Source organism: Fundulus heteroclitus, chromosome 14 (genome assembly GCF_011125445.2).
Source record: "Fundulus heteroclitus isolate FHET01 chromosome 14, MU-UCD_Fhet_4.1, whole genome shotgun sequence".
NCBI lineage: Eukaryota > Metazoa > Chordata > Actinopteri > Cyprinodontiformes > Fundulidae > Fundulus > Fundulus heteroclitus.
In genome coordinates this window covers 35,687,823-35,742,472 of record NC_046374.1, presented here as the reverse complement: position 1 = coordinate 35,742,472, position 54,650 = coordinate 35,687,823, and the positions used below count along the sequence as shown (strand labels likewise).

At 40.9% G+C, this 54,650-nt stretch overlaps 1 protein-coding gene and 1 long non-coding RNA gene across 2 annotated transcripts; one reads left to right on the top strand and one right to left on the bottom strand.

The window, feature by feature from the left end:
• Window positions 1–32,918: 32,918 nt before the first annotated feature.
• LOC118565889 (tripartite motif-containing protein 16-like) lies at window positions 32,919–39,340 on the bottom strand. Its single transcript, XM_036146945.1, has 2 exons — window positions 39,121–39,340; window positions 32,919–34,330 (listed from the first exon to the last, which is right to left on the bottom strand). Exons 1-2 carry the CDS (start codon window positions 39,338–39,340, stop codon window positions 32,919–32,921), a joined length of 1,632 nt encoding a protein of 543 aa, XP_036002838.1.
• Window positions 39,341–42,776: 3,436 nt separating this feature from the next.
• LOC118565888 lies at window positions 42,777–49,469 on the top strand. The gene is made up of 5 exons (XR_004932698.1): window positions 42,777–42,920; window positions 43,257–43,511; window positions 44,176–44,418; window positions 45,159–45,272; window positions 47,634–49,469. It is a non-coding gene; the product is annotated as an uncharacterized LOC118565888 (long non-coding RNA).
• Window positions 49,470–54,650: the final 5,181 nt, after the last annotated feature.

Sequence of the window (54,650 nt, the reverse complement as noted above, 5' to 3'; positions counted from 1 at the left end):
TTTTTTGTACAACCCGCCATTTTGAGTTACCATGGCAACATTATAAATGACGTATTTTCTCCCCTATTTGAGGCTCATCCCAGTACAGGATTTGGACCAAAACTAACAGAGTAACTAACCCGTGATACCAAAACAACACCATGTAAGCGGCTAACGGTTAGCATGTTGCTAACCGGAAGTTAGCTCTAGGAAGCCTGTACAAACTTCTGCTTGACAGATTTGGTGAATTTTAGGATTGTCTCCACATTTAGGGCATTTCTCAGTACAGGATTTCAACCAAACTACAGAGTAACATCACCCCGCTGATACTGAACACAACCATTGCTAGCGGCTAAACCGTTAGCATGTTGCTAACCAGAAGTAGCTTTAGGAAGGTCCTACCAACTTCTGCTTAGCCGGGGTCTTCTGCCTTTACAGACAGAGAGGGCTGCAGCTGTCAGGGAGTCTCCATGACAACGCTCTAGCAAGAGGCTCCTAGGAGGTCCATTGACTTACCATGGCAACCTTTCAACGGCCTCTGCGAGGGCTGTGAAGACCGTAGGAACCTGAATTCGCAGTGTTTACTTCCTGTTAGTATTTTTGACGGTACGGTACGCACCAAGAGGCAGGCGCCTTGCTAAATTTCTTCAGAAATTTTTTCTAGTTAGGCGCCTGCCTTGCATGTGCAATGAGGAGGCAGTGCTGTGCGAAGCACAGCACTGCCTCCCAATGCAAATGCATGGGCAGGGCCTATTACTATGCACCTCTAAAGGCGTCTCTTATTAATATTAATATTCTTTATTTTTCTTCCTTCACGATTAATGCGGCCCAAAACATAGCGTGCACCCCCACAATATAGGCATCAAAACCTGTGGCTCGATCTCGAGATGTGTGCTACTACTTTTATTGGGATTTCGAGTTACCATGGCAACAAAATAGCGAAAAACCACCCCAAAACACCCCATAGGAATGAATGGAGATGGGGAGAAAGAAAGCCTCAAAAAACCCTCAAAAGGACCATTTTCAAAGCTGTACTGTGTCGCCATGCTTTCACCTATGAACACCCGTTTCACTTCCAGTTTGTAGATATATCTGTGAACTACTCAGAAGTGAAAACGGGATGTGGATATCTTTTATATCATCTCTTCACAGTTACTCCTCAAAGCTCATGTCCAAAAAATCAGCGAAATCATCGTTTACAATGAAAGTCAATGACGGAATTCTCCAACCGCTAGAGTGGCCCACTCTAGCTTTTTTAAAGATTTCAAAACTCCGAACAACTTGACCTTACTCACTCAATTTTCACTCTACATAGACAAATTATACATCAAAACGTAGGCATTTTTGTCAGGATTCGGGAAATGTAACCCTCATTGGTGTAGCATTTATAGATTTTTCGCAAATCACCTCAGACCGACACAAACCCGAACCTCCCCATTCATTTCCTATGGAGCGGTTTTGAAAAAATGACGTCTAAAAATCCAAAACATCACATGTTTTCGCATCGTCGCTACTCCTAAAACCGTTTTATGTACAGACATGAGACTTTCACACATGAATGTCCCAACCCTTCTGGCACTCAAGAAAAATGAATTTTGTGGATAACTGTTACGGTTTTTTCCACAGGAACAATTTGTTCGGGAGTAGCGAATGTGCAAAATCCTGAAATCGCTTTGGAGCTGCATTTTCCCACATCATCCACTTTTTTACATCGTCGCTGTGCCTACACCGATTTTTGTAAAAATATGAAAATGAGCTACATGGTCATCAAAAGCCTGCTGATACTCACAGTGAAAGAATTATTTTGACATATCTTATACTTTTTTAGCCAGAGCGATTTGTTCGGAATCATTTTCAGAGGATTTCTGAAATTTCATAAAAATGTCCTTTAGATCATAATTTTTTACACCTTTATTAAACTTTTTCCAGCAAAAAACCGATAGCAAGTCTTCTTCCCATATCCTTTACGAAATAAACACAGAAAAAATTACGTCTCTACCATTTACGGTTCCGGAGAAATCGTGCGTTGTTCGAGGCAAAGTTCTCCATTATAATCCAATGGGACTTATTGTGACCAAAGTGTCTGCACTTCGGCCGCTGCAGGTGTGTGAGTGAGTTTCCATGACGACGGAACTCTGAGGGCCAGAGCTAGACGCTCCATTGAGATACAATGGCAACTTTCATCGCTCACTGCAGTGGCTGTGATTAATGTAGAAATCTGAAATTCGCACAGTCACTTCCTCTTAACATTTTAAAATTTCCATGTGACTTTCAGCCATGTGTCAGTTTTCTGTGCCATTTTGGATCAAACCACTTATGTTTCCAATAATGCATGCCCATATATGGCGCTACAGTGTAGCACAGATGGAAAGTGCAGGCTTAGCATGCAAGAAGTCGTGGGATCGATTCCCGGTATGGAAAACTTAAAGTTTTGTATTATAATCCTCACAGTGTGAATATCAAAACATGTGTGCTGATCCCATGAAGTATTTTTTGTACCACCCGCCATTTTGAGTTACCATGGCAACGTTATAAATGACGTTTTTCCTCCCTATTTAAGGCACATCCCAGTACAGGATTTGGACCAAACTGACAGAGTACACTCACCCAGTGATACCATACACAACCATGTTAGCGGCTAACGGTTAGCATGTTGCTAACCGGAAGTAGCTCTAGGAAGCCTGTACAAACTTCTGCTTGACAGATTTGGTGAATTTTAGCATTTTCTCCCTTTTTAGGCACTTCTCAGTACAGGATTTCAACCAAACTAACAGAGTAACATCACCCGGTGATACTGAACACAGCCATGCTAGCGGCTAACCGTTAGCATGTTGCTAACCGGAAATAGCTTTAGGAAGGTCCTACCAACACCTGCTTAGCCAGAGTTCTTCAACCTTTACAGACAGAGAGGGCTGTAGCTGTCAGTGAGTCTCCATGACAACGCTGCTAGCAAGAGGCTCCTAGGAGGTCCATTGACTTAACATGGCACCTTTCAACGGCCGGTGCGAGGGCTGTGAAGACCGTAGGAACCTGAAATTCGCAGTTTTACTTCCTGTTGCTATTTCTGACGGTACGGTACGCACCAAGTGGCAGGCGCCTTGCTAAATTTCTTCAGAAATTTTTCTAGTTAGGCGCCTGCCATAGCATTTGCAATGAGGAGGCAGTGCTGTGCGAAGCACAGCACTGCCTCCCATGCAAATGCATGGAGGCACCTATTACTATTCACCTCTAAACGGACTATTTATTATTCTTTACTTCTTCTTCCGTCACGATTAATGCGTTCCGAACTGTAGCGTGCACCCCCACAATATAGGTATCAAAACCTGTGGCTCGATTACGAGATGTGTGCTACTACTTTTATTGAGATTTCGAGTTACCATGGCAACATAATTAGCGAAAAACCACCCCCAAAAAACCCATAGGAATGAATGGAGTCGGGTAGAAAGAAAGCTTCAAAAAAGCCTCCAAATGACCATTTTCAACGCTGTACTGTGTCGTCATGCTTTCACCTACGAACACCGTTTAACTTCCAGTTTGTAGATATATCTGTGAACTACTCAGAAGTGAAAACGGGATGTGGATATCTTTTATCGTCTCTTCACAGTTACTCCTCAAAGCTCATGTCCAAAAATCAGCAAAATCATCGTTTACAATGAAAGTCAATGACGGAATTCTCCAACCGCTAGAGTGGGCCACTCTAGCTTTTTTAAAGATTTCAAAACTCCGAACAACTTGACCTTACTCGCTCAATCTTAACTCTATGTAGACAAATTATACATCAAAACGTAGGTATTTTTGTCAGGATTCGGGAAATGTAACCCTCATTGGTGTGGCATTTATAGATTTTCCGCAAATCACCTCAGACCGACACAAACCCGAAACCTCCCCCATTCATTTCCTATGGAGCGGTTTTGAAAAATGACGTCTAAAAATCCAAAACATCACATGCTTTCGCATCGTCGCTACTCCTAAACCGTTTTATGTACAGGCATGAGACTTTCACATATGAATGTCCCAACCCTTCTGGCGCTCACAAAAAAGGAATTTTGTGGATAACTGTTACGGTTTTTCCGCAGGAACAATTTGTTCGGGAGTAGCGAATGTGCAAAATCCTAAAAACGCTTTGGAGCTGCATTTTCCCACATCAACTACTTTTTTACATCGTCGCTGTGCCTACACCGATTTTTGTAAAAATATGAAAATGAGCTACATGGTCATCAAAAGCCTGCTGATACTCATAGTGAAAGAATTATTTTGATATCTTTTATACTTTTTGAGTTACAGCGATTTGTTCGGGACCATTTTTAGAGGATTTATGAAAATCCATAAAAATCACATTTAGATCATAATTTTTTACGCCTTTATTAAACTTTTTCCAGCAAAAACCGATAGCAAGTCTTCTTCCCCTATCCGTTACGAAATAAACACAGAAAAAATTACGTCTCTACCATTTACGGTTCCGGAGAAATCGTGCGTTGTTCGAGGCAAAGTTCTCCATTATAATCCAATAGGCTGACTTGGACAAAAAGTGTCTGCACTTCTTTTAGACTGGCCCGCTGCAGCTGTGTCAGTGAGTTTCCATGACGACGGAACTCTGAGGGCCAGTGGGAGACGTTCCATTGAGATACAATGGCAACTTTCATCGCTCACTGCAGTGGCTGTGATTAATGTAGAAATCTGAAATTCGCACAGTCACTTCCTCTTAACATTTTAAAATTTTCATGTGACTTTCAGCCTTGTGTCAGTTTACTGTCCCATTTTGGATTTTACATGCTTTCCTATTGGGTCTTTGCTTCCAACAGGACCTGGCATGATAACCAGACACAACCAAATTGGCCAATACAGCACCACCCACCTGTGGGAAATGGCACTACACACCATTTTGGTCAAATGTTGAGTTCTGAGCCCAGATGTGGTGAGGCTGAGTTGCTAAAGGAGGCCAATGTGACCCATGAACTTTGGTCACGTTTGGTGACATTAAGTATTGGCACCCCTATTTGAGGCACTTCCCAGTACAGGATTTGGACCAAACTGACAGAGTACAATCACCCGCTGGTACTGAACACAACCTTGTTAGCGGCTAACAGTTAGCATGTTGCTAACCGGAAGTAGCTCTAGAAAGGTCTCACCAACTTCTGCTTCACAGAGTCTGTTCTTCCTTTAGAGAGAAAGCTCCACAAGAAATTTGGGCTACGTGGCATAAAGCATCTCCAAGCTATGAGGTGTCAAACATCCAATGCTTTTCAATGGGAGACCAAACCCCTTATGGTCACAATAACGCATGCCCATATATGGCGCTACAGTATAGCTCAGAGGGAGAGTGCAGGCCTAGCATGCAAGAGGTCGTGGGATCGATTCCCGGCGTGGGAGACTAAGGGTTTTGTATTATAATCCCCACATTGAGTATATTAAAACATGTGTGCTGATCCCATGAAGTATTTTTTGTACCACCCGCCATTTTGAGTTACCATGGCAACGTTATAAACAACGTATTTTCTCCCTATTTGAGGCACATCCCAGTACAGGATTTGGACCAAACTGACAGAGTACAATCACCCGGTGATACTGAACACAACCATGCTAGCGGCTAACGGTTAGCATGTTGCTAACCGGAAGTAGCTATAAGAAGCTTGTACAAACTCCTGCTTGACAGATTTGGTGAATTTTAGGATTTTCTCCCATTTTAGGCACTTCTCAGTACAGGATTTTAACCAAACTAACAGAGTAAAATCACCCACTGATACTGAACACAACCATGCTAGAGGCTAACCGTTAGCATGTTGCTAACCAGAAGTAGATTTGGGAAGGTCCTATCAACTTCTGCTTAGCCAGGGTTCTTCTGCCTTTACAGAGAGAGAGAGGGCTGCAGCTGTCAGTGAGTCTCCATGACAACGCTGTTAGCCAGAGGCTCCTAGGAGGCCCATTGACTTAACATGGCACCTTTCGACGGCCACTGCGGGGGCTGTGAAGACCGTAGGAAGCTGAAATTCGCAGTGTTGCTTCCTGTTGCTATTTCTGACGGTACGGTACGCACCAAGTGGCAGGCGCCTTGCTAAATTTCTTCAGAAATTTTTCTAGTATTCTTTATTTTTCTTCCTTCACGATTAATGCGGCCCGAACCGTAGCGAGCACCCCCACAATATATACATCAAAACGTCTGGCTCGGTCTCGAGATGTGTGCTACTACGTTTATTGGGGTTTCGAGTTACCATGGCAACAAAATTAGCGAAAAACCACCCCCAAAAAAACCCATAGGAATGAATGGAGTCGGGTAGAAAGAAAGCCTCAAAAAAGCCTCCAAATGACCATTTTCAACGCTGTACTGTGTCGACATGCTTTCACCTACGAACACCGTTTAACTTCCAGTTTGTAGATATGTCTGTGAACTACTCAGAAGTGAAAACGGGATGTGGATATCTTTTATCGTCTCTTCACAGTTACTCCTCAAAGCTCATGTCCAATAATCAGCGAAATCATCGTTTACAATGAAAGTCAATGACGGAATTCTCCAACCGCTAGAGTGGGCCACTCTAGCTTTTTTAAAGATTTCAAAACTCCGAACAACTTGACCTTACTCACTCAATTTTACACTCTATGTAGACAAATTATACATCAAAACGTAGGTATTTTTGTCAGGATTCGGGAAATGTAACCCTCATTGGTGTGGCATTTATAGATTTTTCGCAAATCACCTCAGAGCGACACAAACCCGAAACCTCCCCCATTCATTTCCTATGGAGCGGTTTTGAAAAATGACGTCTGAAAATCTAAAACATCACAAGTTTTCGCATCGTCACTACTCCTAAACCGTTTTATGTACAGACATGAGACTTTCACACATGAATGTCCCAACCATTCTGGCACTCAAGAAAAAGGAATTTTGTGGATAACTGTTACGGTTTTTCCACAGGAACAATTTGTTCGGGAGTAGCGAATGTGCAAAATCCTGAAATCGCTTTGGAGCTGCATTTTCCCACATCATCCACTTTTTTACATCGTCGCTGTGCCTACACCGATTTTTGTAAAAATATGAAAATGAGCTACATGGTCATCAAAAGCCTGCTGATACTCACAGTGAATGAATTATTTTGATATCTCTTATACTTTTTTAGCCAGAGCGATTTGTTCGGGATCATTTTCAGAGGATTTCTGAAATTTCATAAAAATGTCCTTTAGATCATAATTTTTTACGCCTTTATTAAACTTTTTCCAGCAAAAACCGATAGCAAGTCTTCTTCCCCTATCCTTTACGAAATAAACACAGAAAAATTTACGTCTCTACCATTTACGGTTCCGGAGAAATCGTGCGTTGTTCGAGGCAAAGTTCTCCATTATAATCCAATAGGCAGACTTGGACACCAAGTGTCTGCACTTTTTTAGACTGGCCCGCTGCAGCTGTGTCAGTGAGTTTCCATGACGACGGAACTCTGAGGGCCAGTGGGAGACGTTCCATTGAGATAGAATGGCAACTTTCGACGCCAGCTGCAGCGGCTGTGATTAATGTAGAAATCTGAAATTCGCACAGTCACTTCCTCTTAACATTTTAAAATTTTCATGTGACTTTCAGCCATGTGTCAGTTTACTGTCCCATTTTGGATTTTACATGCTTTCCTATTGGGCCTTTGCTTCAAACAGGACCTGGCATGATAACCAGACACGACCCAATTGGCCAATACAAAACCACCCACATGTGGGAAATGGCACCACTGACCATTTTGGTCAAATGTTGAGTTCTGGGCCCAGATGTGGTGAGGCTGAGTTGCTAAAGGGGGCCAATCTGACCAATGAACTTTGGTCACGTTTGGTGACATTAAGTATTGGCACCCCTATTTGAGGCACTTCCCAGTACAGGATTTGGACCAAACTGACAGAGTACAATCACCCGGTGATACCGAACACAACCATGTTAGCGGCTAATGGTTAGCATGTTGCTAACCGGAAGTAGCTCTAGGAAGGTCTCACCAACTTCTGCTTCACAGAGTCTGTTCTTACATTAGAGAGAAAGCTCCACAAGAAATTTGGGCTACGTGGCATAAAGCATCTCCAAGCTATGAGGTGTCAAACATCCAATGCTTTTCAATGGGGGACCAAACCCCTTATGGTCCCAATAATGCATGCCCATATATGGCGCTCCAGTATATCTCAGATGGAAAGTGCAGGCTTTGCATGCAAGAGGTTGTGGGATCGATTCCCGCCTTGGGAGACTAAGGGTTTTGTATTATAATCCCCACAGTGTGTATATTAAAACATGTGTGCTGATCCCATGAAGTATTTTTTTGTACCACCCGCCATTTTGAGTTACCATGGCAACGTGATAAACAACGTTTTTTCTCCCTATTTGAGGCTCATCCCAGTACAGGATTTGGACCAAACTTACAGAGTACACTCACCCAGTGATACCAAACACAACCATGCTAGCGGCTAACGGTTAGCATGTTGCTAACCGGAAGTAGCTCTAGGAAGCCTGTACAAGCTTCTGCTTGACAGATTTGGTGAATTTTAGGATTTTCCCCCTTTTTAGGCACTTGTCAGTACAGGATTTCAACCAAACTAACAGAGTAACATCACCCGGTGATACTGAACACAACCATGCTAGCGGCTAACCGTTAGCATGTTGCTAACCGGAAATAGCTTTAGGAAGGTCCTACCAACTGCTGCTTAGCCAGGGTTCTTCTGCCTTTACAGACAGAGAGGGCTGCAGCTGTCAGTGAGTCTCCATGACAACGCTGCTTGCAAGAGGCTCCTAGGAGGTCCATTGACTTAACATGGCACCTTTCAACGGCCGCTGCGAGGGCTGTGAAGGCCATAGGAACCTGAAATTCGCAGTGTTACTTCCTGTTGCTATGTCTGACGGTACGGTACGCACCAAGTGGCAGGCGCCTTGCTAAATTTCTTCAGAAATTTTTCTAGTTATTCTTTATTATTATTCCGTCACGGCTAATGCGGCCCGAACCGTAGCGTGCACCCCCACAATATAGGTATCAAAACCTGCGGCTCGATTACGAAATGTGTGCTACTACTTTTATTGGGGTTTCGAGTTACCATGGCAACAAAATTAGCGAAACCCCCCCCCAAAAAACCCCATAGGAATGAATGGAGTCGGGTAGAAAGAAAGCCTCAAAAAGGCCTCCAAATGACCAATTTCAACGCTGTACTGTGTCGTCATGCTTTCACCTACGAACACCGTTTAACTTCCAGTTTGTAGATATATCTGTGACCTACTCAGAAGTGAAAACGGGAGGTGGATATCTTTTGTCGTCTCTTCACAGTTACTCCTCAAAGCTCATGTCCAAAAATCAGCGAAATCATCGTTTACAATGAAAGTCAATGACGGAATTCTCCAACCGCTAGAGTGGCCCACTCTAGCTTTTTTAAAAATTTCAAAACTCCCAACAACTTGACCTTACTCGCTCAATTTTCACTCTACGTAGACAAATTATACATCAAAACGTAGGTATTTTTGTCAGGATTCGGGAAATGTAATCCTCATTGGTGTGGCATTTATAGATTTTTCGCAAATCACCTCAGACCGACACAAACCCGAAACCTCCCCCATTCATTTCCTATGGAGCGGTTTTGAAAAATGACGTCTAAAAATCCAAAACATCACATGTTTTCGCATCGTCGCTACTCCTAAACCGTTTTATGTACAGACATGAGACTTTCACACATGAATGTCCCAACCCTTCTGGCACTCACAAAAAAGGAATTTTGTGGATAACTGTTACGGTTTTTCCACAGGAACAATTTGTTCGGGAGTAGCGAATGTGCAAAATCCTGAAATCGCTTTGGAGCTGCATTTTCCCACAGCATCCACTTTTTTACATCGTCGCTGTGCCTACACCGATTTTTGTAAAAATATGAAAATGAGCTACATGGTCATCAAAAGCCTGCTGATACTCACAGTGAAAGAATTATTTTGATATCTCTTATACTTTTTTAGCCAGAGCGATTTGTTCGGGATCATTTTCAGAGGAGTTCTGAAATTTCATAAAAATGTCCTTTAGATCATAATTTTTTACGCCTTTATTAAACTTTTTCCAGCAAAAACCGATAGCAAGTCTTCTTCCCCTATCCTTTACGAAATAAACACAGAAAAAATTACGTCTCTACCATTTACGGTTCCGGAGAAATCGTGCGTTGTTCGAGGCAAAGTTCTCCATTATAATCCAATGGGACTTATTGTGACCAAAGTGTCTGCACTTCGGCCGCTGCAGGTGTGTGAGTGAGTTTCCATGACGACGGAACTCTGAGGGCCAGAGCTAGACGCTCCATTGAGATACAATGGCAACTTTCATCGCTCACTGCAGTGGCTGTGATTAATGTAGAAATATGAAATTCGCACAGTCACTTCCTCTTAACATTTTAAAATTTCCATGTGACTTTCAGCCATGTGTCAGTTTTCTGTGCCATTTTGGATCAAACCACTTATGTTTCCAATAATGCATGCCCATATATGGTGCTACAGTGTAGCACAGATGGAAAGTGCAGGCTTTGCATGCAAGATGTCGTGGGATCGATTCCCGGTATGGAAAACTTGGAGTTTTGTATTATAATCCTCACAGTGTGAATATCAAAACATGTGTGCTGATCCCATGAAGTATTTTTTGTACCACCCGCCATTTTGAGTTACCATGGCAACGTTATAAATGACGTTTTTTCTCCCTATTTGAGGCACATCCCAGTACAGGATTTGGACCAAACTGACAGAGTACACTCACCCAGTGATACCATACACAACCATCTTAGCGGCTAACGGTTAGCATGTTGCTAACCGGAATTAGCTCTAGGAAGCCTGTACAAACTTCTGCTTGACAGATTTGGTGAATTTTAGCATTTTCTCCCTTTTTAGGCACTTCTCAGTACAGGATTTCAACCAAACTAACAGAGTAACATCACCCGGTGATACTGAACACAGCCATGCTAGCGGCTAACCGTTAGCATGTTGCTAACCGGAAATAGCTTTAGGAAGGTCCTACCAACAGCTGCTTAGCCAGAGTTCTTCAACCTTTACAGACAGAGAGGGCTGTAGCTGTCAGTGAGTCTCCATGACAACGCTGCTAGCAAGAGGCTCCTAGGAGGTCCATTGACTTAACATGGCACCTTTCAACGGCCGTTGCGGGGGCTGTGAAGACCCTAGGAAGCTGAAATTCGCAGTGTGGCTTCCTGTTGCTATTTCTGACGGTACGGTACGCACCAAGTGGCAGGCGCCTTGCTAAATTTCTTCAGAAATTTTTCTAGTTATTCTTTATTTTTCTTACATCACGATAAATGCAGCCCGAACTGTAGCGAGCACCCCCACGATATAGGTATCAAAACTTGTGGCTCGATTACGAGATGTGTGCTACTACTTTTATTGGGGTTTCGAGTTACCATGGCAACAAAATTAGCGAAAAACCACCCCCAAAAAACCCCATAGGAATGAATGGAGTTGGGTAGAGAGAAAGCCTCAAAAAGACCTCCAAATGACCAATTTCAACGCTGTACTGTGTCGCCATGCTTTCACCTACGAACACCGTTTAACTTCCAGTTTGTAGATATATCTGTGACCTACTCAGAACTGAAAACGGGATGTGGATATCTTTTATCGTCTCCTCACAAGTACTCCTCAAAGCTCATGTCCAAAAATCAGCAAAATCATCGTTTACAATGAAAGTCAATGACGGAATTCTCCAACCGCTAGAGTGGCCCACTCTAGCTTTTTTAAAGATTTCAAAACTCCGAACAACTTGAGCCTACTCGCTCAATTTTCACTCTACGTAGACAAATTATACATCAAAACGTGGGTATTTTTGTCAGGATTCGGGAAATGTAACCCTCATTGGTGTGGCATTTATAGATTTTTCGCAAATCACCTCAGACCGACACAAACCCGAAACCTCCCCCATTCATTTCCTATGGAGCGCTTTTGAAAAATGACGTCTAAAAATTCAAAACATCACATGTTTTCGCATCGTCGCTACTCCTAAACCGTTTTATGTACAGACATGAGACTTTCACACATGAATGTCCCAACCCTTCTGGCACTCACAAAAAAATAATTTTGTGGATAACTGTTACGGTTTTTCCGCAGGAACAATTTGTTCGGGAGTAGCGAATGTGCAAAATCCTGAAATCGCTTTGGAGCTGCATTTTCCCACATCATCCACTTTTTTACATCGTCGCTGTGCCTACACCGATTTTTGTAAAAATATGAAAATGAGCTACATGGTCATCAAAAGCCTGCTGATACTCACAGTGAAAGAATTATTTTGATATCTCTTATACTTTTTTAGCCAGAGCGATTTGTTCGGGATCATTTTCAGAGGATTTCTGAAATTTCATAAAAATGTCCTTTAGATCATAATTTTTTACGCCTTTATTAAACTTTTTCCAGCAAAAACCGATAGCAAGTCTTCTTCCCCTATCCTTTACGAAATAAACACAGAAAAAATTACGTCTCTACCATTTACGGTTCCGGAGAAATCGTGCGTTGTTCGAGGCAAAGTTCTCCATTATAATCCAATGGGACTTATTGTGACCAAAGTGTCTGCACTTCGGCCGCTGCAGGTGTGTGAGTGAGTTTCCATGACGACGGAACTCTGAGGGCCAGAGCTAGACGCTCCATTGAGATACAATGGCAACTTTCATCGCTCACTGCAGTGGCTGTGATTAATGTAGAAATCTGAAATTCGCACAGTCACTTCCTCTTAACATTTTAAAATTTCCATGTGACTTTCAGCCATGTGTCAGTTTTCGGTGCCATTTTGGATCAAACCACTTATGTTTCCAATAATGCATGCCCACATATGGCGCTACAGTGTAGCACAGATGGAAAGTGCAGGCTTTGCATGCAAGAGGTCGTGGGATCGATTCCCGGTATGGAAAACTTGGAGTTTTGTATTATAATCCTCACAGTGTGAATATCAAAACATGTGTGCTGATCCCATGAAGTATTTCTTGTACCACCCGCCATTTTGAGTTACCATGGCAACGTTATAAATGACGTTTTTTCTCCCTATTTGAGGCACATCCCAGTACAGGATTTGGACCAAACTGACAGAGTACACTCACCCAGTGATACCATACACAACCATGTTAGCGGCTAACGGTTAGCATGTTGCTAACCGGAATTAGCTCTAGGAAGCCTGTACAAACTTCTGCTTGACAGATTTGGTGAATTTTAGGATTTTCTCCCTTTTTAGGCACTTCTCAGTACAGGATTTCAACCAAACTAACAGAGTAACATCACCCGGTGATACTGAACACAGCCATGCTAGTGGCTAACCGTTAGCATGTTGCTAACCGGAAATAGCTTTAGGAAGGTCCTACCAACAGCTGCTTAGCCAGAGTTCTTCAACCTTTACAGACAGAGAGGGCTGTAGCTGTCAGTGAGTCTCCATGACAACGCTGCTAGCAAGAGGCTCCTAGGAGGTCCATTGACTTAACATGGCACCTTTCAACAGCCGCTGCGAGGGCTGTGAAGACCGTAGGAACCTGAAATTCGCAGTGTTACTTCCTGTTGCTATTTCTGACGGTACGGTACGCACCAAGTGGCAGGCGCCTTGCTAAATTTCTTCAGAAATTTTTCTAGTTATCTAAGCTGTTCTTGTACGGTTTTCCCCCTTGTCACGGAAACTTCTGGAAGGTTCGTGGTGCATTTGCAGACTGTAGGGAGAAACTAAGCTCCCAGAGATTTAAATTCCTTCATACATTTTATCAGTCTGGTGAAAGTATCCATTGTTAACTTGAAGTCATAGAGAAAAAGTGTTGCAGCAGTTTTAAACTGAAAGTACCTTCTTAGACAACTAGTTTGAGTAGTTTTCAGCTCGTGCCTCACGCAACTTTATAACTTTACCGAAGTCCTCACGCAGCCATATTTTTATGAAACGTCATCATCAAAACAAATAAATAAATGAATAACCCGCAAAGTGTCAACACAAATAAATGCTAATGATTTTTTATTTATCATTAATATGTCTTTGCCGACGTATCATGCTGCAGCAATTTAAACAACGATCGCCTGTCTGTTTGCCGGCCAGTTAAAAAAAGCTTTGTACCAGTTTGGATTCACTGACGGTTGTTTTAAAAATCATTTTACTGACCTGAACTTGGAATCATCCAAAAGAATACGACCGCCACATAAGGAAAATACGTTTCCTGAAGACTCATCTCAACTCTCATCGCTTTCTTTCGCGTGGACAGGTACGATCCGGAACTGGAGACGAGATCAGCTGGAAAACGCAGGTGTTTAAACGTGGGCGTGGCTTTTCGGAATCCCCTTTTGCCAAGCAGGAAATAAACAATACGTGTTCAACATGCAAAATATTTCAGCACATGACTTTCTTAGTACTTGATTGTTTTGGTACATAACATAAAAGTATATAGCATTTTAAAAGTTTTAAGCCCCCCCCCCCCCCCCCTGAACATGAGAAAATCCTCGTTATTCAGTGCTGCAGTGCACATATTCCATACTGGAGGAAAATAGGGGGTACCAATAGGGCGGCTGGTGGCTTCACAGCGACGTGTATTATATACGGACAATGCGCAATCCAGTGAATAAATAGAGCTCAGTGGTGTTCATTTTTATGCACTACAAATGAGCGCAAAGTGTAGTGTGGTCCACTAAATCTAAAGTAATTCTCATTAGAAAGGCATTTAATTGCTGTGATATTGCGAGTTTTAAATCAACCCTGCAAAACTGTTTACAGCCTGTACTGTTTATGTCCCAGAACCTGAGAGGAGCTCAGATTAATCACTGAAAGCCAACATAGTGTTGAATAGCCAAGTGAAATAAAATGTTCAAGCTTTATTTATTTATTTCATTCTCTCCCGTCCAATTATGAGGCTGAAACACTCATGGAAACTAAATGTGTGTCAGGGTGGATTTATGCTTCCTCTTAGTTTTAGAATACAACATTTCCAAAAAAATGTAAACTTGATATTAAGAACAAGTTGTGAGGGAAAAGTTGAACTTCAATATATGAGGAGAAAGAAGTGGCAATACTTGAACTGTGAGCAAAATTAAGACTTAACATGACTGACACTAATTGACCTGGATCTGTTTACTAGTGCATTGCCTGCTGTCCATTACTTGGGTGTGAAGTATAGGTACGGCTTGAGATATCCACTGGGAAAATACCTAACTGGGTGAGGGGGAGAAACTTGGACCAGTTTATGTTTGGGTATTAAAACCAAAAAGACAGACATTTGCTTGCAACTATAGCATTTTGGGAACGGTTCCCCCAACCAGGTGTGCCAGGTAGTCATTGATCTGTGCAGACTCATGCTTTTTAGTGCAGCCTACTCCTAAGGTGTTTTTTTGTAATACAAAAAAATCAGATTAATCATATCATTTAATGTCCTTCAACTATGTTTAATACACAACCTGTAGGTTTGATAGATCTTAAAGCAAAAACGAAAGACATTTCTTAACTCGTCTTTCTGTAGCATTTGGATCAGGCAACACGTTGCCACCTATCTAGCAGATCCGTTTGTCACTGTCAAGTTTTTTATTTATTTTTTTTGTTATTTAGCTCTCAACATGTATATACAATAAATGCGGTATTATTAATAATCTGGATCTCAATCTTAACATCCCAGTACAGGCTGCTTTCAAACACATAACAGTGAAAAAAGTTGTCAAGTAAAAACAAAACAAAAAAAAAAGAAAAAAATCCGTACATCATACATAAAAAGACAGGCGACGATAAGTTAAGGGTTTCCAAGATGTTTGGTTTGCTTAATACATAAAACAGTTCCATATGTTTGGGTTTGTACATTAGCTTAACAGATGAGAAAAATTGTTGGGAGTTTTTTGTGGAAGAAAGGGAAAGATGGCTTGGTTTTTTAGAAATTGACATTTGTGAATGAAAACTTTCCCTACAATAATAGTAATTTTCATTACATTTCCAAAATTCATATTGCTTTTCAGAGTCCCAAAGATTATCTCAGTCTTGGTAAATTCAGGTAAGTTTGGGATTGTGGGGAAAAGCCAGTGATGCACATCATCCCATAATGTTTTACATTAGACATATTCATTAAAAAAGAGGATCTGTTAAATCAATATCTCCATCACAAAATATACAAGTATTGTTGTCAATAGCAAAAAAAATGTTTGAGAAATTCTTTTGAAGGGTAGTTTGTCACAAGTTGATCTAGGTTTGAGTTGTTTCCTGATTTATTTTGTTTAATTTATCCATGTCAAATGTGTTCCTGAATAGTTGGTTCCCCAGTAGAGAATGACAGACAAATACTGAAGATATGCCTTATAGCCTTTGTAGCATTATTTGACAACAAAGTTAGGAACATTTCTTGCTATGTCAGTCTAAATATTATAAATAGTGATGCGATCTCACTGTGAAACACCACAATATTACCTGCTAACACTGGCATTTCAGCTACACCAAATTGCCCTAAAAATCGTCTTATTGCTGACCATCATTGTTTGGATGCGTGAAGAAAAAACAACGCCACAGCAACAGGAATGTGATTATGATTTTCTTAGATCCTTCTGTGAACAAATGCTGATTCCAACCTCAACACACACTTTACACACCCATTGTACGTACAGTGCAGCTAAAACAAGTTCAGAAACAGTCCGATGGGGTTTCATGCTTTAACAGGATCTAACAGCTCAATAGCGTACCGCGCACGTGACGTCACCGTCTCAAGAGCAACGCCCCTTTTGCCGCTTAGGTAGGACATACAGGTAGAGAACGCCCGTAGCCACCAGCCATTACATGCGCAACAGAAACAGCGATATGACCGACTTTGCAGCCATTAAACTTTCGCAAGACGATGTTCCAGGCGCACGGTTTACTGGTCGAACTGTCGAAGAACACACCAACCTTCAGCTCAAACGATGGCTTGAGTGTCGAGGGCTTAAAAAGACCAGAAAACGGGCCGAGTTGATCGAACGGTAAGTCGTTGTTTTTTTCCTGCTCGGCGGTCATGGCGTCGTCGGCCGTTTTTTTTCTGTTTGTAATCACCGTCCAGGAATCGGTATATGTTGCCAATAGGTAGCTACAAAACAACTGTTTACCTAAGCCAATATCACGAGACAGGATAGACACGCAGACATGACAAAAGTGTAACAAAGGATGGCTCGTTTCGTCGTGAGCTGTTCGACGTATGATCAGATTTAAGCTTCAATAAAACACCAAAATACTCTTACCTGTTTACTACTTGATGTCGCTGGAATTGGGTCAGGATGTTCTTCGGTTGGGCCCTTTCCTCCAACAAAATGCTTGCTACATATATAGGTGAATTTGGTAACTTTTTCCGGGTTGAACTGTTGTGTAGGCCGACCGCACCGGTGTACCCTGCGCACACATTTCTCCTTGGCAGTCTTGAAGAAAACATCCTTCATATGCGGCCGATCAGCGTACCTCGAGTCGCTGTTGCACGTTCCGTAGCTACAATGTTTAAAAACCATGGTCTTAGACTTGGAAAAAGCAGTCGTTTACCGAGTAAAACCTAGGCTAACGCACGTCTCTTTTACAGCGAAACAGCGGAGGACAGAGCAAGCTTGCCCTACCGCGTACCACGTGATGTGACGTCTCGTGACGTCACGTTCTAAAAATAGCTCGCTCGCGGTACGCCATTAACCTGTTATGGGCTACATGTCCCCTTAGCTAGTAAACGATTGTCCAGACAATATTCTGCGAACGTCCTCTGAAAGTCAGCAGGACCAAACTCAAGGTGCGGCACCTAGCAGTGCCCCTTCCAGTGGGAGCTAGTAGTGGCACTTGAGGTGGCACCTTTAGTGGCATGCGGCTGCCATGAAGGTGGCTGACCAACTGCCACGGCAGTAGGCACACTCCTGTTGCCGTATTTGAGCAAAAAAATGTGTTATAGACGCCTGTTGGTGTGATGTTTAACACAGTGAGACTCTGAATAAGGGACAACCACGGAGACAGACAGTACGGTAAGAGAGTTTATTGAAAACAAGTGTGGAATGTTCTGAGGAGGTTCTGGCTGATCGGACTGTCCGGGTTCTGCTGGGGAAAGATGGGGAGACTGGTGAGCAAGGGAAGGTCCCGATGAGAATAATGGGGGGACATACGACTCACAGAGATGGAGGCGAGATTTTGTCTGGGAAGGGTGATGTCCAGGGTCCAGGCTGTAGGTGCAGATCCGGTGAGTTCTCTCCAAGAGGGTGGTATAGTAAGGTGGACAAGCAGGTGAGCACAGGTGGGAGGACTAGTGATGGGTCCGGTAACACCGATGCTTTGGCACATCAGTCGAGCTGATAGAGCAAAATCCCATGTGGGTGCGCGTATCGCTTTGGGAAAGTCACGTGACCGATAAAGGAACTGTTTCAAAATGACTCTAACATGGCAAACTGTGCTTATAAGGAAGGATATTTGTCAATGGGATGCACCTGCAAAAATAATCTTTGATCTTTAGCACTTCATCAAATTCATCAAGAATTATGGAGCTTGGCTTCAAGCCAAAAGAAAGGTTTCTGCCGTGTGGAACCATTTTGATTTCATATCGGAAAATAAGGTATCTGTTTTAATTTCCTTGTTGTTTCATCATGTTCCTCTTAGAGTTTCCACTTGATCTATCTGAATTGAAATTAATTTAAAGGTGACTCTTAATTTAATGTTACAGGTCCTCCAGGTGCAATGAGCCCATCAGCAGACTGCGGTCAGAATGTGCATCTATAATCAGAAGCACAAATGAACCCCAGCCAGAAACATCTTCACAACATCTTTCTGCCCCCACTTCAGGCATGCTGTTTGTAAATCATGTACTAAAATGCCAATTTGTCTTCTTAGATAATCTTAGGCAACATCTTGACATCGAAGTGGGCTGTCAGACCAAAAATCCACAGATGATGCTATCCAGGAGGTGCATAGATACTTGGCAGAGGGTCCCAGGATCCTATGATATTCTGGAAAAACCAAAAGAGTCTATTCAAACCTCTGACGCCTTTCATTACAATTTCTCTGCACTCCAGCCTCACCTGTGCCGTGTGAGCAGCTGTATTATACAGCTGGAGATGTTATATCAAAAAAGTATAACAGACTCAATTTCAAAACGTTGGAACAACTTTTTTTAATAAAAATGTGTAAAGAAAAATACCAGTCCACACGCATCCTCATTTACTATGTTTACTTAGAGGTTATTATGTTATTATGCTGGTTCATATTATTTGACTATATCAAAAAAAAATCAAATATATTTTAAATTTAAATGAAAATATGAAATAATACAATGCAACATACAATGACTTACATTGTATTGTGTATGCTTGGTCATCAAGTCAGTGTCAGTTAACACTGTCAACCAGGTTGCCTGTAGTGATTTTTAAAGTCCAGCAGGTGTCAGTATTCAGTGACACAGCATCGAGACAGTATCAAAACAGTTTGGCAATGTGTCGAAACGCTTCATGACGCCTCATCTATCCATCACAAAGGAGGACTAAACCAGGAGAGAGATCTGAAGGTTTTCTCTGATTCTTGAAGGTCCGGCTTGGAGTTTCTGAGGCTGGAGTCCAGGTTTCTAGGAAGGGAACGTGGGAAGGAACACGGAGTTAGGTCCAGGCTAGGATTAAACAAGATATCTAGATTGGTCAAGTACCACGCTGGAAGTGAAAAAGAACTGACGCCCCTCATAAGGAGCCAGCTCCTTATGAGGGGCTCCAGTTAGTGGTGATGTGGAGCACCTGCGCGTCACGCCCTGCAGAGGAGGAGAGAAAGAAACCCAAACCTGCACCCAGACCTGAGAGTGTGACAGCTGGTCTATAACTACTTTCAAATAATCATGTTTTATTGATATTATTTCCGATGAAGGCTTGTGGCACTTTCGTCAGGCGGCTGCAAAAGGTGTCACAAAGCCGGCAGGCCACCTGCTGCTGCCCCTCTCCTGTTGCTGTTTTTTGTACAACGGTTTGTCATTGGGGTTATTTCATGTCCATTCTTTATTTTTTTCAATTAATGATATTTATTTATTTATTTATTTATAAACATTTATTAGAGGATCAGCCCCATGAGATGAAGCATCTCGTTTTCATGGGGGTCCTCAGTAACATATCCAAACAATGTAGAAAGGAAAACAACAGAGTAGATACAATATACAAGATACAAGAAAAAGACCACACCGCACTCGCGCACGCACACACACACACACACACACACACACACACACACACACACACACACACACACACACATTCGTGTAAGACCTACGGAGTGAGAACCGAGTAAAAGCACTCACAAAGTGAGGACCGGTAGTTCTGAGCTACTTAGAAAGATAACGTTTTTATTTTCTGTCACCAGGTGTCACAGACACACAATACACCACTTCAGATTTTGCAAAAGAATTAAATTACCAAAAAAGTTTTTTACCATCAGTGTGAGGACCGAGGAGTTCAACCAACTTTTTTGACATTTTAAGTAATTAAGAAGTAAATGTACTTAAGATTTGAAAACAAACATGTTTTTTACGTTTTACTGATTAATGCACTGAAGAATAATCCAATGCTGTACTAAAAATGAAAGCTTGAGGTTGTGTGGCTCTGATTTATTACCCCCTGATAAATTAAAAGTTTTAACAAAATAATCCATTGTACTTTGAATGTTTATTTTAGAAACAAAGCATTTTTTGTGGACATTAGCAGAGCCTAACAACTGTTGTTCCTAATCTGCAGCATGAATTCCTCTTGCACATTGCAGAATGCACATGCATGACTCTGATTGGATAATAGCTTGATGGGCCATCTGCAGGTTGTGAATGTTGCAAAGTTGAGGGTCGGGGAGGGGTCACTCAGTGGTTGCTGGCTCAGACTTAAGCCTGAGATATTTTCTGTAAAAACAGGCATGACTTTGCACTCACTTTTATTCTAGGGGCATATTGTTTAGGATTCTTTTTTAGTTTTTCTGTATGATTATTTTTAATTTAGTTGTCATTGGTATAAAAATATTTTTGTTTATATACAATAAACATGCTGTACTGCCCTAAAAAGCTCGATTTAATTAATTTATAGAAAAAGGTTTGTGTCATAATTTTAACCGAGGCTGTCATATATTTAATCACAACAGCAATTCCTCTTTACACATATTTTAAACAGCAAAGAAATCTACTGTTCAAAATGTTAAAACTCAGAAATCCAAAATTAAAATTATTACTTTACAGGAAGAAAACAAGATACACTATGATTTCTATGATTTCTTAAATGTCTGCCCATAATAAGCATTAATTGGTTCCCAAGGTAATTTTATATAGGGCCTAAAGTGATACAGGCAAGATCTTTGAATGGAGTCATGAGGGAAAATCTGCCATTTTGTGAAACACTTGTTTTGCCTTCCTGCTGCAGGTGGGAGAGGTTTTGGCAGGAATGCATGGTACCATTTGTAGGGGAAGAGTTGATAAAGAGACTGGCTCATGCATGACATTTTAACTATATCCTACAGCCTGCAGTATGGTCCATCACTGTTCTGCACTGACATACCAGAAATGGGACTGTGTTTGACACTGTTGTTAAGGCTAGGAAGATTGGATCTGGATGTGCGTGGTATTGTTGTGAAGAGCCTGATTAGATGATTAAAACAAGTCCTCCCCCTTTTTCATAACCCATTTTCAAGTGCCAGAACTCAACCCTAAAATGATGATTGAGGCCTTTGAGGCTTTCTATTAGGCATAGGCTGGAAGCAAATACTCTCTTTCATCAAAAGCTTAAAAGCAATCTTTTTCTGGGGCTGAGTAGAGGGCAGCATGCAAACAATTGGAGCATGCACAGAAAGTTGAATAGAGGTTCCCTCAGTGTCCGAGAGAGACATTTGTCATCTAGTCTCTGAACCTGCTAGGACCCGGTTGGAGGCCCAGAAATGATAGTGTCACCAACCTATGGAAAGTGGCATAAGATTATTTTTTGGTCAAAAGTTCAATTTTGGCCCAGATTTGGTGAGGCTTTGTGACTGAAGGAGGCCAATCTGACTGCTGACCTTTTGTGACCTTTGAGGTTTTTCCCTTTTTTGATGCACTTTTCAGTGGAGGATTTTGATTACTCTCACAGTGTAGCACCTCCTGGTAATGCGGAACACAACCCCGTTAGCGGCTAAGGACTGTCATGTTTCTAAACCTAAGTAGCTGTAGGAAGGTTCCTGTGCTCCACTGATGCACCAGAAATGGGAGTGTGTTTGACCCGGCTGCTATGGCTAGGAAGATCCGATCTGGATGTGTGGTTTACAGTTTTTAAAAGCCAATTTAAACGAGACCTCCCTTTTCTCCATAACCTGTTGGCAAGCGCCAGAACTCAACCCTAACATGATGACTGAGGCCTTTGAGGCTTTCTATTAGGCATAGGCTGGAAGCAAATACTCTCTTTTATCAAAAGTTTAAAAGTTATCCTTTTCTGGGGCTGAGTGGGGGCAGCAAGTGTACAATAGGAGCATGCACAGAAGGCTGAATAGGGGTTCCCTCAGTGTCAAAGAGGGATAAATTTGCCGTCTGTCCTCCGAACCTGTTAGGGCCCGGTTGGAGGCCCAGAAATTACCCACCCGTTCCCATAGTGCCACCAACCTGTAGCAAATGGCATTAGATCCCTTTTTGGTCAAAAGTTCAGTTTTGTCTAAGGTTTGGTGAGGCTTTTGTTACTGAAGGAGGCCAGTCTGACTGCTGACCCTTTGTGACCTTTCAGGTTTTTCCCCTTTTCGAGGCACTTCTCAGTGGAGGATTTTGATTAATCTCACAGTGTAGTGTCTCCTAGTAATGCAGAATACAACCGCATTAGCCATTAAGGACTTTCATGTTGCTAACCCTAAGTAGCTGTAGGAAGGTCATAGAAAGTTGGGCTCTGCCTACTTTGTAGAAGCTTTAAGGGGGAAGCTGCACAACAAATGCGGGCAACATTGGACAATGTGTCTCTGTGTCATGAGGTGTCAAACGTCAATTTTTTGCCCATTCTTGCCCCTGCCACGCCCAGACAAAATGGTCCAGTGATACCAAACTCTCAGAATCCACTCAGGCTAATGCTCTGAACAGCATTTGTGAAAATCAGCCCTCTACGACAAACTCAACCAATTTTGTCAACCCTAAATGATACAGGTAGGTTTGTAGGAGAACTAAAAGACACTTTGCTACTGAAGAGATACCTGAGAAAATTGTACTTAATATAGAGCCACCTAGATTTCCAAGCATGTTCCAGGCTGCATAAGAAACATGCCCTGCGAATTTGGGGTCTGTAACTGCTCCAGGGCTGAGGGACTGCTGTTTAAATGCTCACTAAAGTAATACTATTGAGGAACATGTCCAAAATGGAGTGTGTTTGTTCTTTTGAGGTTTTCTTGGCACTGTTGAAACAAGGCTAATCAGACCATCAAAACAACACCAACCATTTCCTAATTAGCCACTTCTATATACCACAAGCAGACATAATTTATCACCAAGGTAATTTGAATTAGACCATAACAGGGCCCTTTAATACATTTGAATGTACTCAAAAAGGAACTTAAGGTCTCTCACAATGAGTGTGTTTGAACCCATTGCTTCACACTGCAGAGTCTGATCTGGACATGCTTAGTACCGTTAAAAAGGCCTAAATGATATGAAGAACAGAAACCCATACATGACTTTGTCACTTCATTCTGCAAAATATAAATGGCACCAGAACATTAGACCTTAGGGCTCCACGGAGATCCCAAAAAACAATTGTGCTGTGTGTGTGTGTGTGTGTGTGTTGGGGGGGGGGGGGGTTATGGACGTCGGAGGCCATCATTTGTTATGTGCCATCCTCTATGAGTCCTTAAATATCCTCCCATAATACGCTTTAATTGGTTCACAGGGCCGTTTAAAATGGGGCATAAACTGGTACCAGCAGGAACTTTGAATACGGTAATTAGGGAAGATCCGCCATTTTGTGAAACACATTTTGCAAAAGGGGAAGAGCTGACCAAGAGACTGTTAGATGCATGATCTTGTAACTATATCCTACAGCTCGCACAATGGTCCATCGCTGTGCTCAACAGCCACACCAGGAATGGGAGTGTGTTGGACCCTGCTGCTGGGGCTAGGAGGATCCGATCTGGATGTGCGTGTTACAGTTGTCAAAAGCCTGATTAGACGATTAAAACGAGACCTCCCCTTTCTCCATAACCTGTTGGCAAGTGCAAGAACTCAACCCTAACATGACGACTGAGGCCTTTCAGGCTTTCTGTTAGGCATAGGTTGGAAGCAAATACTCTCTTTCATCAAAAGCTTAAAAGCTATCTTTTTCTGGGGCCGAGTGGAGGGCAGCAAGCGAACAAGTGGAGCATGCACAGAAGGTTGAAAAGGGGTTCTCTCAATGTCCGAGAGAGACATTTGCCATCTAGCCTCTGAACCTGCTAGGACCGGGCTGGAGGCCAAAAAAGGCCAACCCATAGCGTCACCAACCTATGGAAAGTGGCATTAAATAATTTTTTGGTCAAAAGTTTAGTTTTGGTCCAGATTTGGTGAGGCTTTGTTACTGAAGGAGGCCAACCTGACTGCTGACCTTTTGTGACCTTTGAAGTTTTTCCCCTTATTGATGCACTTTTTAGTTGAGGATTTTGATTAATCTCACAGTGTAGCATCTCCTGGTATTGCAGAACACAACCCCATTAGCGGCTAAGGACTGTCATGTAGCTAACCTGAAGTGGCTGTGGGAAGGTTCCTGTGCTCCACTGATACACCAGAAATGGGAGTGTGTTTGACCCGGCTGCTATGGCTAGGAAGCTCTGATCTGGATGTGCATGTTATAGTTGTGAAAAGCCTGATTAGACAATTAAAACAAGACCTCCCTTTCCTCCATAACTTGTTGGCAAGTGCCAGAACTTAACCCTAACATGACAATTGAGGCCTTCTATTAGGTATAGGCTGTAAGCAAGGACTCTCGTTCACCAAAAGCTTAAAAACTATCTTTTTCTGGGGCCAAGTGGGGAGCAGCAAGTGAATAATAGGAGCATGCATGGAGAATTAATTTACCAAAAAGTTTTTTACCATTAGAGTGAGAACCGAGGAGTGCAACGAACTTTTTTGTCATTTTAAGTAATTGAGAAGTAAATGTACTTAAGATTTGAAAATAAACATATTTTTTTTACGTTTTACTGATTAATGCACTGAAAAAAAAACCTATGCTGTACATAAAATTAAACCTTGAGGTTGTGTGGCACTGATTTATTACCCCCTGATAATTTAATAATTTTAACAAAAGAATCCATTGTACATTCAATAATGTTTATTTTAGAAACAAATAATTTTTGTAAACATTAGCAGAGCCTAACAACTGTTGTTCCTAATTTGCAGCATGAATTCCTCTTGCACATTGCAGAATGCACATGCATGACTCTGATTGGATAATAGCTTGATGGGCCATCTGCAGGTTGTGAATGTTGCAAAGTTGAGGGTCAGGGAGGGGTCACTCAGTGGTTGCTGGCTCTGACTTAAGTCTGAGATGTTTTCTTAAGTAAAAATAGCCATGACTTTGCACTGAGTTTTATTCTAGGGGCATAATGTTTAGGATCCTTTTTAGATTTTCTGTATGATTAATTTTAATTTTGTTATCATTGGTATAAAAATATTTTGTTTATATACAATAAACATGCTGTACTGTCCTAAAAAGCTCATTTTGATTAATTTATAGAAAAAGGTTTGTGTAATCATTTTAACTGAGGCTGTCATAGATTTCATCATAACAGCAATTCTTCTTTTGACATATTTTAAACAGCAAAGAAATCTACTGTCCAAAATGTCAAAACTCAGGAATCCAAAATTAAAATGATTACTTTACGGGGAAAAAACAGCATACTCTATGATTTCTTAAATATCTGCCCATAATAAGCATTAATTGGTCCCCAAGGTCATTTGATAGGGCTTAAAGTGATACCAGCAAGATCTTAGAACGGAGTCATGACGGAAAATCCGCCATTTTGTGAAACACTTGTTTTGCCGTCCTACTGCAGGTGGGGGAGGTTTTTGCAGGAATGCATGGTACCATTTGTAGGGGAAGAGTTGATAAAGAGACTGGCTCATGCATGACACTTTAACTATATCCTACAGCCTGCAGAACTGTCCATCGCTGTGCTACACTGACATACCGGAAATGGGAGTGTCTTTGACTCTGCTGCTAAGGCTAGGAAGATCTGATTTCGGTGTGCGTGGTATTGTTGTCAAAAGCCTGATTAGACAAATAAAATGAGACCTCCCCTTTCTCCATAACCTGTTGGCAAGTGCCAGAACTCAACCCTATTATGACGATTGAGGCCTTTCAGACTTTCTATTAGGCATAGATTGGAAGCAAATACTCTCTTTCATCAAAAGCTTAAAAGCTATATTTTTCTGGGGCCGAGTGGAGGGCGGCAAGCAAACAATTGGAGCATGCACAGAAGGTTGAATAGGGGTTCCCTCAAATCAGATGGAGACATTTTCCATCTGGCCTCTGAACCTGCTAGGACCCGGTTGGAGGCCCAAAAATGACCCACCCATACCGTCACCAACCTATAGAAAGTGGCATTAAATTATTTTTTGGTCAAAAGTTCAGTTTTGGCCCAGATTTGGTGAGGCTTTGTGACTGAAGGACACCAATCTCACAGCTGACCTTTTTTGACCTTTAAAGTTTTCCCCCTATTTGAGGCACTTTTCAGTGGAGGATTTTGATTAATCTCACAGTGTAGCATCTCCTGGTATTGCGGAACACAACCCCATTAGCGGCTAAGGACTGTCATATAGCTAACCTGAAGTACCTGTAGGAAGGTTCCTGTGCTCCACAGATACACCAGAAATGGGAGTGTGTTTGACCCGGCTGCTACGGCTAGGAAGCTCTGATCTGGATGTCCATGTTATAGTTGTGAAAAGCCTGATTAGACGATTAAAACAATACCTCCCCTTCCTCCATAACCATTTGGCAAGTGCCAGAACTCAACCCTAACATGACAACTGAGGCCTTCTATTAGGCATAGGCTGGAAGTAACGACTCTCTTTCATGAAAATCTTAAAAGCTATCTTTTTCTGCGGCTGAGTTGGGTGCAGCAATTGAACAATAGTAACATGCACAGAAATTTGAATAGGGTTTCCATCAATGTCAAAGACATCTGCTTTCTGGCCTCTGAACCTGCCAGGAGCTGGTTGGAGGTTCTTTGCACCATAACACTGGGCACCATAGCATCACCAACCTATAGAAAATGGGACTAGATCTCTTTGTGGTCAAAAGTTCAGTTTTGGCCCAGATTTGGTGATGCTTTGTGACTGAAGGAGGCCAATCTGACTGCTGACCTTTTGTGACCTTTGAAGTTTTTCCCCTATTTGAGGCACTTTTCAGTGGAGGATTTTGAATAATCTCACAGTGTAGCATCTCCTGGTATTGCGGAACACAACCCCATTAGCGGCTAAGGACTGTAATGTAGCTAACCTGAAGTACCTGTAGGAAGGTTCCTGTGCTCCACAGATACACCAGAAATGGGAGTGTGTTTGACCCGGCTGCTATGGCTAGAAAGGGCTGATCTGGATGTGTATGTTATTGTTGTGAAAAGCCTGATTAGACGATTAAAACGATACATCCCCTTCCTCCATAACCAGTTGGCAAGTGCCATAACTCAACCCTGACTTGACAACTGAGGCCTTCTATTAGGCATAGGCTGGAAGCAACAACTAATTTAGCTTGAAAGCTATCTTTTTCTGTGGCTGAGTTGGGTGCAGCAATTAAACAATAGGAGCATGCACAGAAGTTTGAATAGGGTTTCCATCAATGTCAGAGACATCTGCTGTCTGGCCTCTGAACCTGCCAGGACCTTTTGTGACCTTTGAGGTTTTTCCCCCTGTTGAGGCACTTTTCAGTGGAGGATTTTGATTCATCTCACAGTTTAGCATCTCCTGGTAATGCAGAATACAATCTTGTTCTTACCGTTTCTCAGTTCAAGTTTCAAAATTATACTGTCTTTTCCTGCTCAATGGTCCTCCAGAGAGTTCAGCAGCCTTAATGAGCTGAGCTCTGCTTTCATCCTGTCACCAGCCCGTTAACCCCATCATCCCTGCTGTTACCAGTCTGTTTTCATGTCTACCTGTTACCTGCTTCTCCAGGACTCTTCTGCCATCTACACATTGTTTAATTGTTTAATTAATTTTAATCTACACATAATTATATTACAAAAAATTTTAACATCATGTCTAGCTTGAATATCATGTTCCCTGTCTGGGCATTGGATAAGTCTGAAGGCATATAACCATTTTTATTTATGCATAAAGCCTGAAAATACATATTTGGTTGATACTGATTCAATCTATGTTTTGCCTACACTATAAAAAAATTTACTGCCTATATATTAAATAATAAACTGATCACTAAAAATGGCATTCAATCTGGTAAGATTTGGGTGCAGCGCCAAAAGAACACCTATAGGGGGAGCAGTAGAGAACCAGTTTGGTGGAAACCTGAGTGCAGTTGCAGAACTATACACTAGAGGGACCTAGTGAGAAGAGAATTGTGAACCTTCAGACTCATTTTACATTAAAAATGAGGACCTTTTATAAAAAAGACAGAGTAACATCTATGTGGCTAGTAGAGCTCATTACTATATGAAAGAAAGTGAGGACCAGGAAAATGTCCTCACTTCCCAAAATTGACCTCACTTTGTTGGTTAAAAACTGGTGATGGTCCTCACTCTGATGCAAGAACAAACACACACACACACACACACACACACAAGCTCTCACTAACCCCTCAACACAGAAAGAGTAAAGTAAATCACAGTAATTCCTAAACTGCAGTATTTATACCACTAAACAATAAAACCTTATATAATCTTGGACTATAATGATGGTGATCTGAAAGTCAAGCATTTCAGAAATGGTAATAAGTAGGGCATAATACTCCCAAATATAACTGACAGAGTTGACATTACTAGATACGTATATTTCTACATATAAACACATTCATACAACCATAACTAACATGACACATATTACTGCTAAGTCTAGAATACTAAAAACATAGACAAGTGGTCTGAAGATGTGTTAACAAAGCAGTTCGGAACAGAGGAAAAGACGTAAGTGAACAGATAGATGCAGGAAGGCTGTTCCAATCACGAGGGGCTTTAACACAGAAAGCATGTTTCCCAAATTCTCTCTTAACTCTAGGGACAGTAAAGAAGATCTGTTCGTTGTGACGGAGATTATATTGTGAACTGTACGGCACTAAATATTGGGATAAATAAAATGGATATTGAAAGTAAATGCATTTAAATATAAGTTGAAACCAATGATATTGTCTTCTGGATGAAGGTGCAAGCCAGGACAGCTGGTCATACATAATACAGTGATGTGTCCTATAGGGGCAGCGAAGGACGAATCGGCACAGGCTGTTGTAAACCACATCGAGAGAGTGTAGGTAAGTGGCAGTAGTGTTAGCATATATAATATCTGCATAGTCCAGTATAGGTAACAGCAACTGGGAGACTATTTTTTTCCTAACCTTAAAATTAAAGCAGTCTATCGATTGATATAATGTTTTAAGACGAAAGTTAAGTTTATTGTTAAGTGTGTGTATATGAGCTTTGAATGAAAGATCACTTTCTAGCCAAACACCGAGATATTTATATTTTTCAGTTGATTCTAAAGGAGAAGAATCCAGAAAATGCAGATTAAGATTATTTCTATCTTTCTTCTGGAAAAGCATACAGTAAGATTTTGATTTATTCAAAAGAAGTTTATTAAATGACAGCCAGTGCTGTACAGAATCGAAGTCACACTGTAGGGAATAATTTATGTCAGAAATATTCAATTTGGAGCAATATATGATTGTATCATCTGCATAAAGATGAATGTCACATCCTGAACAGCAGAGTGGCAAGTCATTAATAAAAATGGAAAATAACAAAGGCCCAAGTGAAGAACCCTGTGGAATGCCTTTATCTACGCCTATAAAATTCGACTGACTACCCCTAAAGGACACACTCTGGCGGCGGTGATGAAGATATGAATTAAACCACAGAAGAGATGAACGGGAAAAGCCAACAGAGTACAATTTATCCAGGAGTAGATAATGATCAACTAAATCAAATGCTTTAGTAAGATCTAAGAAGATGGCACCAGTACTGATGTTGTTATCAAAACTAGAAAAAATATCGTTCGTAAGTTTCAAAAGAGCAGTAGTAGTTGAGTAGTATTTCCTGAAACCTGACTGGCATTGAGATAGTAAATTATTATCAGAAAGATGATTAGATATTTGATCGAAGATAATTTTCTCAAAAATTTTCACAATACTATTAATTATTGAGATAGGTCTATAATTGTTCATATTTTGGGTGTCCCCTCCTTTATGTAATGGAATGACTTTGGTACACTTCCATGCCAGAGGCACTTCATTGGTTATAAATGACAAATTAAAAAGCTCAGCCAATGGAGAGGAGAGGACATATGAAGAAATTTTAATAAACTTACCCTCAATGCCGTCAGGGCCCAATCCACTGCTAGAGGATAGCTTGCTAATGGCCAACTGGACATCAGCTGAGCTAACCTGTCGAAATGTAAAAGAGCTGTCGTAGGGCTGAGAATTAACATTCGACACTGGGTGAAAGAGTGATGACTGTACCTGAGGTGTTTGAGCAAAATGCAAACTAAATTGATATAATTTAATAAACAATTTTTGAAAACCTAAGGAGACTCTTTATTTAAAATGGAAACCGTGTGTATCTATTGTTGTGTTAAGTTCCCATATAAAAACGGGTTACATCCGTTGGATTCCTGAAGCATATTTATTTTTTATTCAAATCCAATTTATCTTACATGTTAAATTTTCTAATAGAGAGGCATGGTCTGCACTCTTGTGGTAATACATGTAATCCACTGCATTACACCACATCCCCTTTCTGAAGTTAGTTTAGCCCCTAATAGCAGCAAACACAAAACATTGCTAGGTTAACATTTTCAGTACACATAAGTCACTTATCTAAACCTGGGCAAAGGTAACTTATTAGGAAATTCTTTTCAAGTGAATTTCTTAAGGGGCAGAACAGCAGGTGGGATAGTCATGCGCATGAGCAGTTATACAAAAGGTGACGTGGGCATTTTAACTATACCTTTAAAAGAAATGAAATTATGTTCATTAATGCTTTAATTTTATTTATTGATCAGTCATTAAATTTTTATGTTGACAGATGTTGAACTGTGTGGGCATGTCAGATACAGGTGTAACAAGGATATAGCCTCTCTTTCTCTCCACATATATATATATTGTCAGGGTTCTGTGTCCGTGCTCTACTAATTCTGCTCCACAGGTAGCTGCTGTTGACGGATGGGTCACACCTAAAGCTGCAGCACATTTGGACTGCTCTTCTCTGGCCTAAAAGGAGTGCTCAGACAGCTAAAGGACGCCAGAGTGTTACCCTGTTGTGGTATGCCTACGGCATAGACCTGTCTCCTGTGCTTCATACCTGTGAGGTTTTGAAATCCTTGTTTTGGATCTAACTTTGCCTCCTGTCTTCTCCAGTTCGTCCTGTTTTTTGATTTACTCACCTGTGTTGGCTCCGCGCTTTGAAGACCAGCTTCCTGAATCCCTGCCTGCTCAGATTTTGCTCTGGCGTTTTCTCTCAAGCCCCCCTGGTATTACCAAGCTAAACAAGAGACCCTCTTCCTGGATTCATCCTGGTTCTTCCAGCTGCTCCTCCTGCCTGCCGCCGCAGTGGTGTTGCTCGGGCTCCCCGGCTGTGTAACATCTGCCTGCTCTCCCGTCAGTCATACATGTATATATACATGTATATACATGTGTATATATATATACGTGTATATATATATATATATATATATATATATATATATATATATATATATATATGTGTGTGTGTGTGTGTGTGTGTGTGTGTGTGTGTGTGTGTGTGTGTGTGTGTAATTTATGGGCTCTGCTGTACCAAGTTGTACTTGTCTTCTAGTAAATTTAAGGACCTGTACAGCTTTGGTCTTTTTGGGTGTCTAAGTGCTCAAGAAATAAAAGTCTTGGATTGATTTATTAGTTGACGGTTCTCAAAGAAAATCTTTTCAAGCACCTAACCTGCTGCACGAAACCTGTCCATAACTTTGAGACATAGCTTAACATGCAGGGACATTGTATAGGGGAAAAGTTAGGACAATTCCAAGGGCCCCTAACTGATATGGGCCCACAAATTGATGAAGTCCTATAGTAATATGAGCTTTATTTTGAGTTTTTTGTCATGGGGCCCATAATTTCTGGGGGCACCCCTGCTAACATGTACCTCTAAGCTGTTTAAGCTCCCTTGGTGCATCAAACATCCATCCATTATCTATACACCTCTATCCCTCATGGGGTCGCGAGGGGTAATGTTGCCGATAGCTGACAATGGGCGAGCAGGGGGGTACACCCTAGACAGGTCACCACTCCATCACATGGCGCAACATCACACATCTGCTGCTAAACTTCCAGCTATCTGTTATCTACGTAAAACCCAAGAAGACTTTATTGTCACCACGTTTTACCCATGAAATTATCTATATAAGACAGACCCAGCTTGGAAGTGCAGAAAAAAAATAAAAATAAATTAGCAAGTAACACAGCAGACTTGGTATGTACAGTTTTTTTTTTCTTTTTTCACATTAGAGCAAGCAAAAGATGAAACACTCACCATTAGAGTCCGGGGGCTTAGATATTAGTCCTCTAGCGAGTAATTTGAGCCCTGTTACATGGATTAGTCCCTTCTTCATGAATCACAAGTAATGAGGTAGAGAGGTAGATGTTGTGCAGTAATCTTGAGGCTTCTTTTATAGAAATCAACAATTTGATATTCCTGAGAGTAAAAGTGTGCAAATAGTCAATAACAGTAGTAGGATTGTAACATATGATGGACTGTAAACTTCTCTGGAGAGGAACGACAGCCCTCACAGCTCGTTGAAAGAAGCTGTTCCTTTGCTTTTTAGTTCTGGATTTGATGCTTCTGAAGCATTGAGCTGATGGGAGAGGGGCAACACATTGATGCGCTTAATTCTTTACACTATTTCAGTTTAATTAACTCAACACAGGATCCAAACAGGTAAGGCCTGATCCCAGCATATAGAGGCTGAGTGAATGTGGTCTGGACTCGGTGGAGGAGAGTCATGGTTTCAGAGACACTGTAGAAAGACAGAATACCTGCTCTGTGATCCAGGTACACTCCTATTCTGGAGGAAACTGGACCTGATACTGGAGTTTTAATGTTGTTGTGAAAAAATGCACAACAGTTTGTGTCACAACATAATGACCAAGACTTGTCATTGGCTCCGAATAAACATTTCTTTGACCATCCACCTCTCCTGATATTCTTGTACGAAACTGCTACAACAACACCTCCTTCTCCTCCTCCTTTCCACTCCACCTCCCAGTAACAACGTCCAGTCAGACTCATTGTACTCAGAACCTGAAACCAGTCAGTGAATCTGTCTGGATGATCAGCATAAGACTGTTGTTTGTTCACTAATGTTACTTTTCTGCTCCCCTCAGATAAAAACAGCTTCCTATTTGCTGTGGTTGGATCAAGTGTAATTTCGCTTGCATATTTTAAGAATCCAGCTCTGGTCTTTGGTTCCAGCTCTGACAGTAAAACATCGACTCCAGTGACTGCCAGAGAGATGTTTCTACATATGTCTCTCAGGATGTCCTGTAGTTTCTCCCTGAGCTCTGACACAGCTGCTGTCACATCCTCAAAGTATTTCAGAGGACGAATATTGATGCTGGATGAGTGTGTAGACTCACTGAGTGCTGACAGTGAGGGGTAGTTGAGGAGAAACTGGCTGTGGTCCTCTGTGTCTGAGAGCTGCTCCAGCTCAGCGTCTTTCCTCTTCAGCTCAGTGATCTCCTGCTCCAGCTCCTCCTGAAGCTCTTTGACTCGACTCACTTCAGTTTCCTGCTGGGATCTGATCTGCTGCTTCACATCAGACCTTATTTTCTGGATCAGACGGATCATCTCAGTGAAGATCTTCTCACTGTCCTCCACTGCTTTATCAGCAGAGACATTGATGGCCTCCAGCTCCTGTTGAAGCAGCTTCACATCTTTCTCCTGGTCCTGGATCCTCTGCTGGATGTTTTCTCGTCTCACCTGGAGCTCCTTCTGCTTCTCAGTCCTTTCTGCTGCAGCTGGGACTGTTTCATGGCCTTTATGTTCATCCATAGTGCAGAGATAACAGATACACTGCTGATCAGTACGACAGAAGATCTTCATCACCTCATCGTGAAGAGAACAGATGTTCTCCTGGAGGTTCTTGGAGGGATCCACCAGGTGAAGATGTTTCTCACAATAAGAAGCCAAACAGACCAGACAGGACTTGGCAGCTTTCATCTTCCTCCCAGTGCAGACGTCACAGGCCACATCTTCAGGTCCAGCTGGAGCAGCTTGGAGTCCAGTCTTCTTCAGATCCTCCACTAAAGCGGCTAAAGCTGCTATCTGCCTCTCAGCCTGTTCGGACGCTTTTTTCTCTGCTCTCTGCTTGCTTGCATTTTCCTGCCTTTTACTTTTTATCTCCTTTTTATCTCCTAACCTAAACCACAGAAAGTTGGATTTAGTTTTTATTTATTTATTTTCTTTTTATTTTCTTTTACTTATTTTTTGATTTGGATTTTGAAAAGATGCCCTCCTTCAACACAATGGACTTTGACAAGCTTTTACAGAAGATAGCTGTTATGGAACTGAAAATCTGTCGACTTGAAGTGAATTATGATGTAAACGCCGCGAATGGAAATGATACGACCCTGCCCGTGATTCTGAGCGGTGACCACCAGCCCAGCGACTCAGCGAACAAACAGTTCCCTGAGGAAAATGAGAATCCCTGGACCACTCTGGGTGCAAGACCAAAGGACCAACGAACCCCACGCCTAGACAAAGAAAACTGGCCGAGACTACAGAGAGATGTCCCAGGACAAGTAAAACAACAGCGGGCTGTTCCCACAACAAATGATAGGAGTAAACCTGCTGGAAATGCTGGAATTCCTTTACGAAACAGATTCGCTCCGCTCCAAAATGTGACCCAGGAGGACAAAAACCAGAGGTATGTCAACGATTTTCGTTCTAAGACATCAGAGAAAAGACATGCCACAGGGCCAAGGACCCTGATATTATGCAATGGTTCTGTAAGGGGGATTAAACATTTCTGTAACAAGAAAAATACAGAGGTGTTGATTTATAACGACGGGAACTGTGGCCTGGTGTCTGATTTAACAGACATCCTTCAGACAGACCTTCCAAGGATCTTGAGAAAACGTCCGACCTTGGAAAACCTCATAATACAAGCTGAAGCCCTGACGGACGTCAACAGGATAAGAAAATCAGAAGTATTAAAAGAGGATTACATTCGTTTGTTGAAACTTGTTGATGGCCTGAATGTCAAGGTTCTTCTTAGCGGGCCTCACCCACCCGCTAACTGCGGAGACGAGATTTTTTCCAGAATTCTGATGCTAAACAAATGGCTGGAAAAAACATGCAAAGAAACAACTGTAACCTTCATAGACAACTTTAACATATTTTGGGAAAGAAGACATCTGTTCAACAGAGATTGTTTCTCTCTAAATAGGTCAGGTGCAAAACGGCTGATTTCAAACATCTTCTATTCTGTGAACCATGCGTCATCAGCTTTGTCCCAAAACAAGGAACATCCAGTGCCAAAACAAATGATAAGCCCAGTGCAGCCCGAACAAGCCAAGATAAAGATGGCCAGAAAGATGACACAGAATGAGGCGTTGTCAGAGCTACAGGACGATTCATCCCAGATCTCAGCAGGACAACGAAAGGACCAAGAACCTCCATCTTCACAAACACCGGTCCAGACTGGACCCGCCTCCCCTTCTTCTCCACAAAGCCCAGAAGTTCCTTTTCTGGAATTTTCTCATAACATGAACAAAGTATTTAAGATTGGCCTACAGATGACATCCTCTCCACATAGCCATTCTGCTGTGAATAAACCAGGATTCTCCAAAGGCCTCAGAGCCTCAGATCCTCCTCCTCCACGTATCACAGAACACTCTGGTACTGAGGAACTCCAAATTACTTCGCTGTGATACAGATTGGGCCCTGGCCACACGTTTATCAGACATGAGAGTTCCCAGCATCAGCCGGGGCCTTTCGCCGGAGATTATGGAATATCTGTGATAATACGTGGCAGAAATAAGAAAAACAAAAGGATAAACAGGAACAAATACTTAAAAATCATAAACTGTCAGATGCAACCTGTCACAGAGACATCATCAACCACTAAGTCATATAAACTGGGTTTATTAAATATTAGATCTCTGTCAGGAAAATCCCTTTTAATTAATGACTTCATTATTGACAATGATCTTGATGTAATGTTTTTAACAGAAACATGGCTGCATGAATTTAGTGAAGCAGCTATACTGATGGAGTCGACTCCTCCAAACTACAGTTTTCTTTGTGAGAGCAGACAGCAAAGGAAAGGTGGAGGAGTAGCAACATTGTTTAATGATTCACTAAAGTGTAAAAAGGTGTTTTTAGGAAAATTTGACTCTTTTGAACATTTGGCTCTCCAGGTAAAGGGCCCGGTACGAACTATGTTTCTGAATGTGTACAGGCCTCCTAAGTCCACATCAAACTTTTTTAAGGATTTTAGTGACCTCTTGTCTGTGATATGTGTTGATTATGACTGTTTAATTATTGTGGGAGACTTCAACTTTCACGTTGACAACCCTGAAGACAGAAGTGCAAAAGAACTGTGTGACACACTTAGAAACTTTGGTTTAAGTCAACACGTTAAACAGCCAACACACAAACAGGGACATATTTTAGACTTGATCATCACTAAAGGTCTAAAGATTTCACAGGTCAATGTAACTGATGTTGCCTTATCCGATCACTTTTCTGTTACCTTTGAAAGCATAATTACCAGCGACTCATTTAGCCAAAGGGACATCGTAAGAAAACGCACCTTTAAGGACAATGCCGCGGAAACTTTTATTCAAGCTTACTCTGATACTTCAACCTTGGGCTGCAACTCAGTAGATGAGCTAGTAGATAACTTTCAGTCTAAAGTCTCAGACATCATTAACTGCATTGCTCCAGTCAAAGTGAAGTTTTTTCCCGGGAAGAAAAAATCTCCTTGGAGAAATGCTCCATCAGTTAGAAGTGAAAAAAGGGAATGTCGAAAAGCTGAACGCAGGTGGAGAAAGAATAGACTCCTAGTTCACTACGACATCTATAAAGAGAGACTTTACAGATATAACTTACAACTGAAAAATGCAAGAGAATCTTTCTTCTCTGAGATCATCAAGAAAAACATTAATAATGCTCATGTCTTATTTTCCACAGTTGACAGGCTAACAAATCCTCCTGTGTCCGTGACTTCCGAACTCCACTCCACCAGGGCCTGCAACGAATTTGCTAACTTCTTTACTGAAAAAATCCTAAAAATTAGAGGATCACTTTGTACTACCATATCAACACCAGAACCAATGCTTTATTCAGCTGGAACTATTTCTGACAAAATGTCCCATTTCAGCGAAATAAACCACAAAAGCTTAGAGCAGATCATTCAGCAGTTAAGTTCCTCCTCCAGCTGCCTTGATGTTCTACCCACAGCTTTCTTTAAAAAAGTTTTACCTGTAATAGCGTCTGATTTGACTCAGATAATAAACGCGTCCCTTCTGTCAGGTGTTTTCCCCCAGTCCCTAAAAACAGCAATTATCAAACCACTGCTGAAAAAGAACAATTTAGACAAACTTCTACTCCAGAACTACAGGCCCATCTCAAACCTCCCCTTTATCAGTAAGATTATTGAAAAAGTTGTATTTCAACAATTAAACACCTTCTTAACAACGACCAGCCGCTTTGATGGTTTCCAGTCAGGTTTCCGTGCTCACCACAGTACAGAGACCGCCCTTATCAAGGTTTTTAATGACATCCATATAAATACAGACTGTGGAAGAACCACCGTGCTGGTACTATTGGACCTCAGTGCAGCATTTGATACTGTTGATCACTCCATTCTGTTAGAGCGCCTGGAGAACTGGGTCGGCCTCTCTGCTACAGCTCTCCACTGGTTTAAATCTTACTTAAAGGACAGGGACTTTTTTGTATCAGTAGGTAACTTTACATCGAAGATTACAAAAATCACATGTGGGGTTCCCCAAGGGTCCATCCTGGGTCCCCTCCTCTTCAATATCTACATGCTCCCTCTAGCCCAGATAATAAAAAATAACAACATCAGCTACCATAACTATGCAGACGACACACAGCTCTACATCACCATGTCACCAGGTGACTATGAACCAATTCAAGCACTGAGTAAATGCCTAGAAGAAATCAATGCATGGATGTGTCAAAATTTTCTTCAGTTGAACAAAAACAAAACAGAAGTAATAATATTTGGACCAATAGAGGAGAGATCAAAAGTTAGCACACAGCTTCAGTCGCTTCAGCTAAAAACCACTGATCAGGCCCGAAATCTGGGAGTAGTGATGGACTCAGACCTGAACCTCCAAAAGCATCTAAAGACAATTACAAGGTCAGCTTTCTACCACCTGAAGAACATTTCTAGGATTAAAGGACTGATGTCTCAGCAGGATCTGGAAAAACTAATCCATGCGTTTATTTTTAGTAGAATTGATTACTGCAACGGTGTTTTTACAGGTCTGCCTAAAAAGTGGATCAGACAGCTGCAGCTGATCCAGAACGCTGCTGCCCGCGTTCTCACTAAGACTAAGAAAGTAGAGCACATAACCCCAGTTCTAAAGTCCTTACACTGGCTCCCTGTATCTCAGAGAATAGACTTTAAAATACTTCTGTTAGTCTATAAATCTCTAAATGGCTTAGCACCTAAATACATCACAGACTTGTTATCAGCGTTTAAACCCTCCAGACCACTCAGGTCTTCTGGCTCCAGCCTACTCTGCATACCTAGAACCAGAACTAAACAAGGAGAAGCAGCATTTAGTTCCTATGCTCCACTTATCTGGAACAAACTTCCAGAAAACTGTAAAAGTGCAGAAAGCCTGAGTTCCTTTAAATCAAGATTAAAAACACATTTGTTTAGAATTGCCTTTGAATGTTCAAGTTAAAATGTTTTACTGTTTTCAAATGTTCTTTTTTGTTTCTACACTATCCCTACTTGCTTTTATTCTGTTTTATTTTCCAATATTTTAATCATGTAAAGCACTTTGCATTGTCTCTGTACTGAATTGTGCTATATAAATAAATTTGCCTTGCCTTGCCTTGCCTAATGTGATGTTCTTCTCCAGTACAGGCCTTGGTATAAATGTTTTCCTGCACTGAGGGCAGCTGTAGGTTCTCCTCTGATCCTCTCTGTCCCAGTGTTCTTTGATGCAGTTCATACAGTAGCTGTGTCCACAGGGAATAGTCACCGGATCCTTTAGTACATCCAGACAGATGGAGCAGGAGAAGTTAGCTTCGTCTAGTTGAACTCCTCTCTCCTCCATTTTAGCTCTCAGTAACGACTGTGTGAGTTTCTGTTCTGTACAACAGAAACCGGTCAGAGATCTGATCTAAACAGAATGTGTTGCTGCAGTGAATGATGCCTGTCTGCCGTTCTAGGTCTGAAGAGGAGGGGGGTGGAGCCGTGTGTCAGCCAGATGCAGTGTAGGAGGAGTTTTCAGACCTGAGTTTCCAGGAAGAGCTTTGAGGTCTGTTTTCTACAGGTATTGACATGTTTAAGCCTTCTGGGGATTTTATTTCCCTCTAGATGTTTACCTGGAGTGTCACAGTGTGTTGCAACAGTTTAGAAAAAAAAAACATGCTGGAAAGAAAGGCTTCACAGTGGTACTGTTGGTAGCATTGTTGCCTTGTATCAAGAAGGCCCTGGGTTCTGTAATGATTAATGCTGAAGAACCTGATGTTCAGCCGGACACAGATTTACGTATCTTTAAATGGTTTATTGTGAGGAATGAATAATGACGGGTGAGGCAGTCAGGGATGAGCAGGAGACCAGAAGATGCAGTTAGAGGAAGACCAGAACAGGCGATGTGGACAGGGGAACCACCAGAACGGGCAGAGCAAGTGGCTGGGACTCATGGGGGAAAACAGGCAGAACTGCATCACGCAGACACAGGCAACTTTTAACAGAAGAGTCCAAATGGCTGAGCAGACAGGATCGGTAGAGACAGGGTACATCACACGAGAAGAGAAGAGAAGAGAAGAGAAGAGAAGAGAAGAGAAGAGAAGAGAAGAGAAGAGAAGAGAAGAGAAGAGAAGAGAAGAGAAGAGAAGAGAAGAGAAGAGAAGAGAAGAGACGTTCTGCAGGGATGAGTTGGCTGATCGTATATAAGTAGACCGGTGAAAAGGTACACTCCCAGGTACTTATACTCCTCCACAGTGTCTACAGGGACCCCCTGGATGGAAACAGGGGTCACAGGTGTTGTTGTCCTCCTCAGATGCACTATTAGCTCCTTAGTCTTTGTCACGTTGAGCTGCAGATGGTTCAGCTCACTCCAAGTGACAAAGTTGCTCACCAATGACCTATATTCAGTCTCATCACCCCCTTCAATGCAGCCAACTATTGCTGAGTCGTCAGAAAACTTCTGAAGGTGGCAGGACTCAGTGCAGCAGTTGAAGTCTGAGGTGAAAAGGGTGAAGAGGAAGGGGGAGAGGACAGTCCCCTGAGGGGCCCCAGTGTTGCTGACCTCCCTATCAGACACACAGTTCTGTAAGCGTACATACTGTGGTCTGCCCATCAGGTAATCAATAATCCAGGACACGATGGGGGCCTCCACCTGCATCACCGTTATCTTCTCACCCAGTAGAGCCGGACGGATGGTCTTGAAGGCACTGGAGAAATGAAAGATATATATAGACAACACAACTGAATTAAGTCATTTGCCAACACAAACAGGTCTGTGCTTGGAAATACAAACAGCAATAGCTGGGAGGTCATGTTGTTGCAGTCATGGATGGCTGATCGAAAACCTGCTTCTCCAGGCAACATTAGTACAGAAACACTGGCAGGACCTAGGATATGAAACAGCCTGACATGATTTTTAAAGGCCAACCAGCAATTACGACAGAAATTCCACATTTTCCCTGTTTGGATCCAGTCAAGTTTTGCCACAGTTCAACATCTTTAGATCTTTAGATATTCAGAACCTGTATGGACTGGTGAGATAAGGGGATCCCAGACCTTCCTTTATCATTCAGCGCATGGTGTATGTGCAGGTATGGGAAACTTACAACAAAAAAACTACAAACTAAAACCTCAAAGGAATGACTGATTGTTTGATTACAGGTACAAACATGTTGCCTTCCTTCATTCAGTATTATTGTGTCTTAAATGTTCCTCGTCTTTATTCTCTGTCAGTCATTTGCAGTCAAGCTTCAATGAGTTGGCCTTGTGCTATCTAAATACAACAAAAATGAATATGAAGCATTCTCTAAGTGTATTTATTTAACAATGAATCCTTTATTCAATCTTATTACATCAGACACATTCAGGTTTTCATGTGTTCGATGCAGAGGTGCCATATTTTCTGACTTCCTGTTTTATTTTGCATTTCAAACTGCAAAGTGAAACAGGAGAGGTTTAGAACTTATCAGACCAAAAAACCTCCTGTTTCATATTCTCTGTATGTGGCATCAAGCCTAAAGTCATACATATCATGTAAGTATGTACACAAGATTTAAAGGCATTTTAAATCAACCATTCAGTTTACTTGTTATGGAAATGGATTCAAGTCTTTGCCTTCCTTTCTCACGTCCATCCTTGAGTTTTTGCTTTATTTTGTTTTTCCGGTTCCTTTTGTTCTGGATTTCTCTTTTCTTTGTCATACTTCTTGGTCTCACTGTCTCCGTTTGGGTGGGTTGGGTATTTTGTGTGTTTACACTGTTTTCTGGTTCTGTTCGTCTCTCTTAGTTTTCATTGTTTGTGTTTACATCCTCAAGAAAAACAGCAAAAGGCTTTTAACAGGTTTCCTGAAGTTCAAACTATGAGTCCTGTAGCACTGTCTCTTGTAGCTGTTTAAAAGATGGCAGATCTCCGCTAGGCTGAGGTATGAAGATAAGTCATTTTTTTGTTTGGTTTATTTTATTTTTTTACAGCAACAATATGCTTTTGTGTTTAATATGAATATGAATTATACAGGATTTAAAAATTTGTTGCAAATAAAAATCAGTTTGTGGAAAGCACAGCAGGCATTTGTATCTGGAGCACCTGACTAAATGCTTCCCAGAACCACAACTTTCTTTTTTTTTTTATCAAAACAAGATAGAGACGAACTTGCTTCTTGCTTTCATTTTCAGTAGGTTAGATTCTGGTGATATCTATTCTGCATTCAGGCAGCTGTCTGTTGTTGAAACCGGTGAACTGAGCTGCTGCCATTTTTATAGTGTTAGTCTGTTTTAATTTAAGGTCTCGTGTATTTGTGTTTAACCAGCTGACCCACAGACATAGTAATTAGAAAAAAAAAATGTTTTTACAATTCTCAAATCACTATATGTAGAGTTTTGTAGAAAGTAGACGATGAGGTGGTTTTGCTAATTGTGGAACACAATTTTATTTTCTGTAATTTATTCCAATGAAAGCTGTATGCATACAGTTGTCCTCCTGCTGAGGAACATTGTTGTGTTGGCGCCCTCTGGCGGTAAAACGTCAGGTTCTGTCAGCCTCTTCAAAGTAGAGCATTATGGTCCACGCCACAGACATATATGTAGACGCCTCATTGGGCGCCGGTTTGCACGTTGACGTCACCGCCATATGTGTCAGAAAGTAGTGAACGTCTATGTTCCTTGTATATATGTTTTAAGTATTAAGATATAAATATATAGACAGAGCTTGTATATACTTAGAGAAATATTCTATCAATCTATCATAATAAGGTTTCTTTATTTCATGACTCTTGCAGAGACAAACTGCTTACAGATTTTAACCTGGAGATAACTGTGAGAGCAGGAAGCTGTGGTGTGGTTGACACACTGACTTATAACGACCACCCCCCACCCCCAGTGGGTGAAAGGTCTCTCTGTCAGTACAGCAGCTCAGGATGGAGATAATGGTGCTCTGCGCTGTGGTGGGTGAGTGAAAATAAATTCTAATTTACTTCCAAAAACACTCTTTGAACACTCAATAAAGAGCCATTTTGTGATTGGGTCATTTTAAGATGGCCTTTGCATATTTAGACTTTTAAGTGTAACTTTTTTATCCAGAAGAAGTCCCAAAAAATAAGCATTTTCTGCTGAATACCTAAGCTGCATCACTGCAGGAAAATGTTATTAAATGTTAAAAATGTGATAGAGGGAACCGTTGTGCAACAATTTAAAAAGGCTACAGAGAATACAAGTCAACAGTATTTATTGTTATTCATATTAAATCTATTTAAATCAATAAATCAGTTTTTCTCCTCTTTGCAGGTTGCCTCAGAGTCCTTCCCAGCAGATCCCAGTTCTTCCAGTATGAGCCTGTTACTCTGAGCTGTGAGGGAAACTCGTCTGAGTGGAGAGTCCTAAGAAACACATCAAGACAAAGAAACGAACTCTGTCCTTCCCCATCCCAGAGAAATGCCTCTATGTGCTTCTTTCCTGAGCTGTATGAAGTAGACTCTGGAGTTTACTGGTGTGAATCTGCAGCAGGAGAACGCAGCAATCAAGTCAACATCACTGTTACAGGTGGGTTGGAACAGAAAAGGAGCTGATCTGAAATATTTGTTCACCTATACTGATTCAGTATGAGGAGGGGTGACCTGAATGTGGTCTGGCAGAGACAAAAGTCCTCTAAACAAAATAAAGGACGCAGTCAAACTTTCGTTTTAGGATTTTTAAACTATGCCACTTTAATTTAGTGATAAGACAGCAGTTGAGTGTATATTTTGTTTGACCTTTTCAGCTTTCCTAAGATCATTTCTAACGTCCCTCGTGTATCAGAAACAACGCGTTGAGTGTCTGACACTTAAAAGTGCCTCAAAATGGCGGCAGGAAGCCCACAAATGTCTTCAGCGAGTCAAGCAGCGAATCAAAAAGACAGACGTATCTATGAGGCGGTTTTCTCTGACGTTGTGGGTAATGTGGGAACAAAATGGTAATAAACAGCTATTTTCTGTGGCGTTTCCTTTAAAAGGAAACTGATTGCGCTACATGTGTGAAAGTGTCAAAGACCCGCTGTCTAAGACCAAACACACATCCTCTGCTGTTTTCTGGTAATGTCAGTGTATCTGGGTAGAGCTTAGACAGATCGTATATGTTTGCTATGAGGAGTAAAATAATGTCATAAAAACTGTGCTTGCTTGAGTCTGGTTATCTTTTTTACCCGATTTCCACCACATTGTGTTTCCAGAAGGACCGTTGATCCTGGAGAGTCCTGGACATCCAGTGAGGGAAGGGGAACACGTGACTCTTCACTGCAGAGCCTTATCGTTTGTCTCCAATCCTACTCATTTCTATAAAAATGGCGTCCTCGCTGGGACCAGCTCTACGGGAAACTTTTCCATCCGACGTGTTTCTAGATCTGATGAAGGACTCTACAAGTGCAACGTCTCTGGAGTCGGAGAATCCACAGAAATATGGCTGGCTGTCAGAGGTGAGACGGACGCCTAGAAGGTTGTGGAAATGTGTTTTAAAATAACCGTCTTTTAGTTGCCTGCTTGCAGTTTTTAGTTATATTTCGTATCTGCTTCTATTTATCAAAGTATGGAATGACAAGCGTGCCACAAATAAACTCTTAGTTTTATTATTATACTATAAAATTTCAGCCTGTAAAATGTATATCTGCATTTATGTATTTTCCTTCTACATCTGTTCATTAGAAAATAAATAATTATAATTTTGCCTTGTTTTAATAATTTTTTTAGTAAAATGTGTCATTTAAATTTTTTTATAAACAATTCGACTGGAATGAATCCAATTGATTTGAACTGAATACGGAAATAATTTTTATACTATATTAAAAATCAATTTTAATACTGAAAACTGGATCTTGTGCTACAGCGTTAAATTAAGTTGTCAGAGTGGTTTACAAAGAGCCTTGAGGCGCCATCTGGTTTAATTTGGCACAATGCAGAACTAAACTGAATAGAAACTGAATTACCCGTTTTTTTAAACTTCAGCGGCATCAGTTGAAGGTGACAGAACAGGTAAAATCACATGAATTTGATCCAAATTTGAATAACACCCATCTTTATAAAGTGTGTGGTGACTGCTAATGTTTAGAACATTATTTTCTTTTTTAGCAATAGTACAACCTGCTACCCACTGTTCCTATAGAGCTGTCTGTATTGTTCTCATGTAGGCCAGCTAACCCGCTATCTTTGTATTTTAAAGGGCACAGTCCTCAAACGCCTACTGCTCCCCTCACACACGTTCTACTTTCTCTTGTGGCCGGCTGTTTGTGGTCGATCTAGCTGATGTTGCTCTGCCTCTGGAGAAACCACAAAGGTCAGTGTGTTTTCACATAAACAATGAGAAAATTTACACCCTGCTGTTTTTAATGTACAGGTGTCAGGCCGAGGGGGGAATTATCCGTTTTTATTTTTGAACCTTGACCCGCTCGAATGAAATTATAAGAAAACAGCTCTATAATCTACAATTAAGCCCAGGAATACTCATACTTCTGGCATATTTAGCTTTAATGTAATACTTTACCTCCAAGTAATATTAACGCCAGAGTCCCGACTTTTATTTCATAGAGAAATTGTGGAGGGAACTAAAGATTAGGGTGATGGCATGGAGGTTTTCCAATGTCATCTGTAGATATTAATACTGGCTTGCTCCTGCTTATCTCTGAAGGCCCGTCTTACCCCGGTTTAAGATTTGGCAGTAAAGGAGAAACAATGATCAAAGGCAAACATTTATAATATGCATATTTACTTCATTTGGAATTCCAAAAGGAGACAAAAGTTACATTACCTTTGTTACCCACATCCTTCTCCCAGGCATTGCAGTTTTTGTCTAATCAAAGGTTCGCAAAGACATCCTTTTATCACACCAACAAACCCCTCCCGTGGCTGGGGGTGTGCGGGGGCAGCCCCCGTGGGTCCAAGCGTGATCTACCCTCAAGGTTCCCATGCAGTGCGGCTAATTTATTACTGAAACGGTCTTCTCAGGGGTCAAGCCAAATGACCTCTTCAACCATTAATTGGTTCTCAACCCATCCTGCAAGCTGCGTGTTGACTTTGTCCTGAAGGGGAGACACAGTCTTAAAGGCCAGGCATTCCTTATTACTTCCATACAAATGCCTGATTAATATAACAACTAAGATATTTTCCTCAACACACCAAAGATAAATATTTTTCCATTAAATCCTGAAATTAGACTACAAATTTTGACATGCAATTTTTTGAATGACTATACATTTATGTAAATGTTTACACTGTGCTGTCATAATTTTTTAGAAATGTCCTGTCTCATTTTAAACTGTAACAAGCTTCTTAGTTAAATGAAATAATAATCAATTAAAATGTTTCATTATTTTCGTTTATTTATTTAATATAGGGTAATGCATATAAATTAATGTGTCAGCTCTAAGCATTGTTGTAAATATGCCAGACTTCGCAAAACAGCTTGTTTTCATTCGTTGTCCTCGGGCAGGTTAGGACAATCAACATAAAGCAAGATACAACACAGATGACACACATGCAAACAATATACCAAAAAACAAATCCATGAATATAAAAAACCAAGATGGCATGGCAGCCTCGCCTCTGTCAGTCTGCCCCAGGGCAGCTACTAACATAGCTCACCACCTTCAGGGTGTGAATGTGTGTGTGAATGGGTGAATCACTGACTGTAGTGTGAAGCACTTTGGAGGTCGTCAAGACTAGTTAAAGTGCTATACAAGTACAAGACATTTACCATTTACCAAGATGTTGTATAGCAATACGCAAAATTTCACTAACCCACATGCTACAATTGTAGCATTACATTGAATCGAATTAACATAGCAACACAAGTCTAGCAATGCCGTAAAACCAACAAAAGCCATAATTTGACTTCATGCTGTTACTCACCTTTCCGGAGTAGGAAAGCTAGCTCCGAGTCAAACTGGAGCTGCATGTGCTCTCCACCTATGTTAATCCTCGTTTTGACTTTTTACTTATCGGACAACTTTATTACCAAAGACCATTGTTTTTTTTTTTGTGGTAATAACAGATCCTGAACATCTGCAGGTGAACGCGGCAGTGGCATTTTATGGGGAGGGAGGGGCTGAGCCCTGACTGGCAGCTGTTCACATGTATGTACGGTCGGTTCGTAAACAACAGACCGGAGAACAACACATAGAGTTGGGGTTCATGACAGAGTGTTCCTAACAGAGCACTTCACTCTTAGACTGCAGGTCTACTAAACAATTATTTTTATTTATTTATTTAATACTTACTCTGGTATTTACCCACATCTTCTACACTTGGTGCTTCTTTAGAGGTAATTTAGATTAGACCAGTTTGCTCTTTTTTGTTTTTGTGCTTCTTTTGTGCTTCTTTTTTCTTTCTCATTGCTAATAATTGTATGTAACTGTCCATGTGTTTGCCACTCTCACACCCAAATTTCCCCATTGCGAGACAATAAAGGAGTTATTGTGGTGGTTCCTAGTGTCTCTAAAAGTAGAATGGGAGGCTCCTATCAGGCTCCTCTCCTGAGCTATCTCTGTAGTTATGCTGCTATTGGCTCAGGCTGCTGGAGAACATCAGGGTCTATTTTTCTCACTCTGCTTAGTTCCCCTACTGTTCTCCAGTTTGCATCGTTTGTTGTTATTTCAGCTTTTAACTTCATAATCTCTTACCATTTTTCTCTTTATTTTAGGTACAACTGGTCTGCCCTTCTGTTAGCTGTGGCATCATACAGGAGAGACAGATCATCATTCACCTGTTTCTTCACAGCATTTCGCCAGCTTCAACTTCTGAGTTTAATTCTCGCGTTCTACAGCACCGGAGCTCCGAGGATGATACACGCAGTGTGTCCTTATGTCACAGCCCAAGAACTTACCCACATCAGTCACGGCCTCATTGACAGAATGGAATTCATTGTCACTGGAAATCCAAGCTGGAATCCCCTAACGAGGAATGATCTCAATAAAATAGGCTTTTGTGACAGCATGGCTGTCAGCCTTTTTAGAAACAAAAGCCTCAGTCCATTTACCGTACATAGCCACAATAACAAGGACAAACTTCTTACCTTCAGAAGGATTCAGTTCAATGTCCATCATTATGTGGTCAAATGGTTTGACCTAGAGTCCTCTGAGGGGCACGCTGTGCATTAAATGAACAGCAGATCATGCGTGACTGCTTTCATTTTATAATTGGTGAGACAGCTTCTCTGAAATGTCCAGAAGATGGCGATATATTTTCCATCAACAGCCTTACATCAGACAAGAAATTTAATACATTATTACCTGTGTTTTTGGATGCTTTCCAAACAGTTTTGAGAGATCCTAGAGCTGTGGGTAGATAGTCAGATTATTTTTAATTTTTAAGGTTTTAATCAGTCCTGTCATGAAAGTCAAGAATGCTTTACTGTCAGAGCCTGACCCTTAGGGGCTGATTTAAAAAAACAAATGGGAAGAGTGACAAATCTAAATATGGAGCTAATTTAATATTCAATAAATAACTAAAGTTAAGCTAAATTTATTCATGCCTCTGGCAGGTTCAAATTTAAAATCATTTCATAATTTTCCCAATGTGGTTCTTCTGATCAAAAATAATACTAATGTTTAAAAGTGGCCCAGTCAGAATGCTGACTTTAATCTTATAGAGAATCTGAGGAAGGAGGAAATGATTAGGGTTATGACATATAGACGTTCTGAACTCAAGGATATGAAGTTCTTAACAGAAGATAAATAACCAAAATGTTCTTGAAAACGTCAGCAGGGATTGATTGCTATAATCCCTATAAAGATTTTTCCACTGATTATTGGGAAGTACACATTATTTTTGGAATGCTATTTGTTGATAAAAGGCACTTCAGACAAATGTTATAGTAAAATACAATGCACGCCTACTGTGTAGTAGAGACAAATGTCCTGGTTCACAAAATTACCAACTGGAAATCCTGAATTATTTCCCCTTATATAACTGTGGAATCATATGTTTAGTCATAATAAATTAATGTTTCATTGAATTATATGTGTGATTGCAACCGAGGTAAGGTTTGCAGTCTTTGTAGTTGAACTTGTGAACTATAATCATGCACTATGTTTGAGCATGCTTGGGGAAGGGAGTAAGGTTCTCCTTAAAAAATCCTGCTTTGTTCTCAAATGCAGCTGCACTAATAAATTCTACAAGGTGTCTATAACACCTTGTCAGGAACCAGATAACAGCCCAGGACAAGGGGAGTGTAGGTTGCATCTGGGAGATGACTGCAGCTAACGGATGGTGTTTAGGCACAAAAGCAGAGGTTTGAGAGTAAAGAGACCTGATCAGCACTAGCACAGTGTTTCCGCAGTAGGCTATTGCTGTAAGTGTTGATCTCCAAAAATAAGAACCAAGCCTGGCTGGCTAAAGTGGCCACCCGAGAGCAGAGTTGGTGGAAAGGTGGAAGCCAGAGCATACATACTCACATACTAAGAATTATTATAAGAATTATTATTCTGAAGTCACTATGGCCTCACACCACTCGGACATAGGAGGCCTGGAGACCTGATGTCTGTTTATAAGATCCACTGTTTGCCGAGTGCAAGGCTGAATGCTGCGTAGAATGATTATTGTCTATGATAGACTGTCTTTGTTATGTCTCAAACCAAGGCCACGGTGCAGTATTAGGGGAAGCCCGGAAAGCGAGGCAGGCAGAGACAGGGCAGACAGAGACTGCAGCGGAACCGTGTGGTGCGATTACTTTCCAACTATGTGAATCTCTGCTCTGTTTCTCAATAAAAGTGCTGGAACGTCATTACCACCGTCTCGTCATTTAGTAAAGATGGGAACTCAGTTACTATTGTTTAATATTCCACCCAAAACTCCCATAACAATTTGCCGTAAACAAACAAGATCTCCGACCGACGGGCGAGGGAGTCCGGGGACAGGAGCTGCTTTGGCCAACCCGGAGAGGTTATCCGGCCTCTGGTACCCCGAATGGATTTTCAAGGGATGTGGAGGAGCTCCTGGTCTCGAAGCATCTCTGGGCGTCGGCGCGAAGATCCGAACCTTTCTTTCATGAGACGGTAAGGGGATTATTTTCCAGCTCTTTTAAAAACAAACGCAATTGCTCAAAAATGCTTGCAAGCTTTTAAAATTTAAACCCCATTTAAAGTATACTTTTAAGAAATTTTACAATTTAAAACTGTAAACCTAAAAGGTAGTAAAAGTAAAAGCCGGTAGAAATAATGAATTATATTTAATCCTTAAGGTAAATAAAACAGGATTCGCAATACAGAACAGTGACTAAGTTTTAGCATTAAATCAAAAATTTAATTTTAATTAAAATACGTTTTCTTGGATACGGACTCTCCCGCTGGGGGGAGGAGGAGCAGAACGATTTTCACCTGGGAAACAAGACCGGGCTGAGCGATTTGCAGCTGGTCAAGGGAAGTCCTTCTGTCCAGTTGGGCAGAGGCTGCCCACTAGTGTAGTGGGTGAAAGCGGCAGGGATGCTTAATTCCTGACTTCTGTGTAGACGTACGCAGATTTGAGATCTCGATCATTATACCCAAACGATCATCAGATGTGAGGCCTTTCATTTTAGTTGGTCGATCTCGCAGAGGACTTATCCAAAAAAACAAAAAAAATTATTTATTTAAAAAAAAAAAAAAAAAAAAAAAAGTCCGGGAGGCGGAGTATTCAGTATAATGGGTCAAAGGCAGAGTTCTCGGGGTCGAGCCTTGCCCCAGGGTGAGACGTTCGATTTCATGCTGAAAAAGTAGGGGCCCAGAAGCATGACATGCATAAATTATTTGAAATGATTTGATTAAACATGCAGATTTCTCACATAGGGGTTATTATTATTATTATTACTATTATTTTATTTTATTGCAGTACTGCCACTAAATAATAAAAATAAAGTTAAGAGAAAAAAAAGGAAAGCGAAAATTGAATAAAATGAATAAAAACAGGAAAACGGAAACGGAACTAAAAGGACGTTGCACCGGGGAAGCGTTTACAGGGGGACTGACAAGAGACACTTCCGTTATGGGTAAAAGTGTTCTAAACTGCTAATAACGACGTATAACTTTCAGAAATGGGTAAGCGTCCAAGTGTCTGCGAGACACAGAGTTGTATCCTTGCGGGACTGAAGCGTAAAGCCGCGTGTGGATGAAACATTCGGGGTTCATAACCAGCGCACGCTCTCCCCTTTTTAAACTAAGCGGGAACTTAACGCGTTGAAAACATCTTTCGGCGTTGCCATAGACGTTTTAAAAATTATTGAAAACACAGAATTGTTAAAGATAGTGAAAAAGCAGGCCTGCACGTGTTTGTCTGTCTGATTGTCATTGTTTCTATGTATCTGTATGTATGTAACTAAACGTTCATCTGTGTGAATTAATTCGGGGTTAAAATTAATGTTCATGGTTTCAGAATGATCATTTGTTTTGGGAGAACTGCAGCTCCGTAATTCAAATGACATTTTAAACATGGACTATGTTAACAAAAAGGTAAAGGAAAAGAGATACTTCAATAATAACGTTTGTTTTTTCACATTAAATATCTGGACCAAATTAAATTCATACACAGAGAGATTAACATGGCTAGAACGAAAATATTTCATCTTTGTTAGACAATTGGAACTGGTAATAAGCTTTACATAAAGCTTCTTGAGTTTACTGTATGAAATTAGATCCTATAACTTGTTTTTTGCCCTAAAGTATTTAAAATTACTGAGATCTCATTGCTTATAATAATAATGATTCATCACAAACCAGTGTAGTTGAAAGAAGTTTAGAAATACATGATTTTTGATTTAAATAGATGGGAAAAACTGTGCTTTGAACAAACTGTATGGAACTAAATATGGTTGTTTTTCTAAGGGTTTTCTATTCATTTATTTTATTTATTTTTTACTTGGGATTTGAATGCAACTAATGAGAAATTTTGAAAAGCGTCAAAATATCAGAAGGCCACGTTACACGCGTCAACAGTTACAAAATCATCTATGTTATTAGTTATGCTGAGCTGAGGTGAACCTCAGAGGGACAGTATAACCTGAGAAGGACAATAGATATGATAAACAAATCTGACCATGATGTAAACATCTGAATGTTATGGCAAGGCTGGGTCTGTGTGTTCTGGCCTGGGAGCACGAAAACTATGTCAAAGGGAAAAAATAAAATAAAGCCAGCTTCTGAAGGGTTAAATTCTAATTCTAATCTTGGTTTGTTTTGGGCAGCCTTCTCAATGTGCTTACGGGGAAAACTCATCAATTTACAGAGAAAAAAAAACTAAAAGGGAAAATCATTGCTTTAAAGTTTCACACTTGACCAATTTAGATTGAAAAGGTATATATAAATAAAAGTATTACTAACAGCAAATACACATGGTCAAAAGAACCAGAAAGAAATCAAAAGTTGTAATAAGTTAATAATGTATGACATATTGGAAAAGACATAATTGTGCTCCTTGGTAGACAATTTTGTTTTAGTTTTTTGGTTATTTTTTTGTTTTCTTTCTTTTGGAGGCGTTTTGAACAGAGTTTCAAAGGAAAGGTGAAGAATAGATATCTTCACCAGGATCAGCAAGAAAAAGCAGAACAACATCACGTTAAAGGGACACTAAGGGGACCAGGGGTTTTAGCTGCATGCTATTAACACTCTTGTTTTCCTCTGAGTTATTGCTTTCAGATTAAAGGAGACGCCACCTTTCTGCCAACAGAAGACTCTGAGAAGACAGTGCTAGCAGTGCGGTAAGGAGTTATAATCAGATTTGGACACTAAATTATACTTAGTTTTAACCATTTATGCCAGGAGATCTTCCAGCGGGAAAGGTGGTGTCTTAAAGATGTTTGTTGCTTTCTGCTATTAACAGCTCTATCTTTCTGCTTCTTTTTCTTTACAAAGAAACCTGGTCAATATTATAGGAATGTGCTAACATGGAGATTTAGTCTCATTTTAGACATTCTCAGATGCGAGAGAATACCAAAACGATGCCACAGTGACATGGGGCTGATCCTAGGGACACGGACTAAAGGTGATGTCAATGACTTCAGCCTGATCCAGTTTTTGAGTTTTATTTTGTCAGAGACAAAGTTTTATTTCTTTGTTTTTTTATCTTTTTATTTCTTTTATGTTTGTCATGTTAGAGGGAACATTGTAGTTAAAATGTTTGTGACTGTTTTGCTGTAATTTCTTTTCAACCTGTGGAGCGTTTCTTTGGCAAAAAATGCTGGCAGAATTCATTCTGTTTGCAGGCGTGAGGACTGGAGGATGGACTGTTGAAGGGAAGGAGAATGTTTGGCTGCTGATCTCAGACATTGGACTGAAAATGGACAATGAAGGACTATGATGAGGCATCGTACAACCTTCGACAACAAACACAGATGAGTTCTGCAGACACGACTTTATGCATTTCACTTCAGATTTTGTGGTACACAATTAAAACAAAACACATTATGAAACACATTAGGATTATGTAAAGGTGAAAACTTTTAAAGAAGTAACTTGATGGGAACCATAGAGCAACCTAATAAAGTGGGTATTATATCAACAGTTAAATAAATAAATAAATTATTTAGTTTTCACTATATACGTAGAGTAATCTGAACTTTTAAATAACATTTAATTTAATGAACATCTTAGAGTAAGCTGATTTTTGCTACTCTGGCAGGCTTCAATAAAACGCAAAGAAAAGGTTACTGGCTAAAATGGGTAATGTTGCAATAAAATTAGCATAATGACACATCCGACAAACTAACATGGGTAAATTTAGGATTAAAGCATCACTGTAAAATGGTTACAATATTTATGGAGATTTAATATCTTTCAACTAGAACACAAATATCTCAATAGTCTTTTTAACCAGTTAAACATTCTAAGGGAAAAAAACACATAACACTGAGTTTTAGCTAACTGTTAAACTAAGGGCTTTTAGATAAGGATAATTTAATGGTTATCGTCTTACATACAGAAAATAAGTAAGATTAATTTAATTAGATTAAATTATGGGGACATTTTGGATCTGGTCAGGATGGTTGGGGGGCTGTGATGATAAAAGGGTAACAGCTTGAAGGTGATATCAGTGAATGAAGGTTTTCTCTGAGGAACATTAAAGCAGCAAAGACACCCCACACTGGAACTCCTGTTGTGCAAAGAACATCTTGAACGGGACATAAGGTGAGATCCTTACAACGAGAGATGTTCCACACAGGGGGTTGTAGAGACCCGTGGGGCATGGCACCCAGGACGAGCTGCTGTGGACTTGACACAGCTGGTGGAACCAGAGGGACGACGAGGTGGTCCCACAGGTTACCTGACACTGACTGTAAAGCGTTCGGGGTTTTCAGGGTTGCTGAAAACAGAAAGCTTCAGAGAACCTTAACCCTTCCTGACCAGGCACTCAGAATACATAGATCATAGATCAGATTGCAGAGGCCTAGACAAATAGGAACGCAGAGACGCGTTCATCCAAGAACTTCTTAATCAAAGTCCTTAATCCTCAGTTTAAGAAATTAAATAATCACAAAGTTCACAATGTAAGGTTTACATTATTTTAGGATTAATTTGGGAACTAATTCTGATTTGCTTAAGTAGCTTTAGTTGTTGAACAATGTTAGAACGTTTTCAAAAGCTCCTGTTCTCTCCTGCTCATTGCTTTGTTTTGTAGAACCTTGGCGTCCTTGAACAGTAACAGCATGGTATAAATATTTTGTCTTCTGTGCAGAACAGCATCTCACTTTCTT

What these genes read in the sequence shown, in the direction of transcription:
- LOC118565889 (XM_036146945.1), bottom strand. Translation starts at nt 39,340, where the DNA reads ATGGAGGAGAGAGGAGTTCAACTAGACGAAGCTAACTTCTCCTGCTCC. An exon ending in GGAGAAGAACATCACATTAG is followed by an intron (nt 34,331 to 39,120) that starts GCAAGGCAAGGC and finishes TAGCAGCTTTAG; the next exon opens with CCGCTTTAGTGGAGGATCTG.